The sequence below is a fragment of the Equus asinus genome, chromosome 3 (assembly GCF_041296235.1).
Source record: "Equus asinus isolate D_3611 breed Donkey chromosome 3, EquAss-T2T_v2, whole genome shotgun sequence".
NCBI classification, from domain to species: domain Eukaryota; kingdom Metazoa; phylum Chordata; class Mammalia; order Perissodactyla; family Equidae; genus Equus; species Equus asinus.
The window spans coordinates 161,375,378-161,445,191 of record NC_091792.1 but is presented as its reverse complement, the minus strand read 5'-3'; the positions used below and the strand labels follow the sequence as shown (position 1 = coordinate 161,445,191).

Below are 69,814 nucleotides of genomic sequence, written 5' to 3'. Positions count from 1 at the left end.
AAATACGACATCAAAATGAAAAAGTTTTGTGCTTCAAAGGACACTATCAAGAAGGAGAAAAGACACCCACGATATTGGTGAAAATATCTGAAAATTCTATATCTGATAGTTTCCAGAATATATAAAGAACTCTTACAACTCTGTAATAAAAAGACAACTCAGTTAAAAGTGGCCAAAGGATCTGAATACACATTTCTTCAAAGAAGATGTACAAATGGCCAACGAACACACAAAAAGACGCTTAGGGAAATGCAAGTCAAAAGCACAATGAGATACCAGCTCAGTAGGATAGATATATCAAAAAGCCAGATAGTAACAAGTGTTGGCGACGATGTGGAGACACTGGAGAACCGTCAGGTTTTGCCACTGGGAATGTAAAATGGTGTACTGCTTTGGAAAACAATTTGGCATTTCCTCAAAATGTTGAACACAAAGTTACCCTATGGCACAGCAATTTCATCCCAGGTATCTGTCCGACACCCCCAGGAGTTCACAGTCCAGTGAGGAGGCAGGTCAGACAACCCCAAAGCCAGGAGAGGCAAGGTTGTCCCACCCCCAAAGGAACCCCAGCTCCAATGCCACAGATCTGTGACTCCACACAAAGGAGAGGCGAAAGTGGGCTCTGGAAGTGGATGTGGGGCTTCTCCCCCAACCCTGGGTTTTGCCCTGTGTTTGGCTCATGGCTGGCACTTACCAATCTTCTGTTGAGCAAAGGGTTTGCTCCCATGGCCAGAGTTCACACGCTACTCAAGAAATGAAAACATATGCCCACAGAAAGACTCATATGTGAGTATTCATGGCAGCACTGTTCACAATTACTAAAAAATGCAAACAGCTCAACTGCCCATCAACAGATGAACAGATAAATTGTGGTTCATCCACACAATGGAATATTATTTAGCCATAAAAATGAATGAAATACTGATATATGTTGCAACATGGATGGACTTTGAAAACGTGCTAAGTGAAAGAAGCCAGACACAAAAGGCTACCTATTGTATGATTCCACTTCTGTGACATGTCCAGAATAAGGAAATCTACAGACAGAAAATGGATTAGTGGTTGCCAGGGTCTGGGAGAGGGGCATGAGGAGTGACTGCTAACGGGGACAGGGTTTCCCTTTGTCTGTCTGCCCCAGGACATGGCACGTTGCCGGACGAAAAGAAAGATGGTTCCGGCAGGCAGAGCTGGGCGTGTCCTCAGAAGGGGTCACTCTCATTGCCCCAAGCCCGAAGCGAGGACCTCATTGCTGACGCCAAAAAGCCCCAGCACCCACCTCACAGACCAGGGAGGGACAGCGCAGGCGTATTTGTTTTGACTAGGTTTCAAAAACGTTTTCATTGACGTAAAACATACTTACAAAAAAGTGCACATATAAATTGCAGCTCAGTGAATTTGAACAAACTGGATGCTCTCACAGTAGCAGCACCTGGGTGATGAAACGGATGGTCACTGGTCCCTCAGAAGACCTGACAGGCACCTACCCCAGCAGGTGACCACCATCCTGATTGGCTGGTTTCCCTGTGAGGACCCCAGAGCCATCTCCCTTCTCCCATCACCCCTTGGTGAGCCTCATCGGTGTGTCCAGTGTGTCTGGAGACCACTCTCTCCCCTGTCGAGTGTCCACGGGGAGTGGACACACATAGCTGGCATTCCGGGAGAGTCCAGTCTGGGGCCCTTGTGCATGATGTTGTTGGGAACATTTCATACGACTTCTGGGACCACAGGTACTGAAAGCGCTGAGTCCCAGGGGGGCTTCTCTCCAGCTTCAACGCTAACGTGGCTGTATGGCACGCCATTCCCACCCTTGGAGTAAGCAAAGTGCTGGCCCGCCACGTTCTCTCCAACGACTGGCACTGCTGGACTGCCGTGTTACACATTCTGGTGGGTGCGTCGTGATAGGGTGTTGTGCTCGGAATTTGCGTTTCCCTCGTGACTCATGAGGTTGAGCATCTTTTCATAATTTTATTGGCCTTTTGGAAGGCCTCTGTTGTGTTCTTGTCCATGCAGCCCACGGTCCAAGGGGAGGGGACCTCTTATAGGGAGGGTCACAGTTCTTGAAGACGTGGGTCTGGAGACTTGTGAACATTTCAGGAGCATACGAGCTGCCCTTGAGTCTTTGCAGCAGCTCACGTGGCGGGTGCGGCTCACACCTGGGGCTGCGGGAACCACCCTGGTGCCCCACAGAAGCCTCTGCGTCCCTACAGGGACATGCCAGTGACAGGGGTCACCACACCCAGGGGTGGCGTCCCTTTCAAGTGCCTGTGGCTTCTGTGCAGTCCCCAGTCCCAAAGCAATCCACCCATCGGGGTGGTTCCAAAAGCTACATGGCCTTGTAACTAGCTCACAGGTTGCCATGTTCACCTGCTTCCAGGGAAACAGCTGCAGGTTTGCCAAAGGGGAAGTGCTCAGGGGCAGGTGCTCAGGGGCAGGTGCTCAGGGGGCAGGTGTTCAGAGGGCAGGTGCTCAGGGGGCAGGTGCTCAGAGGCGGGGTACTCAGGGGGCAGGTACTCAAGGGGCAGATAAGAGGTGTGTTAGGAAGTTTGCCTGAAGGGCTGGGCCTGAGATACACACTGGGGACTGGGGCTCCACCCACGCCCCCTCCATGCCCGACCCTACCCATGCCACGGGTGCCAGTGTGGTGTCCCTCTGGATGTGAGCTGTCCTCAGCTCCATTCTCAGCACAACCAGCAGGACGTGGGTTGGGCTAAGGTCGCACTTTCCGGCCTCTTCTGGGTCTCAGCCGCGAGTGTAGACAGATAGTGCTGAGGGGTAGGCTTCATGGGAAGGACCCAGTGGCAGGGGCAGGAGGGTCTCACCTGACACCTGGCCTAGAGCACCTCTTCCCAGGGTGCGCACATCACCTCCTCCCCACCCTGTCTGGGACCCTGTCCGAAGGAGCTTGGCTTTAGAACGGCTCTGAAATCCACAGGGAAAGTGGGGAGCAGCGGAGAGCTCCCCCGCCAGGGCCTTGCAGTGCGGGACAGTGCAGGCTGTGTGGCCCTGCCTGGAGCAGACGCCGGAACTCATGCGCAGGCATCCCCAGCGCACGTTCCCGATGGGGGTTTGGATCAGGGTGGACGGAGGCTGCAGGGGCTCCCGGGACAGCCGGCCCCTCCCTCTGGGCCTGTGTACCTGGCACCAGGGCTGGTGGCCCCACACCACATGGGTCCCATTTCCGGGGCTTCCTGGGCTCCAATAGGGTAGCAGATGCTCAGCCTGGTGGCCCCCTCGCCTCCTCCTTCTTAGCGAGGCTGGGCTGAGGAAGCCCCAAGCCAGAGTCCAGGATGGGGGATCTAGACCGGGCCTTCCATGCCCCTCCGTGTCCTGACCCTGCCCCGGCCGTGCCCCCTCGAGCCTGTTTCTCCCTCTGCAGAGTGTGGGGTGGGACAGGCTCTCCGCATATGCTCTAGCATGGAGGTACCCCATTCCTCACGACCCCGCAGGCCAGCCAAGTGGCTTTGCTGCAAACGGAACTCTGTCCAGGCTCTGAGCCCACCTACCCCACCCCCTACCTTGGCAGGTCTCGCTGGCCGGCCAGGCTTGCTGTGGATCCCTGGAAGGGGTTCCAAATTTGGGGATTTATGCTTTAATTTTCACTTTTTCTTCTTCCCAACACATTTTCTTTCTCTGGTTTTCTGTGATGCTGGGGGTCATTTGCTGTATCTGGGTTGGGTCCAGAACCTGGATGCAGGGTTCTGACAGGTGTTAGGGCAAGGAGCTGAGTTTCCACAGGAAATGGCATCTTTAAAGGACAGAATGGTGGTTAGAAGGGTTGGTTAGGAGAGCCAGAAGAGGGGACCCACAGCAAAGGGGGTCTCAGCAGAGGGGCACTCAGCAGAGAGGGGGGCTCAGCAGAGAGGGGCCCTCAGCAGAGGGGTTTCAGGCACAGCAGGAGGCCCCACCAGATGCCTGTGAGCCCCGAGTAGAGAGAACGATCTCAGCCGGGCGTCTCTCCTCGTTTCTGCCTCGTCTCTGTCTGCTCACACAGACCTGCAGACTGGGTCACAAGCCTGCAGGCACAGACTGTCCCTGCTAAAAGCTGGATGTTTCCTTGCCGTCCACATGCCCCGGCCCTAGGGCACCTTTGCCTCACTGTGCCGTGTGCCCCATGTCTGGCTGGTCCAGCAGGGGCCCAGGGGCCCACCACACCCTGATTCTATCAACAAGGAGACTGAACCACGGGGAGATGGCTTGCCAAGGCCACAGCCCAGGGTGACAACTGGGACTGAACCCTAAGCCTGGGCTCTTCCAGGGAGGGACCTTGTCAGGGAGGCAGTGCTGGCCCAGCACCCAGGTGCTGGGCCAAGGTGGTCCTGGTGAGGAATATGCAGATGGTCAGACCTCAGTGTTCCGCCAGTACAGAGACTGCTGGGGTCTCTTCTCTGCTCCCGCCGCACCCTTGCACAGGGTGGCACCTTGCACACAAGTGTTTATATACCCCCACACATGCACACATAGCATGTGTGTGTATGCTACCTGACATGCCATCCACATGTCCACACAACCACACGTGTGCACATACTCCCTGCACAGGCCACTCAGCCTGAGTCTCCGGCTGACCCTGCAGCTATTCCTGAGGATGCACCTGCTAGGGAGGCCCCACACCCTCATCCCTCATCACTCAGGGTCCCCCTGCTGGGGTAGCTGTCCGGAGATGTGACTGTCCATCTGTCCAGGGAGAAGGGGCCACCCAGCAGGACAAGGGCCTGGCCCTTCTCCCCAGAGCCCCCTGCAGTCCCAGAGAGCCTCCTTCTTGGCGGGGTGAGCAAGCCTGTGATGCCCCTGGTGGCCCGGCCATTATTCCACGTCCTCACTCACCATGGCCTGAGCACCGCAGGGTGGGTCTACCAGAGCCCCCCAGGGTCCTGGGGGTGGAACCACTGGGCTCTGCGGTGGGGAGACCCGCCACCTGGCTTTGAGCTAAGGGACGGGGCCTGTGGGAAGACAGACCTTCCTCAAGTCCTGCCCTGGGCCTCCAACCGCGCGCTCCCCCAGGACGATGAATGGCTCCTGGGGGCTGTGATGTGGCGTAGTGTCCAGGCCTGTCCTGTCCTGTCAGAGAGGCGGCCCGGCTTTCCCCCTATCAGTCAGGGTGGCAGGCTCAGCCGAAGGGACCCCAGTGAAGGGGCCGCTATGGAAGAGTGGGCAGCGTCAAAGGAGCCCACCCCAGGATGGGAGATCTTGGACCAACCTCAGCGGGGAGGGGCCATGTCACCCAGCATGGGGAGAGCAGGGAGAGGCCCCGTGGCTCTGTACCCATCCCTGTCCCATCCCCCTGCCCATGCTACCCCACCCCACTTGCCCCAAGCCGCAGAGGCACAGGCTGCAGTTCAGGCTCCTGGACAGAGCCAGAGTGAACCAGAACCTCCAGCTTCCTCCTGGCAGGGCCCTGCCTGCCCCCTAGCCACATGAGGCCAGTACCGCGCCCCCCCCCCCACCCCGTCCACCCACCCAGGGCCAGGGGAAGGCCTTCTTCCCGCTTTAGGACCCACTTCCCAGCTTGGAAAGTCTGAGCAGGCGCTGGCCAGCCCCACAGCCTTGTGGCTGGACGCCCTGGCTCCAGGCTCGTCGGTGGCCTACTTTCCTACTTTCCGTGGGTCAGCATCTGCTCACTTGGCCTGGGGCCAGCTCCAAGGAAGAAGAATGTGGAGCCCGGGGCTGCCTGGTGAGGGCCCTCACCCCCTGTCAGCCAGCCCCACCCCAGGCTACCCCGACCCGGTCACCACCGCTGTGCTGCTCAGCAGGCAGGGAGGAGCTTAGACGCAGGGCTGGCCCTCAAGCTCCCTGAGGTGGCCCAAGGTCCGTCCACCAGTCCCTCCTGTGCATTTCCTCCTCTGTTGCCATCCCATGAATGAGGCACCAGGTCGGGCTGGCACTGCCCTCTCCTCGGAGGCACCTATATCATGCCTGCCCGCCCTAGTGGGCGTCCCCTGGGCAGCACGTGGCCAGCACCTAGTGCCAGCACCGTTGCCCTCCAGCACCCGAGCTGCTGTGGGCGCCCCAATCCTCCACACAGTTCTAGGAGCTCTGCTGGTGGACCCCAAATTCGGGAGGGTGCGCCTAGAGTTGTGCCTACTGCAGCCCCTCCTTCAGGACCCTGCTGTCAGACCATGGAAGGCAGAGCCTGGAGAGGGGCTCGGAGCAGCCCCGAGGGGACCGGTGCAGCACAGAGCCCAGACCCCCGCAGCAGCTGGGTGCTGCCACGTGGCCGCACTCCGAAATGTCACTTCCCTTCCTTCTGGGACTTCCCAAAGGGTATCTTGAAAGTGTAGAAAGTAAGTCTCATTCTGAGCGATCTAAAGAAACGATCAGCCTCCCCTCCCCCACCCACCTGACGGGGAGAGATGGGGGGGATGGGAGGCAACGGGGGAGGGGCAGGGGAGCCCCAGCGCAGGACGGGGCGGGGGGCGGGGGCTGGGGTGTCCACCCTCTGGGAAGCTGAGTGGAGTTTGAGTGTCCTCCGGGCAGAACCAGGCACAAAGGAGGCTCCGGCTGGCCCGGCGGGGACGGGGGCCAGGCCTCCTCCAGGAGGGTGGCAGAGCACTGGCCCTGCCAACTCTACCGCCGAGGTACTCGTGTAAGAAACTGTGTTTCTGAAATAGCGTTAGACTTTGGAGAGAGCTGCAGAGTTGCGTTCCTCCGACCCTCCACTCAGCTTCCTCTGACATTAACGCTTTGATAGCCCCAACGCCTGTCAGAACCAGGATGCCGGTGCTGGCGCCTGTTGTTCTCTGAGCTGCAGACCTCGTCCAGACCTCAGCAGCCTTCCCACTAGTGCCCCTCCGTGGCAGGACCCCCGGCAGGACCCCGCGCTGTGTTGCAGCCGCATCTCCTTAGTCCCATGCAGTCCTGGGTGGTTTGAAGGGCTCTGGTCATGCCCTGCATTGGGCTGTCTGCTGATCCTCATGCCTGGACTGAGGCAGGTATGGGCAGGAATCCTGCGGGAGGGGTCAGAACAGGGCTATGCCCATGGCCAGTGGTGCCAATGTGTTGATTGCTGCGTTAAGGCCTGGCGGTGAGTCCTGGGGTCGGCCACTGGGACCAGAGCTGGCTGGGGTGAAGCTCCCAGCCAACGTGGGTCCTGTGGATGCAAGTCGGATCTGCAGGTGGATGATCACCCTGGCCACCGTGTGAAGTGAGCAAGGCCGAGCTTCCCCGGGTCCTCCACAGAGGGAGGCCCAGTCCCGTCTCCCTTCTCCTGGTTCCAGCCGTCTCCTGCACGGGGAGGGCTCGGCAATCAGAGCACCTGATGCCCAGGACGTCCCTGGCCACAGCCATCGGCCAGGCCCCATGGGTCTGGGGGCTGGCAAGCAGTGAGGATTCTGGCTCAGCCCTGTCATCAGCTGTCCGAGGGTGCAGCCCGCCCTGGGGGAGGCAGGGCTGGGATGGGGACACACACCTGGGTCCAGCAAGGCCTGGCTCAGGGGCTGCCCTCCACTCCTGTCTTTGAAGCAGCAAATTTCGCCTTTGCTGTGGTCATCAGAACTGGGGTCCCGTGACATGCAAGAAGAGACAAATCTGGGGGAGCTCCTGGTGCCCTCGCCCCTCAGGAGGCTGCTCTCCCTCCAGCTAACCCCCCACCTCTGCACTGACACACCCTCCGCCCTCTCTTCTCTGTGGACCATGAAGCTGCACCTAGAAGGGAGCCTGGCACCCGGCGAGGGCTCAGTTGGGGCTGCCCAGAGGAGCAGAGCCTCCTCTGCTTTGATTACTGGGCACACACCCGGAGGAGGCCGCGTGTTCCAGGTTGGAGAGGCCAGGGAGACGCCAGCTCCTTCACCCACCGGCTGTGCGACCTCAGGGAGGTGGCTCTGCCTCTCTGGTCTCAGCATCTGATGGCACAGGGCCTGAAGTCTCTAAAGGGCCACATGGGATCTGCCTTGACCTCTTGCCTCTGCCACTGTCCTGTGAACGGGCCGTAGGCAGACGTGCAGGGATGGACGTGGCCGTGTTCCAGCAAAATGCTGCTGACCAAGACCTCGTGAGCCCTGGAGCACATGCTGGGGTTGGGGAGGCAACCCGTGAGTGCTGGCAGAGGGCTCACAGTGCGGCTATGCGAGCACAGCTGTTGCCTACTCGCTCCACCTGGGCCTCTGCCTGTCTCCTCCCCTCACCCGTGAAGCCCTCGTGGTAGACGGTCCTCCAGGGCAGGGAGAAGTCACGTGCTGGCTGACAGAGAGAATGCGTCACCTCAGGAGAGAAAACACTGACGAGGCCTGGCGTTCTCATCTGCAGCAGTGGATGCAGAGGACAGTGAAATGTCATCCAGGGGTCACGGAGGGAGAAGGACCCCGCCCAGGCATCCCACAACAGCCCAGAAACAGTCACGTGTGAGCACGAAAGAATTAGAGCGTGTGTCATCCACAAACCCCTCCAAGGAGGACGTGAGAGAAAGACCAGCAGACTGACCACAAATCAGAACGGAGGACACGAGACTGATGTTGAGACGAGGTTGAGAGGACAGGCAGCGGGATAGTGAGGCGCCTGTGCATGAACCCCGGGACGCGCTAACACACGCAGTAAATAGGCGAACAGATGGTCGGGAATGACCGAGATGTAAGTCACCAACCCTATGTGCCAAACAACACGAAAGCCAAACGCAGAAAGCCAAACTGAAAGCTGAAACAAGGGCTGATGAACGCAGACACGGGAGCTCTCCATGGATCGCTTCCTGAGCAGGTCTGGGGGCAACGAAAACACAAACAGACGTGGATGGAGATATTGATCTTCACCTTCCTCAGAGAGAAAACACACTGTTTTCTAGAAGACCGTGATGTGACGTACTTGCCACAAAGGAAACCTCAATGAAAAAAAGTAGAGTAATGAAATGATCCTATTATAACCCAACAAGGTTTAAAACAAATAGCAAAAAGTGTCACACACGTACCGCCCATCTTGACCACTCAGAAACTGAGAGCACATTCCTACATGACGCTTAGATAAAACAGGAAATCGAATCTGGACGCGCGAGCTCCCTGGAAACCACGGAAACATACACATGTCCCAGCAGAGCCGGGGGCTCTCGGAGGCTCAGAGGAAAGAACTGAGCAAGTGTTTCTGCCCTTCCTAGGAAATTAGCATGAGAGCAGTAAAATACATTTTCAAACATAGACAGAGGGAGTTATGTAGATAAAACCAGAAATCAGTTAAATAAAAACCAAATAAGTACAAAAGAGAAATATCAAGTGTCTTTTCTATAAGCAGATAAAATAGAGCCTCTTAGCCTTGCCCAAAAGCCTAGTTAAGGGACGTCGGTCTAGATTTAGAATTCACGCATATTGACGTTTAGAAACCCACATATAATTCAGAATGAGAAAGGAGGCTCCGGATGGAAAGACTGAGGGAATGACGCCATCCACAGCTCAAATCTGGGGCGGCTGATCGGAAACCTGGAGCAAACAGGTAATTTTCTACTGAATACAAATTACCGAAATAACTTTGAATAGGGGAAAACATGAACAGACAAATACAAGACACTGGAAAAGTGATTAAAAATGGACCAGCAAAGGAAAGGAGCAGGAACAGATGTTCACAGTGAGAATGATGTAACCGCGGTCACCCCAGCGTCCTGTTAACTTTTCCAAGACATGAAAAGATGGAAAACTCTACAATTCATGAAGCCAGTATAATTTAATACAGAAACCTGATGTCATACAAAAAAAGAAAACCATGGACAAATATCACTTATAAATGAAGATGAGAAAAAAATCTAACTGAGGGACTAGGAGTAAAAGATCTGCAGAATATATGTGATGACTTCGCGGGTCCAGCCAGGCTTCTGCAGTGTCTCAATGATTGACAAATAGTTTCATTGACAAGTTAGCACAGAAAATCCATAGAACCAAATCAACAAATTCTGAAAAGGAATGTGACAAAATCCATTAATTGTTATTAATAATACCAATAAAATAGAAAAAGAAATGAAAAACTTTGCACACAACAGTGCCAAGATCACTCTACATGGAAACACAAAATTGTTTCAAAAAATGCAGGAAGGGAAAGTGACACCTGCCATAGCCATTGTTCTTGGAGTTTCTAGCAAAAGCAATAAGATAAGAAAATCAAATAAATGGCACAAGCATTAGAAAACAACAGATAAAATATTTGTGTTGATGATGTGATTATAAACCTGGAGACCCCCCCATACCCTATTTTAAAAAATTAAAAATTGATTCAATTCCTGTTTTATCGAAGGATTACCTAGAGTGTGATACCAGATAAACACACAGAAACTGGCAACTTCTTGCTCCTCCAGCTACAAGCACTGGAGTGAGGCAGGACAGACGTTCTGCTTGCGGCAGTAAGCGCCATGCAGGCGAAGCTGCTCTGACGAGCAGCCCAGCAACGATTCGGCTGAAGGCCAGAGGCACTCGTGGCTCTCACACCCCGTGGCCTTCTCGAAGGCTGCGTCCTGGGAGCGCCCCAGGCTGCCCATCTGCATCCTCGTCCTTGGGGTCACGGCGTGGTCAGGGCCTGGCCTGGCTGCAGGGGGCGGACGCAGTCTTGCCGCGGGCACGGAGGGGCCCAGCATGGTGAGCAGCAGCCTTCCCACAACAACAAAAACTGTGAAATATTTTGACAAGAATGACAAGGAATCGACGTGAGCGGAACCTCATGCTGAACGCAGAGCGAATGAGAGGAGCTGGACAGACAGACAAACAGGAGACTCGCTCTCGATGCTGACAGCCCGGGGCCAGCGCGCACCCACCTGCAGCCGGAATCCCAGCTTCTCAGGCAGGGGAGGCGGCCTAACCGCTGAGGAAGAGCACACATGCCCAGAGAACGCAAGAAGGCCGAGGGGCAGCGGGGCCCTGCTTCCAGCCCCGGCTCTGCCAGTTGCCAGCTGTGCGCCCGTGGGGGGTGACTTAGCCTCCCTGTGCCTCAGTTTCCACACTCGTCAAATGTGAGGGCAGGTTAGCCCGTGAGAAGCACCTGCAACAGCATTGGCGCCCGGCACGCTCTGACTCACGGTCGGTCACATCCAGTGTTGTGCGCGGGTATCAGGACTTGCCCAGAAATCACGAAACCCAGGCCGTGTGCTGCTGACACAGAGGAAAGGGTCCGGTGCCCGGATCAGAGTCCAGAATTGGATTCTGGATTGTGTGAGAAGCTCCTGCAGGACAAAGCTGGGGTTTAGAGTCAGTGGGGAAAACGGTGGTTTGATTAAATGACATCTTAGCGTGATGGGGGAGGAGCTATCCTTCAGGAAACGGGATGGGGCTTGGGCTGGGGGCCAGGGGCAGAGGCGGGGGTGCTGGGAGGGCCCCGTGGGACCTGGGGGCCTGGCCCAGGATGCGGCCGGCCAGAGAGGAGGAGCCCGGCCTCAAGAGAAGCGGCCCTGGGAAGGCAGTGCAGAGGCCGGGCCCCCAGGCCGCGGAGGAGGTTCAGGCGGGACCGGGACCCGCCTAGCTCCCTGTGACACGTTATCAGTCGGCGAGAATGTGACCCATGAGCTCAGGGCCTGGGGAATGTATTTCCGCTGCTGCCCCCGCAGCAGACAGCTGTTCCCCATCAGGGCGGGGCGCCCGCCTGGCTCTGGCTGCCCCTCGTTTCCTAGCAGGAAGCCCGAGGCCACACAACTGCAGGCCAGGTGTGGCTGCTTCTCCCATCCCCACCCCTGATCGAGACCAGCTCCAGGGCAGACCCACAGGGAGGACAGAGGGGGTCCAGGCAGGAGCAGGCGAAGGCTGGATGTGCAGGCCCTTATCTAAGTGGATGTCCTGGGCTCCAGATGAGAATGGGGAGGAGGAGGAGTGTGGGGAGTCTGTTGGGGGAGCAGACAGGAGGGGAGCAGAGAGGGGAGGAGGGTGGGGGAGGAAAGGGAGGAGGGGTGGAGGGAGCAGGGAGGAGGGGTCAGTAGAACTGGGAGGAGTGGATGGTGAAGAGCCTGGAGGAGGGTGGGAGGTGCCGGGAGGAGGGTGGGGGGGGAGGGGAGAAGGCGCTCACTGTCCCTTTCTGGTCTCTGCCGTGGTGGTAACTGTATTGGGGTCCCTGAGCCCCCTAAGGCAGGATGCAGCCTGAGCCCTTGCTGAGTGGCCTTAGCACCCACACCTGGGCGGATGGACCCCCAAGACCGCTGACTGCAGCCTCCACGTGGTGCTTCTTTCCCAGCTCCTGGTAGGTCCACCAGTCAGGATCTACAGGCCACAACGTTCTGGACGGTTCAGCCCCTCCTGCGCAGCCTGGCCGCCGCACAGGGAATTTCCTGTCTGCTCAGGGCCTGATCCTGCGCCCTGGGCTTTGGTTTCCCCCAGCACAAGCCCACTCTCCGCCTCTGTGCTGGAGTCCTGCACCCCTGTCCCTCCCACCTGTGAGGGCCCTGGGCTTTGGTTTCCCCCAGCACAAGCCCACTCTCCGCCTCTGTGCTGGAGTCCTGCACCCCTGTCCCTCCCACCTGTGAGGGCCGCCGGGCTGTGTGAGCACCCCTGCACTCCCGCGGCCGCTGGGACCCGTCTGCAGGGGATTCCTCTGCTGCCCCAGCCCCATCCAACTTGGGATGTGGCCTGTGGACCAACGGGGGAGCTCCTGCCAGGCAAGGGGCAGCGCCAACTCAAGGCAGGATGAGCGGGGGATCCCTGGCTGGAACCAGGGTGGGCTGGGAGCCCTCTGTGGGATGGGGGCTTGCTCTCTGCCCCTCTGGCCTCTCCTCCCGCCTGCAGTGTCGGGCTGGCCCTTTCCTGCCCAGAGCGCCCCCTCTACGGTCCTGCCCGGCCCCCAGGGCTCACCCCCTGCACGGCAGCGTGGAGGCTGCCCATGGGCCAGGCCTGTGGCCAGCAGTCCAGGCGGCATGCATGGCCAGAACATTTTCAGGGACAGCCCTGCAAAATCACAAGAGAGGACGCAGCCCCTAAAAGAGGAGGTGCCCGTACAGAACGGAGGGCAGAGGGATTCACAGCTCCAGGGGAGGCCAGCCCGCGCCACGGTCCCGCCAAGGGAGGCTCTGCCACACCTGGGACCCGGTGTGGCTGCGAGTCTCTGGAGCTGCCCTCTTGCTGTGGCCCTGTCTCACACCAAGAACAGATGGGAGAACACGTTGACTTTTCTAAAGAAAACAGCTTTGTTGAGATATAATTCACATGACATAAAATTCACCCTTTTAAAGTGTACAATTCAGTGGTCTTTAGTTCATTCACAAGGTTGTGCGACCACCACCTCTGTCTAATTCCGGAACATTCCTTCACTCCCCAAGGAAACCTTCTACCCATTTCCCTCAGCTGTCCCCCATCCCACCCCCCGGCCACTGCTAACCCACTTTCTGTCCCTGTGGATCTGCCTGCGCTGGACGTTTCCTGTAGACGTCCTCTACAGGACGGAGGGCCTCCTGTGTCTGGCTTCTTTCTTGGCATCACGTCTTCCAGGGTCATCCACATTCATGCCTGTGTTGGTGCTTCCTCCCTTTCTGTGGCTGAATATACTCCACTGTACGCAGAGACCACACGTGGTTCATCCGCTGACGTCTGGCTGTTCCACCTTTGGCTGCTGTGGCTGGTGCTGCCGTGAACATTGTGTGCCAGTTTCTGTGGGGATGGAGGTTTCGATTCTCTTGGGTCATGGCTTGGAGAGGAATTGCTGGGCCAAATGGCAGCTGTGTTTAACATTCTGAGGAGCCTAGTGTCCACCGCAGCTGCACTGTGTACAGGCCCAGCCGCTGCGTGCAAGGGTTCGATGGCTCCACACCCTCCCCAGCACCAGCTGTTCTCCGGCCTTTTGACTCCAGCCCTCCAGCTGAGGGTGCAGTGCTCTCTCATTTGATTTGCGTTTCCCTGACGACTCATGATGCTGGGCGTCCTTTCATGTGCTTGTCGGCCATTTATATAAATTATTTGGAAAAACATTTATTCAAGTCCTCTGACCATTCTTTAGTTCAGCTGTTTATCTTTTTATTGTTGAGTCGTAAGAGTTCTTTAGTGTTTGGTTTTTAGCTGCCGAGCATCACTTCTGCTCCATCGTTGGCCAGAAATGGTCACGTGACCTCAGTCCAGCTTGCCGAGCATGTGGCGTGTTTGGGAGGCATAGGCGGTCTCTGCCACACGCCTGCAGGGTTAGGACTGGGGAGTGGGTGGCTGGCGCTCCTTGCCCACCTGTCGCCACTGACTGGAGGTGCCACCTGTACCCACACTTAACTCCTTGTGTGTTTGTGTGTCCTTCTCCATCTGGAGATGGTGACGGGTCCACACAGTAGTCACTGGCCGTGGCCTGAAAATGTGTGCCGACACCCGGTACTGGTGGCTCCCTCATGGCTCTTTACTCCGGAACGTTCTTAGCTATTCACAGTTGCTTGCTTTTCAATGTTAACCTTCTAATCAGCTCACCTAGTCACAGGCGCGTGGTCCGGTGCCTTCCATTGGTGGCATCACACGAAGGTTAGCTCAGGAGGAACTGATGTCCCTGTGACCCCGGGACCCCATCTCAGACAGAACGCGACTTCTGTCAGTGGGAAGTCCTTCAGGACGGTCTCAGGATCTTTCCTGGGGAGGTCGGTGTGTGAAGTTTGCGATTTTTATTGCTGTTCTGAGTGGCGCCTTCTCTTTATCATCTTGTCCAGTTGGAAGCTGCCTGGTTGAAAGACATTGGTTTTGAGCCTGTGCGGACGCCCCCTGGGGCAGACGCCTGCCTGTTCCTGCCCCTCTTCTCCGTGCCTCAGAGAGCTGCGGCATGAGCCCATGGAGCTATGGGCTCTGATGAGAGGGCGCAGTGCCTGGCGCTCAGGGGCACTCAATGGGCGTTAGGATTTAGGGTCACCAACGGGAGCCCAAGTCTCTCTTGAGAGGCCAGCCCATGGCCCAGCACCACCGGCCCCAAGGGCCCAGTCAGGCGCCAGCAGGTTCGCTCCTTCCGGCCAAGCGGCCAAATGTCCTGACGTGTTTATCAGTGGCGCGTGTGGGTTGGTGGCCTCAGAGAAGGTAGGGTGGCCGCACAGGGGTCGGACGTCAAGAGTCATCTGGTGTCAATCAGGTGAGATGCAGCAGGCCCTCGTGGCAGCCCGTCCTCGCTCACCCAGACGCCCACCCCAAAATGCCCCGGCCCCCACCACCTCAGCCTCCACGCGGCGCCCCGACCAGTAGGCCCTGCCAGGAGCTCTCACCCCTGAAACCGGGTGGTGTGCTCGGATGGGGGGCTCTGGGCTGAGCGGCCAGCAGGGATTGGGGTCCCTGAGGCCCCAGGCCCTAGGGAGGAGGGCAGCAGGAAGTGACCTGTCCCTGACTGACCCCCGCCCCGAGCTCTCCTAGAGACACCAGGTGGATGTGGAGACCCAAAAGGCCTCTGTCTCCCTCTAAATCTCCCACCCCCAGCCAGGGAGGGGCTGCCAGGCTGGCATGTGGTTCTCATTTCTGATGTGCTGGCTCCTCCCGCTGAATTCTTCCTCCCGGCTGTCCCCTGGGTGACCCTGCCCTGCCCAGGGCCAGCACAAGGCCCTGAGCAGGAGGACGCTCCCTTCCCAGGGCACCACGTCCCGCCATGCAAGCCAGCGGGCAGGGGCCACCCTCGGCCTCCTCTCAGAGTGCCCCAGGCTGAGGCCTGGTCCAGTCTGGCCTGTGGAACTAAGAGGCCCCAGCACAGGGGGTTGGCACTGCTCACCTCGCACCCCTGCAGTGCTCCAGCCTCACACAGCTGCCCCAGCATGTCCACCACACCCAGGCCCCTGGCTCCCCTGGGCTGACCACTGGGCCTGCATGGAGCTGCCATGCTTCTACCAGAGCAGGGGAAGCCAGTGGCCAAGGTCACCTGGCGGGTGTGTGACCCCAGCCAGTGGATCATGCAGTCACTCCTACCCAGGTCTGCCCAGCACAGGGCAGGGGGCTCAGCTGGGATGTATGGACCCATGGCACAGAGACAGCAAACCCAAAGCCAACCCTGGGTGTGTGGGGATGAGAGCAAGAGGCTGCAGCCACTGGAGGAGAGCAAGGGGTGGGCAGGTGAGGAGGCAGGTGGGAGGACAGGTGAGGAGGGGGCAGGTGCGGGGGCAGGTGCAGGGGCAGGTGGTGGGGCAGGTGGGAGGACAGGTGAGGGGGCAGGTGAGGGAGCAGGTGAAGAGGGGCAGCTGAGGGCGGCAGGGGAGCAGGGGCCGTGCTGGCAAGGGTGAAGGCAGAGGTGCGTTGGGGGAGGGGCGCAGAGACCACTCTGGCTGGAGTCATCGTCTGAAGCGTTTGAACTGGCTCCACGGTACTGGCTGCGGGGTGGGGTGGCCCCCAAGCTGTGAGCAGAGCTGGGGAGCGGAACAGACCTCGTTATCAGGTCCCACTGACGAGGCCCTGGGGCAGTGAGGGGAGGGGCTCCCGCCGCCTAGGGAGCAGCCGCAGGCCACCCCGTGTCCAGCTCAGGCCCAGCAACTCCACTCTAAGCAAACCCAGTGTCCACAGCGCGGCCCCAGCCGGGGGCCTGGCCCCCTGTCTCCGCCAAGGCCGTGTGAGGCCCACCCCGCTGTCCACCTGCACCGCTCCTCTCCTGTGAGTCCAGGGAGCCGAGGGCCGCTGCCCGCACCCCCCGGGTCTTCCTGGCTGAGCATGGCTGGGCCCAAGAACTGTTTTTTCGCCCAGTAATTTCCAGGATCTTCCATTTGCTAAAACAATCACCACTTTTATTGGAAATCTGGCCCCTGGTCCCAAGCGTGGGCTGCCACCCACGGGCCTGTCCCACCAGGTCACTAGGCCCCCAGGGCAGCCACAGGGGACAGTGCAGTGGGTAGAGAGCAACTGCTCAGGGCAGCAGTGACCACCTACTGCTCAGATGGGGACACTGAGGCTGGGAGCCAGAGCCGGGGATGGGTGTGGGCGGGTCTAGCTCCTAGAAACCTGCGTGTCCCACCAACAGGATGGAGGTGTCTCTCTCTCCCCAGCCTCCCCTGGGCCAGCCCATCATGGGGACTCCTCTGCCCACCCCCTGCCTGCCCGCCCAGTCCATGCCCCACCCCCCCCCACAGCCTCCTCCCTGAGCCTGGGTGAGATGGCAGGACCAGCTCCGGGTATGGCCCCCACCAAGCTGAGGCATCCAGGGGACAAAGTCCCAGCTCATACCAGATGCACCGAGTTCAGCCCTGGGCTGGAGCGGGGCGGGGAGGAGGAGGAGGAGCTAGAAAGGGCCACTTCCTGGAGCAGAGGCATGGGGGACACAGCCAGGGAGGGGGGACCGTCCCCTTCCACACGGGGTGGGGGGAGGGGCAGGGCTGCTCAGGAGCAGTGGGGGCTCATGTATGTGGGGGCTATGTGGGCTGCGTGTGTATGTGAGTTTTGAGGGGATGCCCTGGCACAGCCAGGAAGTACAGAAGAGGTACGGGGGCCTGGCCAGAGCCCAGAGTTGGCCTGGCTGCTGTGGGGGAACCGCTGGTGCCCCGGGAGGTATGAAATTAGCTGAGAACAATGCATTTGACCCTCAAGGTCCGACCCGAGCCCAGCCCGCTGCATCCACCTCCAGGCAGGGACGGGCCCTGGGCTCCAGGAACTGCAGAGGCATGAGCACCACACGCCAGGCCTCAGGCAGCCTCTGGCCCTGTTGTTGAGTTGGGATTTTCCTCCTTGGGGAATCTCAGCTTCTGGACCTAATTAGGACCATCAGACATTAGCTGCCTTGGACTCAAGCCCCTGGTCCTTATCTGAGTGAGGAGGGAGCTTGCCCTCCCACCTCAGGGGCCTCTTGGGGGAAGCTCTTCCCTATTGACCCCCCGAGGGGTGCCCCAGCCTCTCCATTGGGGCCTTGCCCTGGCCTCCACTCCCAGCAGACTCCAGGGCACTCAGGGGCACTGGTGAGGCAGGGTCTCATTTCAGCCGGGGTCTCAGCTCTGGGTGGGGCAGCCTCCAGGAGGCAGTGTGCATGGGGGACAAGGAGCCCGGGGTCGGCTCCTGGTGACAGGGACGTTGTGCTTGGGCAGTCAGAGACTCCTTGCCCTCCTAAGGCTGGCCATCTCATGGCAGAGAAAGATGATAAATGTGTATGTAAACAAATAAACAACAAGTGAAGAAACTGTATTTACAACTCACAGATAAAAGTGTAATTTCCTTATTATGTAGAGAGCTCTTACAAATCAATAAGAAAGAGACCAGCCATTATTTCCCAAATAGAAAATAAACAGAGTTTGAACAGATAATTCATAGGACGTGGAGACATGGGCAGGGTGCAATTTTACTGGTACTGGAAGGAAAGCTGATAAAATGGCATGAAGGTGCTGACAGTCACCTGCTGCACTGACGTGAATCGTGAAGTTGGATAATTCACTGTGTCCGGTGCCTGTGGGGAAATACGAGCCCTTCCATGTTGTTGGGAGTGTAAACTGGTCTGTGCCCACAGTGTGCAATTTGGGATTATCTCCCCAGATTACACCTGGACATTTCTTGGACTAGCAATTCCACCCCTGGGAATTCACCCTACAAATCTGCTCCCCCGTGACACTGACCCAAGGACAAGCCACAGGCTGAACCGCTGTCTGTAAGATGGGAACGAGCGGGCATGGGGCAGAGGAAGCAGGATTCATCTCTGCAGTGGATCCCAGACCCGAGGGTCCACGTCGCCGAGACCATTCAGTAGTTAAAATAGAACAGAGTCCGCTGCCCTTGTGGGAGAGAGAGAAGCGGGGGCTCCTGGGCTCCGTGTTTATACACACGTGGGAAGGGGACTCAGGCCGTGCTGGCCGCCTCGGGGTGCGGCTGCCTCGGGCAGGGCGTGCGACCCCCCGTCTTTCTGTGCCTCTTGAACGTGGACCGAACCACCACGCGATGCCTGTGGGAGACATCTCTCAATCCTGCCAGTGAAGGGCCCCTGCTGTGGGAGGGTGGATGGCAGGGGCTCAGGCCAGAGCAGCGGCCGAGAGGCAGGGGGCAGAGGGGAAGTCCTGTGTGGCCTCGGTACTCCAGGTCTGGGGCTGGACGGTTGGACACTGATTCGGGGCCGGCGCGCTAGCCAGGCCTCTGGGTCAGGCAGCCAGGGCTCCACGCCCGTGACCTGGGCTGGCCTGAACGCCGTGTGCCAGGGAGAGCAGTGGTGGTCACGGGGCCCCGGGTCCTCCTCCGGGCGCCGGCCCAGCGGCCCAGATGGTTTTCTTCACGCAGGAGCGCCGGCCGCCAGGGCAGAAAGCCCGGAAGAGCCTTGCAGCTGGCCCTCATCTCAGCACCTCTGCCCGGGGTTGTTTTTTGCTGGAAAATCAATTCTGCGAGTCCAGCTGGGCCCTGGCCAGAGTGGCCGGGCGGCCGGCCCGGCTCCAGGGGATACGACCTGTTGCCTCTGTCCCGCCTCCTGTGGGCAGTGGGTGCTGTCTGGGCGGGGGCCGACGTCACAGGGAGAGAGCCTGCCTCCCTGCCCTGTCCCCTGCTCAGGCCACCCCAGGACAACTGCCCCGCCACTTCCTGGCCATGGTCCCGTGCTGAATGCCCACTCATTGTCCCCACAGCCCTGAGCCCCTAGAGCCACACCCAGACGGAGGGCAGAGGGCGGAGGGCAAAGGGCAGCCGCCGCTGGGTTGGCCAAAGGACCAAAGGGGGGCAGCCATGATGGCAGTAGGGTGGCTGGCGCCCCTCCCTGTCGGTACCACTGCTGAGAGCTCCCACCCCAGTGCCCGCCTCACTCTGCCCCAGCCCAGGGAGCCGCTCGGCACCCCTGCCCAGGGCTCACGTGTTCTTGCAGGTGGCAAGACCGCCAGTGGGGTGTCCCTCGGTCATTGTGGCCCCACCGCCCAGAGGAGCTGCCTTTCGGCCCATAAGCACCACGGCTTCTTCCACTACGCCCGTCCCTCTCCACCGGTTTGTGCCCCAGATCATGTCTCAGTTTACACGCACACACATACACACGCACACGCAAGCACATAAACACACACGCGCCAGACCCGCTCTCCCTCCATCCCTGTGGTGACTCTGCTGCCCCGTCCGCTTGTTCACTTGCCCACGGTCTCAGCACCTCCAGTTCACAGACACCTGTTATTCCGTACAGATTTGGGATAAGACTGTTGAAGTTGCTGAAAACAAACAGCCAGCCTTCTGGCAGATCGCAGCGCCCTCACGTCAACGTGGAGAGCAGGCGGGCGGGTCGACTATGGTGGCTCAGATGCGTCAGCATTCGCGGGAGGCCGGCGCCCTTTGATCATTCCTCAGCTGCCTGTCAAGCGTGCTGCCAGGCAGGCCGGCCGGTTTTCTCACCGGGAACCAGGCGATGGGTCGTGCGAGGGGCAGCCTCCCGGACCGGTGCTCCGCCTGTGCTCGGTCGGCAGCTGGTGGAAGCGCTGGCAAGCGGCCGGCAGAGCGGTCCCTGTGGAGCAGCCGCCGTCCGGATCGGCTCTAGCGCTCTGCTGATTTGTAGGGTTTTCTGTTCCCATGACTGTGGCGGCACCGGTGCGTTTCCCTCCTCCTTGCAATGTCCTGCCTTGTGCTTGTGTCCCTGTCTCCTGGCTGTGGCCGTGGCCTCCGGCACAATGTTAGACTCTGGGAGATGAGCTGGGGTCCCCAAGACTGGGAGGGGAGGGCCTCGCCCGGGGTCACAGGGCCCAAGGACTCCTCGTGTCCCCACGGCCCTCCTCTACAGCCCCACCTGCTTCTGGGCTGAGCCAGGGACACTCCAAGTCACCCCTCCAGCCTCCTCTCACACCCACACCCACGTCAGCGAAACCAATGCATCCAGAATCAGCCCCTTCCTGCTGGGGTCCAGGCCACCCTCGTGCTCACCAAGTCCCCAGCAGTGTGGGGGGCCGGGCAGGCCGGGGCAGAGGTGCCTCCGGCTGCCGGGGGGTGGGGGCCTGAGCAGGTGCTGGTGATGCCGGGAGGGGACCCACAGGACCTGGTGGGGGCTTGCGGGACATGCAGTCAAGGGACCCTCGGGCTCCTGACAGCCCCGGAGCCAGGAGGGGCTGCTCCACGAGGCGGTGATGTGTTGCAGGTCCTGGAGCCTCCCAAAGGGCCCACAGGACTGGCCCTCGGGACAGAGATGGGCTGGGCAGCATCCAATAGGGAAGCAGAACCCACCTGCCTAGCAGGGCCAAGCACCGAGGCCTCGGGCACAGTGAGGCAGGGGCCGCTGGTGGGGTTGGCCTTGAGTCCACAGGCCCCTGGTCACACCTTCCAGTGAGCCCCGCAGGAGCTGGGGGGCAGTAGTCAGGGGGCCTCAGGGCTGGGAGTGGCACCCCCCACAACCAGGCGCCACGGCACCAGGTCAGGAGGCAGGGCTGGCAAGGATGGGGTGGGGTTTGACTGTAAAGCCTGGTGGGAGATCTGAGACCCTGAGTGAGCACCAGGGAGGGGCCACCAGACTCAGAGCCAGCCACTGGACTGAACGGTCACAGACTGGGGGCGTCCCCACAGCAGGCTCTGAACTCCCAGGGCAATGCCATCCTGTCCATCACTTTCACAAGATGGTCTGCAGTGGGCACCACCGGCCCAGGCTTCCTCACTGGGTTGGGCTGGGGTCCATCCAGAGAGCTGCCCTCGGGCCCCTCTGGGGACAGAGAGCCTCAAGGAAAAGCAGGCCCAGCAGCAGCCCCACCCGGTGGGAGGGGAGCCTGAGGAGGGGGTCCCAGAGCCATCAATCTGGGCAGGCGAGAGGACATTTCAGACACGTGAGGTTTCACAAAATCACCTCCCTTGAGCCCATTCTCAGGAAGCTACTGCAGGATGCACTTCAGCAAAATGAGGGTGTAAACCCAAGAAGAGGGTGATGGGCCAGGAGATCAGGCAGCATGCGAGGTCCATTCATTCATCCACTCGCTCACTCAGCAAACGCCAGCCACACACCGAGCACGCAGCAGAGGACATTCGGAGTCTCTCCTGACACGTTTCTGCGAAGGGAGTCAGAGCAAAACAGGTTTTCAAACTAAAATAGAAAGTATGGTTTCAGTTCAGACATGTAAAGAGCTTAGAAGTTGTCACTTCTGTCCTTGCAACAAAAATAGTTGAAAAACTGAAAAATCAACTTTTCTTGGACCCGTCACAGAACCGAGGTCACAGGGCAAACCACCACCCTGAGATCTGGAGGGACGGTGACGAGGTCACTCGCCTGCAGCAGAAGCCACTGGAGCCACGATGGGCTGGTGTGCCCAGGGGTGAGCGGTGATTTGCTGGAGCTGAGTGGACTCGAGTGAGAGAGAAGCTCCAGGAAAGAGAAGAGCAGCCCCAGCCCTGCCCCTCGCCCGACGCAGCGCCATGGGGCAGTCTCCCTCTGCGTGGGCCCACGTGAAGGAGCCTGCGGCCGTGCTCCAGGGTCTGGTCCTTCCTCTGACGTGTGAGGCCCACACGCACTGTCTGTGAACGTCACTTGTCTTCACTGCTGTGGAAACCACTACTGGCCATGCATCCCACCACTGATGGACGGGGTGTTTCAGGTTCTGCCCTTTATGGTGAGAGCTGTTCTGGATGCCCCTGACCCGGCAGTCAGTCACTGCGTGTCCGTGTATCAGAGCCCCCGGGAGTGGAAATGCCGGTCAAGGGGTCTCAGCGGGGCTCCGGGGAAGCGGCCCTGGGATGGGTTCCACACACAGCTGGTGTGGCAGGAGCCCTCTCGGCGACACCCTGCAGGGCCCAGCGAGAGCACTGGGGCAGAGGGGCATGGGGGTCGGCGGGGGTCCCCTTGGAGCGGGCGGGTGTCCACAGCCATCCTCAGCTGAGACAAAGGGGCTGGAGGTTTGCACTCCGAAGCCAGGGACTAAGTGAGCAGAAGGGACGACCCCCCAGCAGGCTGCAGGATGCTGGACCCACAGCACCAACTACGGCCGGGGTGGGCTTCGGGGCGGGGGGCAGCTCTCATGGCTGAGGACACCTTGCAGAGGGCTGAGCCGTGCGCCCTCAGGAACTAGGGCGCCAGGGCTGGGGAACGAATGCCCTGGTCCTGAGCGGACGCCCGGTGCATGCACCACCACCCCCGCTGTGGGGAAGGTCACCGTGTCTGGACGCTCCTGTGGGGGTTCCCGACGGTCTTTTTTTCTCTTTCAACTTTGGAATCAGAGTTAATGCAACCTCATGACACAAGTTGGGAGGTGCACCCACTCCCTGTGAGTGGAAGTTTGTGTGAAACTAGTTATTTCTTCTCTAAATATTTAAGACTCACCACGAAGTCATCCAGATTTGTAATTTTTTTTTGAGGAAATCTTTTTTAAATTTGAATTCTTTAAAGTTATAGAGCTGTTCAGGTCTTTATGTTTGTGTCAGTGTTCGCAAGTGTTGTTTTTTTTCATTTCTTCTAAATTTTCAGCATAGTCGTTCATCAGATCCTCTGTCATTCTACTGACCTTGGGATCTGTAACGACACCTTTTCACGGCTGGTGGCAGTTGTACTTATTTTCTTAATTCATCTGACAGAGTTTACTAATTTTTCAAAGAACCACCTGTTGGATTGGTGGATCTTCTCTGCTATGTGTTTGTTTTCTGTTTGGTTAATTCTGAGCTTATATTATTTTGGTCCATCTATGACTTTAAATTTTGTCATTCTTTTTCTAGTTGCTTAAGATACATATAAATTTATCTTAATTACGGTTTCTGTTCTCTTCTAATACTTTACGTTAATTACTTCAGCTATTCCCCAGTTTTTATATGTTGTGTTTTCAGTGTTACTCACGATTCCTGAAGGAAAAACCGGTGATAAAGGGGGAAACAAGTGAAGACAGGATGGCTGAGAATTTTCCAGAATTAACTAAGTAAAGACACGAATCTGCCAATTCACAACGTGTAATGAGTTCTGGGAAGGAGAAACAAGAACAGAGCCACTCGTGGACACGAGCTGCAGTGAGAAGGCAGAATGCTGGGCAAAGAGGGGACTGTGAAGGCAGCTGCAGAGAAAAGCGGGACCCCCAAGGGACGGCGACCAGGATGACCCCTGGCTCCCGAGGAGAGAGGCTGGACGATGAGGAGGCGTGGAGTGGGGAGAAAACAGCTCCGGCCCTGGAATCCTGCGCCAGCCCAACCTCAGCAAGGGTGTGGGCAAAACTAAAGTTTTCTCCAGAAGTCTCCCACAAATAGGCCTTTGTGGATGGCTTCCCTGGCAGAACAGCGCTGGAAAGACCACTGAAGGACGCGCTCCAGGACGCACAGAGCTAAAGGGGAGCAGAGTCGGAGAAGCCGGGACGTGAGCCCCAGGCACCACAGCGGAGGCTTGGGGCCGAGAGGGAAATGCCAGGCTCGGGCAAAGAGCAGGCCTCTGTGGCGGGCCCGGCCCTGCCCTCAGGAACCCCATCTAGCGCAGACTGAGGAGCGAGTGCAGCTGCGAGTCGAGGTCATTCACGCAGGTGCATAGGAGGGCCAAGGTCAGGAACCACGTGGTGCCAGACCAGTGGGCCCGAGGCAGGCCGGGGCGCCAGCTCGGCAGCACCCTGAAGGCCGTGCGATGCCAGGGAGGGACAGGGAGCAGGCAGCCTGTGCACACGGCTCTGCTGGCGGGCGCTGATGGGGCTTCCCAGGGAGCCGTGAGAAGGGGACAAAGGGTTTACCCTTGAGCTGCATGAGGAGTGACTGCTGTTTCTTGCGTCCCTGCAGTGTCCTCCTGGCTTTCCTCTGCAGAGGCCGCGGCATCCGTTCTTGCCCGGGCCTCAGGCCCCTGTGAGAGGAGCACCAGGCGGAGGCGGGTGGGCCCTGTCCTGGCAGTGGCTGTGCCAGGACCTGCATGCCCCTGGCACTGCCGGCACCAGCACTTGAGGCACACAGCTTCCGGGCCAGGACCTGCGGCTCCCTCGGACATGGCTCCCGGGGCTGTAACTGGCCCCAAGGCCACTGGAACCTGCACCTAGAGCCCCCAGCGTCCCCGCGAGACCAAGCTGCTGAAGCAGACGCTGGGCACGCCGCTCTTTCTGGGGCTTTTATTTCTTTAAAATAATTCATACAAATGGTGACAGTCACAAACATGATTTTAACCAAGATACTGCGAGCTACCACATCAGCAGGACGGACGGCACCGGCACAGGCCGGGACACGGCGCGCTTGCAGCCCAGACAGATGCCGCGGGCCCACGCTCTCTTCGTCTCGAGCCGTGTCGCGGTGCCGTCTTCATTTGGAACAAGGGGGTTCATGCCAAAATTAGGAAAACAGCCTTTGTTTTGTTTTCTAAGTTATTCTAAAAATAAGACAAGCAGGTAGAAAAAACAATGCACTGTGTGGCGTAGAAAGAAAAACGGGAAGGATTCATTGTCCTGAGAAGTTTGCCAACTGCCTCATTCCGGGCCGTTCAACGCACGGAAGAAAACCGTGTGAAATCGACCTGCTGAGCCCCCTGGTTCCTGGCTGACGGCCTGGCAAACAGACCCTTTGTCACGCTCTAAGACTGGACACGGACAGGACACTCATGAGATTAACTACTAACTTCTCTTGCTTAACGAGGACGCAAAGGACACAGGGCAGCGGCCGGCCTTCGGGACGGGACAACTACAGTCGACGCCGGGAGGCTTGGCGCCTCCTCCCGGCCACCTGGAGCCGGGACAGTCTCTGGATCGCTGTGGCGCCTGCAAGCCACTCCGCGTGCCTGTCCAACGGCGGCCCCGCCGACCGAGGCTGCAGAGCTCCGCCCGGGCTACAACTGGTCACTCGGGTGGTCTCTATCCGCCTCGGGCTTCACGGTTTGGCCGGGAGAAGGGGCGTGGGGCGGGTGGGACACGGGGGGCAGGCCGTGGGACAGGGACATGGCGCTGGGGACAATGCCTTCGACAGCTGCTGGGATGCCACTGGGGGCCACACCCACCACGCCCGGGGGGTACCTGCTGGGAGAGGAGAGACAGCAGGTGAGGCCCCGCGGCCAGGCCCCTTCTGTGGCTGCAGCACTGACAGCACAGGGCCAGGAAGGCAGGGGGCTGCTCCCGAGGCCACCTGCTGGGGCGGGCCCACTGCCCTCCCACACACCCTGCCCCCCTGTGCCCAGTACGGCCTCTACCCAGATGGTCTTGTATCCACCAGGCCCTGAAGGGCACCCGACCTTCTGTGTCCACTGGGGCCCAGGTGAGCACGCACGTCCAGGCCTGAGAGCCCCCTCACCGGCCTGCTCACCTGTAGGCGGCCCCGTTGAGCTCAGGGTGCACGACGGCTGGGTCCATGCTGGCCCAGTGGGTGGCAGCTGTCAGGTGGTCCTTGTTGACGCAGTTCTTCAGGCTGTCGGGGATCCGGCCTGGGAGATGGAACAGAGAGTAAGGATGGGGCCCGCATTCAGCAGCTGCCACCAAGGGGACCCCAGCAGCTTGTAGGTCAAAGACCTGGGTCACCCCCCATGGAGCTAATGCTACAGAGGCCCCGTGGCTATGCGCCCCCTCCTCCTGGCTCACTCCTGTTAGGCACAGGAGGCCGCTTGTCTGGCACGGTCACCTTCGCAGCTCGGGAACCCCCAACCCCAAGCAGGCGCCCTCAGCTCAAAGGAGCTCCCCTACCCTGTCTGCTCCACCTGGGGGTGTCAGAGAGCAGCCAGCAGGGCCCACCAAGGACAGCCTGACCTTTTTAAAGGGTGGTAAGAAATGACACATATGCTGAAACCTCAGTGACAATGAGCAAGGGTCACAAAGGTGACACATGCCTGACTGAGGACCAGCACGCTGTGGCCACAGGAGAGACCTGGGGGCTGACTTCCTCTGCATTTGGGGGTCTGCTGCGGCTGTGCCACCCACAGCAGGGTGGGTCAGTATCAGCTCCGTGCACGTCCAGCATAAGATAGACATGGCTAAATGATGGGGAAGGTGGAGAAAGGCCACCCAATGGGCACTGCTCTCCGAAAGAGCCTGAGGACCCTGCCATCGGCACGTCCCACCCACCCTGCCAGCCCACCTGTGATGGCTCTCCGGATCTCCCGGGCTGCCTCCTCGCGCATCTCGATGGACGCCTGCTCGCTGTACCAGGCTGCGTGGGGGGTGCAGATCAGGTTGGGTGCGTCCTTCAGAGGACCCTGGCTGAAGCTACGGACAACGCACGGCAGGTTAGAGCGCCGTGGCCTGGGGTGGGGCGCAGGGTGCCTGGCCCTGTCTGGAACCACGCCCCCACCCCTCCATCAGATCCGTCCACCCCCAGGATGGTGAAACTTGCCACGGGCTCCTGACAGCCACAGGGAGGGGCCTGCACTGGGGGGACGCTGCCCTGGCCCCTCCCTCAAGGGGGCCTGGCTCCAGAAGCTACAGGCTGTGACCCCAGGCCCTCCCGCACTGCTGTCCCCCAGGGCTGGAGACCCGGGCTGGCCTGCTGCCCAGACGGGCTTCCTGGCTGTGAGGCCTCTGAATGAGCCTGCAGGTGCCGACCACCTGCCCCCCGACACCTGGCTGGGTACTGGCCGGACCGGGATCATGGGCTGGACACGAAGTCAGGCCCATCTGTTCCTTTGGACCCTCAGCTGCCCAAGGCAGGGACCCGGGCTCAGAGACCATAGATGGGCATTTGGGCCTCAGTCCCTCGGTGCTGCAGCCATTAGGGCCGGCCCCTGACTCCTGCCAGCTGTGGGGGGGCGTGAGCACCCGCCCAGGAGAGGTGCCATCTCGGGGACCGCCCACGGCACCACTGGGGGGCACCTGAAGGGCTCCGACTCGTGCACATCCAGGGCCGCGCCACGTATCCGCCCCTCCTTCAGGGCCTGGGCCAAGGCCTTCTCGTCCACCAGGCCGCCCCGGGCCGTGTTCACCAGGAAGGCCCCTTGTCTCATCTGGGAAGACACAACAACAGCACAAAGAGTCAATCGACGGGACTCCTCACCTGCCCGCCCACGAGGGTGGAGTCAGGCAGGGGCACCGAGCAGAGGGACCAACTACAGGACGTGGTAGCAGGTCCCTTTCCCTATGAGCCCACCCCAGCTCTCGGGCCCTGTGCCTGGAGGGCCGGGCAGCTGTGCTGAGGCCACAGGGCTCTCCTGGGTTGGCCAAGGGCTCAGGACGCATGGGGCCTCTGCCCCACTGAGATGGCTGGCTGGAGGGGACGGACCAATGCCTGGCCCAGCCTCCTTCCAACCTAGGCACTGGGGTGTGGGCCAGGCTGAGGGAGCTCTGAGCCCAGCCCCCACTTTGCACATGGTGCCTGGAAAGGGTCTGGGGTGTCTTGGGCACCGTGTGGCCCTGGTGGCCCGGCCCCTGACCCCACACTCGCCAGGTAGGTGGGGGCCCAACCTTCCCCCAGCAGGGCCTCACCCCAGGAGGTGGGGGTTCAGGGCCTCAGAACACACCCCAAACGCCCTGGGGTAATGGCTGGAAGCCCCCAGGGCGCCTCCTGAGGGGCTGTGCTGACAGTGCCTTATTCCAGCCCAGCTGCCTTTGCCCACCTTTGCCGTGAGCCCTCTGGGTCGGCCTGGAGATGCCCACCCTCTCTGAGGTGAGGCTTCTTGTGACCCCGACCTCACCCCCACCAAGCCTGCCCTGCCGGTGTTGCAGGCGGCCGTCACTAAGTCACACCCAGTTCTCAAGAACACTAGGCTCTGACTGGTACCCCCAGCCTGTGCCTGCCCCCCAGAAACCCAAACCCCGGCGGGAACAAAGGGAGGAGCTGCATGGATGCCAGCCTCATCCTCCACGGGACAGCAGGGCCCGCGTCCGTGCATGCACACACATGCACACACACGTACCCACACAAATGTAAGCACTTGTACGTATATGTATGCACGTACACACAGGAAGCTGTGCCCACACAGGTACACAAACTTGCCCACACCGACGCACATGCCCCTGTGCACGCATATAAACACGCACAGGTTCGGCACACACACAGCCCTGTGCGAGGCCTGGAGTTGGCGGGAAGGTCCTGCTGGACCCGGGGCAGCTCGGGACACACGGCCTGAGCTCGTGCCGTGCCGGTCGCAGGCTGACACCACAGCACAAACTCCTCCAGCTGCGGATTTAAACCTCAGCTGATGGCCCAGCGCTGAAGTGGGAGCGCAGGTGGCCACATCAGCCAGACCCGAGACCCCCACGCTGCTGGGTCCGCCCCATCTGTGGGGACGACAGGACCTGATGAGAAACTGGCACTGGAAGGTCAGTGGTTTGCCTTCACCGTGGGCCCTCAGCCAAAGGAGCCTCGTAGAACCCAGGGAACAATTGACAGCTGTGCGTGTGCACGGGTCCCAAGTCGCACTGGTCGCTCAGCCCGCAGGGGTGGGAGAGGGAAATTGCCCCAGGCAACTCGGTACCTTGGCGAGCTGCACGGGGGTGCTGGCACGAGCAGCTGGAGAGGTCCACCTACCACCCACCCGTGCACACCCTGCGCGGCCAGAGCAGGACAGACCCTGCTGGCCTAGCCATGACCTTCGCCCTCGCTCGAGACCCTGTGCCGACTCTGGCCTTGGAGGGGGGCAGCCCACCTGCTTGACGGTGAAGTCGTTGATGAGGTGGTGGTTGTGCTCATTGAGGCCGCAGTGCAGGGTCACGCAGTCACTGTGGAAGAGCAGGTCCTGCAGGGTGCTGACCCGCTGCAGCCCCAGAGCCCGCTCCGTGCCGTCCGACAGGTAGGGGTCGTAGAAGAGCACGTTGAAGCCGAATGCCTTGGCCCGCAGGGCCACCGCCTGCCCCACGCGACCTGGTGGGCGGGACGGAGACAGTGTCACCACGGCCAGGGGCCTGGTGGCGACACCATGGGACACACACCCCTCAGTGGGGGAGCGGGGCCCTCTCTGGCCCCAAGGCTTCCGCTCCCAGATGCACAAGGCACAGGCTTCAGAGAGCAGGGGCAGGACGGGAGGGAGCCGGGTAGCAGACAGTAGCTCTGGACACGGGGTGGGGTACAGTGTAGTGTGGTGGGGGCTGCGGTGTCAGAGGAGCCCTGTGCCCTGGAGAATGGAACCCACTCTCCTCTGCTCCCAAAGAAGGCCAGAGGGGCTCAGAGGCCTCACTCCGGGACCCCAGGAGGGAGCTCTGACCTGGCCACAGTGGGGCCGCAGGGTGGTGGAGACAGAAGAGAGAGAACTACGGCGGGCCAGGACCTGGGGACGCAGTTGACCCTCGGACTCATGTGAGGCAGCCAGACGTGGCCTCAGCCCCAAGGTCTAAGGGGTGTGTGCTGCGGCTGGCCACCCTGCAGACCACCAACACATCAGGGTGCCCCCGCTCCCAGAGCCCCCTGGGCTTGCTCTGGGTGGTGGGACGTTAACAATGAAAGCAGAGGCTGGGAATGCCTTGGGCGCCCGAGACCCCACGTGGGGAAGCCTGAGCTGGCCATCTGGGAGACAAATGTCGAGGAGCAGGGCCGCGAGGCCCCAGGCACCCACTGTGGCTACGAGGAACCCCAGGTGAGGCCAAAGCAGAACGGTCCCGCCAACCCACCTAAAATGCTGGCCCACAGCATCATGAGCAAGTCAGTGACGGCCGCCTCATGCTGCTCAGCCTTGGAGCTCTCAAATGGCAGTGACCACAGCCACATCCCCAGATGCAGGGAGCACCCACTTAAAGAGGCCCGAAAAGGCAGGGGGCTTGGGCCAGGGCAGACCAGGAGCAGCAGTCCCCAGAGCTGTTGCCTGGCGCTGGTCAGGAGGCAGGCTCCAGGGCCACCCAGGCTTCCTGGTCAGAAGCACATTTAAACCACCCCACTGAACCTCCTGACCCACGTAGCGTGAAGAGGATTATGTGGCCCCAAAACCCACGTGGCCAAACCTGGCTCCCAGCTGCCTCCCCATCCTTCAACAAACTGTGTGGGCCAGGCCCTGAGGCAAAAGGTGCTGTCTCTGCCCTCAGACCGGCAAGAAGAGGGAGGCAGGCCGGACCGGGTGCTGGGCGGGGGTGGGGAGACGCTCACAGGGCTGCGGGGCTCCGAGCAGCCCTGGTGTGTGTGCACGTCCAGCGGGACAGTGAGTTACGTCAGATGAGAGACAACCCTGTGTCCTGTGGGTGTCCACGAGCCTGACCTCTCACACCAATGCAGCAACTTCCGTCACGGAGATGACCCCAAACATCCCTCCAATTTCCCCAACGCCACACAGGTGGAGCCTTTGCTGTAGAGCCAGCGGGGCAAGGGTGGGGAGATCAGCGGGGGATCAGGCTGCCTGGAGAAAGTAAAGTCCAGGAAGCAGCATGCCAAGGGCCCCAGCAAGAAGCTGTGACCATGCTGGGGCGTGCTTGGGGACGGGGCAGGCCGTTCTTGGGGAGCCTGTGTTCTGACATGGAGACGGCCGCCAAGAGAGAAAAGGCTGGAAAGTAGAATGGCCCTAAGAGAAGGAGCCCGGCCCCCCCGCAGGCCCCTCCCTCCACACTCAGCCCCTTGCCCCACTTCCTGAAACTTCCAAGCTCCCTCCTACCCCACCCCCACCTGCTGCCCCACCCATGCCACCCCACCCTCACCGTCTCTCTCAACACATCTCGACTCCCGGGATCACACACACACAGTTCTGCTGTGAGCCCAGCGTGGGCCTGGGGCCGTCTCAGGCCTGCTCCCTGCTGCGTGTGGGACCCAGGATGCCTGGCCCAGGACAGCCACCTGCAGTCAGCAAGTGAATGAATGAATAATGAACGCACAGCAGAGGGAGTGAACGACCTCGCTCCACTCGGCAGGGCTCGGGGCCAGCAGGCGGCTGCTGGTCTGAAGGCCACGTCCACTCTGCCGTCACCAGGGGGAAGAAGTCAGGCTGAGCGTGCACAGCTGTGTGAGTGTGTGCGTGACCCTGTGGACACCCGTTTAACATCTGCATGTGTGTGGCCCACACCTGGTGTTCCTGGGGCAGAGCCCCCTCCACCCAGGCTGTCCCCGTGTTGGGGCACCACCTGGCAGCACAGCCAAGCCCTGGCTTCATCGTGTGCCAAGCCCGCAAGAGGGCGAGGGCAGCAGCTAACACACCTAGCCCAATGATGCCCAAGGTCTCCCCACGGATCCTCGCGGCTCCGGAAGCCACTTCGCGGATCTGCTCGACGCTCTGCACTCGGGTGCCCTCTCGCAGTGCCTGGTGCAGCCAGGTGGTTCTTCGGTAGAGGTTGAGGATGTGGCACATGGTGGAGTCTGCAGTCTCCTCCACGGACGCCGCCGGCACGTTGCAGACAGCGATGCCTGGGGACACAAGACACGTGTGACGGTCACCAGAGCCCATCCTGACACTTCACCTGTGAAAGGCCCAAGGACACGTCCCTGAGCCACCAGAGGCTATGAGACAAAGGCACGTTACATGCTCCGTGCCCTGTGGAAAAGCCACCTGTGGGTCCAGCAGGTGGATGGGGTGGGGGACAGGAGAGGCTGCCCGGGCAGAGGCCAACACCAGTTCTGCCCCGCATGGACCACCTGCCACACGACCTTCTGGGAAGGGGTCACAGCCAGGCTGGAACTCGGAGCCAGCCCCACAGCCACTGACACCTACACAGGTACAGCCCCTCCTGCCTTCCACAGCTCCCCAGGCCAATTGGGGCCTGGCTTTGGGGTGGCCTCCGTCCTCCCAGCCCGCACAGCCCCTAGGAACAGCGACAGTGGGGTGGCGGTGGGCACGCAAGGCTTGCACATCAGAGTGGACCCCAGGATGTGTGATGTCCAACAGCAGCTCCCATGAGTCTGTGGTTCCTGAAGCTTCGTCCTAGAAGAGAAGGGCCCTGCTGGGCCTGAGCACCCCGCCCAGCCGAGGCAAGAAAGGGAGAGGAGAGAGCAGAACGCAGGAGGCTGTAGCCAACGGGGTGCGGGCCAGTGCTCCTTGTTAGGTCTCAGTAGGGGTGTGAATCACAGTTGCGTGTGTCCTAAGTCAGTATAAACTGCCTTTCCCACTGTGTCTTGGGGCTGGGACACGTGAAACCCTACAGGGATGTGCGGGCTGCCTGCCCAGCTGCAGAAGCCGCAGGACAGAGGGGACAGCCCAGCAAGGCTTTCTCAGGAAGGCCACCTGGACCTGCTCCTGCCCTGATGGGGCGCCGGGCCCACCAGCGCCCGGCACAAGTCACCTTCCACCAAACCAGACGCCCGGCAGGATGGCCCAGGTGTGAGGCTGAACGGGCAGACACGGCAAAGCTGATGAGCTCACGCCGGAAGGGCGGCCGGGACCGCACAGGGGAGCATTGGGGCGCCCTACCTAAGTCCCCCGCCGACTTGATGTCGATGTTGTCAAAGCCGCTGCCGATCCGCACGATTATTCGGAGGGCTTTGAACTTCTCCAGGTCCTCCCTCGTCAGCGTGATGGTGTGGTACATGAGCGCGCCCACGGCCTCGTTCAGCACCTGGGGGAAGGCGGCGCACAGCATGAGCGCTCGGCCTGCAGCTCCTGGACGCCAGCGGCCCAAGAACCAGCCCGCAGCCCGGAGCGGCCCCGCAGACGCTTCCCCCAAGTCCGCGCCCGCCCAGGTTCCCGCAGCTTCCCAACCAGCCTCCTCCCGGTGCTGCGCCGCAGGCCTTCTCCGGGCGGAAGCCGCCCAACGCCCGCTCGTGACTCTCAGGTGACCGGAGGCGACCCTGCTCACTCTCCGCTCAGACTTGTCCAGGAAGCCAAGAGTCCCTCCCTCGCGTCACGGCGCCCACGCAGGAGGCAGCGCACAGTCAGCCCGCGGGAGCGACGCGGAGAACACGCGGGGTGTGGCGGGCTTACCTCCCCGGCAGGCATCAGACGCAGACGCGGCGCGTCCAAAACCCCAGACCCTGCCAGCGGGGTGACAAACTGCTGCCAGGACAGGAGCAGCGCCACGCGGTGCCGCGAATAAACGCCCTGCAGAGACGCAGGCTGAGTCCACGACAACGAGGAAAACCCGGGAAGAGGCGGCCGCCCTCGGTCTCACACGCAGAGGCCGGGTGGATACGCCGACGCCCCCGGCCGCGGGGCCGGGCTGGCGGGTTGGTGCACGCGCCCCACGCGCGCTCGGGCGGCCTCGCCACCCGCGGCCCCCGGGGCGTCAGGAGGCGTCTCTGCGCCTCTCGGAAGCGTGGCCGTGGGCCGGTCCCCAACACGCTCGGGGGGGCTCCGGGCACGCGGGGCAGCTGCGGCCGGCACAGCCCTGCACGTCGGCGGGCCTGTGCGGCGGCTCCACGCGGACCCCACGCGGGCACCGGGGGCCGCGTCTCCTGAGTTTGGGTGACACGGACGCCAGCGCCGCTACCACCACCCGCGGGGCTCCGCGAGAACTCCGCGCAGGTGGAGGCGGGCGGGGCCTGCTTCGGCCGTGAGCGCCCCGCCCCCGCCAGGCTATGGGAGTCGCGAGGGACACTGGCAACGGCCAGACGCGGGGCCGAGGACCCACAGCGTCCAGTTTCTGGGCCCAAGAGCAGGGGGCCGCGGGGCTCCAGACGCACGTGTGATCCACGACGTGTCGTGGTCGGGGGACACAGCAGTGGGCCCCTCAAATTCAGGGGCACGCAGCGGCTGCTGTGTCCTTCACCCTCTCCTGCAGTCGGCTCCTCCTGTACTGGCCCCGGGTCCCCGGGAGGCGCGCCGCGAGGACGGGCCGTGCACAGGCTGCCAGAGGGAGAAGCCTGCGCCTCGGGAGCCCAGACTCCGACCCTGCGGGGAGCGGAGGAGAGCGAGCGTCCGGGTGTGGACAGAGAGCTGCCCCGGACACGGACACTTCCCTCCGAGGACGGCAGGGCAGCCCCGAGGGACCACACAGGTGGGGCCAGGCCGGGGTGGCCTGGACTCTTCCAAGGGGAAGGGAAGGTCGGGTGCTGCCCGGGCCCGTGCCCGGAAGAGCCCAGGAATCTGCGCTCCTGGAGGCAGAGAGCTGCTGAGGAGCCTGGGTGAGGCACGGGCACTGCTGTGAAAAGAGCAAAAACCCCGACCGGAATGGACGTGGAAGGCCTGCGGGGGGCCCGCCCATCCCACTGGTCAGTTACGCCAAACCGGAAGCGAGGCCCCTTCACTGCGGGAGGAAGACTTCTCTTCCTGCCAGGCAACAGCGCAGCCAACGGGAAACGCCGCAGCTCAGCCAATGAGAAGCCATGGCCGCCCTGAACGGTTCCTCTCCCCCAGCGGACCTTCCTTTAGAAGAGCCCCCCGCCCCCCCCCCCCCGCCCCGTTTCTCTATAAAAGCAGCTCCCTCCTTTGTTCCTTGGATTTGCCTGTGGTTCACCAGAGCACGCACGTCCTGAACTGCAATTCTTTTTGCTATTCCCGAATAAACTCATTCTGCGGATAAAATAACCGGGGAATTTGCGTTTTAAGTTGACACTGCCCACGTCCTGATGGCTGTCCCTGGCCTCCTGGAAAGATGTCAAAGCCACATGTGGACACAGACCTCTGGTGCCCTGACTGGACCTGGTGTGGACGGGCAAGGAGCCATGTGATGGCAGAGTAGCAGCCAGAACCCATGGGAAGGAGGGGGTTAACCAGGAGCATGTGGGGACGGTGGACAGGAAGTGGAGACCCCCCAGCAGTGGAGGTGGCAAGGACCATGGGGCAGAGGGGAGGGACAGGGCTCGGCGGTGGGACCCCTGGAAGACCCCTCTGGCTGCCCTGTGCTGCATGGACTGGAGACAGGATGGCCACAAGAGCTGGTGAGTGGGACCCCCGTGGCAGGTGAGGCAGGGGGCCACAGGGCAAGGTGCATGTAGACATTTGTCAGTGCTCACTGTGGGCAGGCACAGCCATGCACCAGAAATGGAGAGATGGATGCACCTGAGCAAGTGTCAAGATGAGTAGCCCTGGACTTGGGGACAGATAAACTGTGGAGGGGGAAGCTCCGGAGGAGAGCCTGAGTCCCCGGACAGACAGACCCTCGCAGCACGGGCAGGTGTGTCACATGGCAGCTTGCATTCTATCCTGAGCATTTAACAAGGGCAGGTCACACTCTTCAGTCTTGATTTGCAGGTGTCCCATGTGGAGTACCAACATGGAGGGTCCATAATTTGTCTGAACTTGCCTACTGCTGGGACGTTCGGGTTGCTGCCAATACTGGCTGTACTGCAATAACAATCTGTGTATTTGTCTTACTTCCTTGAGACAAGTTGTTAGAAACAGGGAACCCACTTTAAGGCTCTGGGTGCTGCTGCCTGCTGTGCCCGGAGGATGACTCACCGGCCATCACCGGGCACTCCAGAGTTTAAAATGCTCCATGTAATGGATGCAAACTGGAATCCATTATTTTAGCTTTAATTTGCATTTCTCAGTGTGACTTGCCCACATATGTCTCTTGGTAAACTATTTTTTTCATGTCCTAGTTCTTTTTCTACTGAGCATATTTTTAATCACACAGTACTAGGTGCAGTGTTCTCAGAACAGGATGAGCATTACCCCCCACCCCACACCAGGGAGGCCTGTGCTCAGCTGCAGGATGAAAGCCCACCGCAGCAGGGGCTCTGTCCAAAGTCCACAGGCCAAGGCCACTGCAGCTGCTGCATCCACTCCCCTGGCAGGTTCTTCATATTCCCTTTCATGGTGACCAAGTGGCTGCGACACTGGGGCCATCACAGCAACCTCCCAGGGAGGAAGCCCCAGGCCAAGTCTGTGCCCTCAGATTGGGAACCAGCAGCCTCCCAAAAGCCATCCTAGCAGACGTCCACTCACGTCACGTCACCCTCCACTAGCTATGTGGTCAGGCTAGTGACTTAACTCAGACTCCTCAACTCCAGCATGGGGTTCGCATGAGTCCCTTCTTGACTCAGAAGGCTGAGCACAGGCCCCTGGGTGCTCCTGGTGGCAGCAGGGCCTGAGGGGTACTCGCCAGGCACCACCCCAAAGAAAAGCCAGGGTTTGGCTGGTCAGGAATATGCACACTGGTGGGTACTGGCCCTGGCCTCGAACACCCTCCATCCTGGGGCGGGGGTGGGCCTGCCACGCTCCCTTCACACAGTCACACACACGCTGTGCGGGCTCACGAGCCCTCAGTCTTCTTCACACCGTACTCATCTTTCCAGGTCCACACGCACAGGCATGGCCTACTCTATGGAACTGCTGCTCAGAGAGGCACAGCGGTGACACACCATGCACCAACACACGTGTAGATCGTTCTGGATGTTTCTCTACAACAAACAGGCGCATGCAGGCCAGAGTGCGATGCTGGGCTGAAGACTGCAGCTGCAGGTTTCCGCAGAAGTGCCAAAGCGCCATCGAGACCGGCAGTGGCAATGTGGACCCCGCGAGCACGCAGGAGCACCAGCCAAGCCCTGGCTGTACCTGGTGCCGTGGGCATGAGGGGGCCGGCGCCTGCCTCCTCGGTTTTCACCCAAACACCCGCCTCGCCGGCGTCCTGCTGGCATCTGTCTTCTTCCAGGGGGGCTGTGACGCCGCAGACCCCCCCACAGGTCTTCACACTTGCCGCTTTTTCGATTGTTTCTGGCGGCCTTTGCCCAACGACTTCCTCCCGAGCCCTGTCTTCTGCAGAACTGACCCTTTGTTCCGCTCCATCCAGGGCAGCAGACGCATCCCCTCCACATGTGCTGCCAACACTTTGACGACCACGTGTGCAGGAGCCAGGGCCATCCTGTGTCCCCAAGGCGCACAGACTGAGAGCCACTTGCCGTCCTCAGGCCTGGGGCAGGGCTGTTTTGGGGTCCCTCCTGCCCTCTGCTGCCCCCCACTTACTGCAAAACCCATTTCTGTGTTTTTCCGAGATTTCTATTTCATTTCTTACTCTGCCCCAGCACCTACCTCCTGGGACAGGGCGCTCCACTCCCGCCAGGTCCCCCACGAGGGCCTCAAGGTGCTTTCTGTGTACACTTGCAACCCTTCCTTAAGCACATCCCCAAGTTACTCCCTCATCCTTGCACCTCGATGGGATCCCGCTTTCCCAGAAAGGCCCCTTGGGGACTCCCGGCACCTGCTCCAGGCTGGCTGGCTTCCCATGGGGAGGACAGCACCACCCGACGCCACCCCGGCCCCCTCGACGGAAGCGCCATTTCGTGGTTCCTGGGTCTTCCTTCCCACAGCTGCCCATCACATGTGCCCGTCCTTAGTGGGATCACCATGATGTGGCTGAGAAACAGGCCTCCCTGACACTCGACCAGCAGTTTGCTCTGAGGCACAGGCCTGGATGAAACGCATTCTCCGCAGATGCTTTAATTTGCCCAGTGTAGGGCTGGGCAGATTCCTATCTCTGCAGGTAAGACCTCACCCCCGGGCTTGGTGAAGTCCAAACTTGAATGGCGCCCCACTGACACTCGTCCTGTGTTGGTGGCAGGAGAGCTGGAGTCTCCACGTGGCTCTGGAAGTTTCCTTCATCATGTTGTGGTGATGACATCACAATCTCTCCTGCTACAACACTCAGATAATGTTCAACTGGCTATGAGGAGGCAGAAAGCCTGATCAACAGTGACCCATGAGCCAGGCTGTTATTTCCCTCCCACACTGCCTGCAGACGGGGGTCCAGGGGTCCTGTGTCAGCTCCACAGCCACCAGAGGCCTGGGCTCCTGTCTTCTTGCTCCACCCTTCCCAGCACATGGCTTCTCCTCACGGTCCAGGTGGCGCCCAGGCTGCAGCCATCACATCTGGTTTCCAGCCAGGAGAAAGAGGGAAGGCACCATGCACACAAGCCCGCTTACCTTTCCCTGGCTGGACTTAGTCACTTGGCCACACCTGGCAGCAAAGCTTGGGAAAGGAAGTGCTTATTCAGGACTCGAGTCCACTGGGAAACAGGACCCCAGAGGGCTACGTCTGCACAGGCATGCTGGATGCAGAGCTCCTGGGGGTCTGTGCGCCTCTCCTTTTTCCTTATCACTTCCATCTTTCTTCTGGGCTTCCCCTACCCATATTTTCCAAGCGTCCTATTAAAATGTCGGTTTTCCACTCACGTGTTTAATTTCCAAGGCCTAGTTCTCTGACGATCCCCTTCTCGCTGCTGCTGCTCATTGCACAACCAGAGGTGAGTTCCGACCTCTGAGGACACTGTGACACAGGTCCTAGCACGCTCTTCCAGCCAAAACACAAGTCCGTCCCTGGAACAGCTTCTCTGTGCACTTATCTGTTCTCTAGCAGACATAACCCCATACCAGGCCTTGACTGTGGAGGGCGGAATCCGTCTGTCTGTCTGTCTGTGGTGGGGACAGAGTCTGCCATCACGTGAGGGCCCTACCCCTGCGCCTGCCCCCATTGTCTGTTAACTTGCTAATTTGGGTTTTATATTAACTTCTTGAGGTAAATTACAATTTTAGAAAAAAACATGTTTTGTCTTGGCTTTCAAATTTATTGACAAAACTTGTTTTAATATTAGTTATAACTTTTAAAAATTTCTATCCGTATGTCTCTTTTCCATTCCATATATGTTTTCTTTAAAAATATCTTTTTTAGTTTGAAATAGGTTAAGATTCACAACAAGCTGCCAGAATGGTACCGAGGCATCGCGCGCAGAGCACCCCGCATGTGACAGGTCGTTTGTGCCCCTTCGTCAGTTCTGCCGTCTCTCCCTGCACGTGGGCAGGTGTGCAGGTCTATGTAATCTCATCACGCCGACTCGAGCAGCGGCCACCACAGCAGGACGCAGGACAGACTGCCCTCAGCGTAAAGAAGCACCCTTGTGTTGGCTCTACAGTCACGCGCTTCCCCCACCAGGACGCTGGACCCGTCCGTCCTCACCACCACTGTCCCGTCATGGGAGAAGGGACAGAACCACACAGCGTGGACCCTGAGAACCTGCTTTTCTCGCCCCAGAGCCCCATCCGGTGTGTCGCTGCCTCCATGGCTCCTGTGCTGTCACTGCTGACAGCCCCCTGGCAGACGCAGGCTGGCGCAAGGCCACCTAAGCTTTCTGGTTCCAGCTGTCGGGAACACAGCTGCCGGGCACATCCATGCAGGTTTTTGTACAGACGTGTGCTTCGTTTCTCTGGAACAAGCACCAGAAGCATGACCGTGAGGGCACGTCACCAGCGTGTGCTCAGCTTTATGAGAAGCCCCTGGCGTCTTCCGAAGGGGCTGTCCCGCTGTGCGTTCCGCGACTTGCCTGGCCTTCCCACCATCGACTGCTGTCTCCTGTCGGCTCTGGAGAACCGTCAGCCGTGGCCTCCTTGCACTGTGCCTCTGGCCCATCACCCTCATCCACGCTGCGGCGAGAAGCTGCGAATGTGCCCCCGGTGCCCTCTCCTGTCTCCTGGCGCCCAGCCCCTTCCCGCCTGCTGACCCTGACCTGCTGCGGGCCCTGCAGGCGAGGCCTCATCCCAGCTTGGCTATTTCCCAGCTCTGGATCTTCTAGACTCTTCCCCCACATCTGCCGCCTCGCTTTCCACAGCGATCAGCTCCTCGCCCGAGGCGCAAGCTCCGTTCTTCGCTCTGGCCATGCCGTCCACCTGGCTCCGGGTCAGCCCTGTGGTCGGTTTCTGCTGGTTTTGCTCACGGCTCTCGTGTCCTCTACTGCCCAGTGGTCTGTGACCGTGTGATGGATGCTGTACTAGAAATGATTTGGAGAAATGACTGGAGCCCTAGGCTGGTGGTGCCTTCCTCCCAGGACTGTCCGCCGTTTCCGTGAGGCGCCGGGCATGCGGTGCGGGTCGCCTGGGATCCAAGTTCAAGCCTTGATGCAGATGTTATGGGGCTGGATGGCAGCTTATGTGAGGGTGCGTTTGGTTCCAGTTCATCCTTTCTCCAGGGTCTCAACCCAGAGCAGGGTCGTCCCACAGGGTCCCATCCTTGGCAGGCCCACGAGGCTGCCAAAGCCGCCTCAACCTCTCAGCCCAGGTCCAAAACGGCAGGGCCTGCCCATCCCCGCCAATCCGGGCCTCTCCTGATCATCTTAGTTCTTGGCTGCTTTTAAGTTTTTTAAACCTCCGTCCAGCTTCTTCTGCTGTCTCAGTGGAAGTGCTTAGTTGGCAGTGACTACAAACAGAAACAGATTGCATTTCACATCACGGGGATCCAGGGAGCTGAGGACGCAAATCATGGAAGTTGCCCCAAAGCTGCAAATCACTGGAATGGCAGCCCCGGGGGCATCCTGGATGCATGCTGAGGCTCTCCGTGCTGACCGGGGCCCAGGAGGATCTCCATGCCCTCAGGACTCACTTCCTGGGAAAAAACTGGCTATAGTGGAGATGACTCAAGAGAAAATCCTGTCTCCACCATCTGACAGGGCCGGGTGACGATGACAGAAGCGCTCTTGTCTTGGGGGAGTGGGAGCCACTGAGGAGGGTGCCTTGGGGTCATCACCCGCTCAGGCACGGCCTGAGGGACCTGCTTGCCTGTGCCCCCGGCCCACCTGCCCTCCCACTGCCTGGCACCTCTGCCCGGTGTTACCTTCTCGTGGATCTCCTGTGTGGACTGCGCATCACAGAAGGCCACCGTGGCCACGTCCTTCAGGATGGGCATCTCGACCGTACAGTCCCGGCCATCGAGCAGCGCCACCAGGGGCCGGGGGTGCATGGGCCCATTCATGATCGGAGGTCGGACGCCTGCAACGACAGGGCAGATGCTCAGCATCCCGCAGCAGCTCGGCCCCGGCTAAGACCTCGCTCCAGCTGCCGCCTGCCGTCTGGGGCCAACACAGCCACCCCCGCGACTCTCTATACTGCGTGTCCAGTCACCTGGATCTTTGTTAAAAGTATGTTAAACATCAGCGGGAAAAACAAACTGGTGCTCACTAAGCTCACTGGCGCTGCATAGACGCAGACTGGCGGTGGCCATCACCACCCCCACAGGGTGCAGGCCACAAAGCCGCGTGAAGACACGGGCAGTCCTGCAAAGCAGGGAGGGCAGGGGTCCCTGTGCCCCACCCCAGCAGCAGGGTCTTCCCCACGTGACACTGGACATGCAGACCCTAACATAACGGGCTTTGGGAACACGCCCTGGGGTGTCACTTCTGTCCCAGGCTGCAGGGTGGCTGCCCAGAAACCCCGACTGCAACACGACGTGCCTGGCGCCATTCCTGTTTGCAGACTGAAAGGGTGAGAAGCTGTGTGGAGGCGGAGGAGTTCTAGCACTGGACACAGCCAGGCCAGACCCCACCCCCCTTCCCCAAACACGACGACGCAAACCACCAAAGCAGACTCGTTCCACGAGCGGGGCAGCCACTCCTCCTCCTGGGCCGAGGAGGAGATGAGGGCTAAAGGGTGACACTCAAGACAGGCACTGCCGCTGCCTCCCTGGCCACGCAAGACCTGCCAGGCAGCCGACCACACAGCGCTGTGAATGCCCAGCCAGCACAGGGCAACATACGGGGCACGGGACAAGGACCTGGAAGGTGCCCATCAGCAGCCGCTGCTCCTGCAGGTGTGCCACTCAGCCTCGCCCATGTGGACGGCGAAGACCTGCCCCAGGCCAGCGGTTCTCAGCGTGGGCCTTGCAAGGCCAGGGCCACTTCCTGGTTTGCCTCCCCTGGCTCTCAGGCAAGCGCGTGAGCAGGCGGCATGGTTCCAGGCCGACCCCCCTGACCATGGTGCGGCACACGGGCACCGTGCGCTGTCACACCAGTCAGCAGACGGCCGCACAGACAGTGCCCTCACCTCTCCAGCTGTGCTTGGAGAGCAGGAACTTCTACTTTGAGAAGATCGCTGACTCCAGCAGGTGAGAGGCTATTGTCGCTATTTTTTTAAGTGAACTGATAAATGCCTACTTTCAGCATTCCTCAGCTTTGATGTCTAACGAACATCAAGCCTGACGACCCACGTGGGCCAAGCTCTCGCAGTCCTCGTGTACTTGGGCCGTACGGCAGGCTGCAGGGCACAGGCTGCATCTGCCACCAAGGCTGGACCTGACGCCACTGCCCGCCTCGGGGAAGACAGCTGGGCGCTGGGAAGGCCTGGCTGCACCCCGGCTGGGACCTCCCGAGGGAGAGCACACTGTGACTGGGTGAGGAGCAGAGAAAACAGCATCCGCAGGGCTGCCCCAAGGCAGTGCCACGGCCCTACCGACCGACCGACGACCCCCGTCGCCCAGGGAGGCGCCGGGCCTCCCACCATGCAGCCAGGGCCCAATCAGGCCTCGATCTCAGCAGCAAGGTCCTAACCCAGCACTGCGTTCGCTGGCAGAGCGATCAAAGCAAACCCAACACCTGGCTGCTCCCCAGCTGGGTGGCGGCTGGGACTTCAGGCCTCCATCCAGGCCCAGGACCTGCCCTCGCTCTGCCGCACGTGGGCCTGGCTGACACCCACCTCCTTTGGGACACTTCTCGACAGAAACCAGCCACAGCAGCAAGTGCCACGTGAGGCCCGACGGAGGCCTGCACCCGACTCTGCCACTGGCCACGGGCCCAGGCTGCTTCCCCAGAAAGCAGAGAAAGGCTCCTGCGGGGCACGTGGGTGTCTTAGCCCCACACGCTCCCCTTTCTAAGGCACGGGCCACCCTGGATGGAACAGCCAGCATGACCGCCACCGTCAGCTGCAGCCTCCTCTGCCGTGCTGGGGGCCGGCTTTGGCGACCTCACGCTCCAGGAGCCCCAACCAACCTGACATTTCTTAATATGGGCTCGGCTTCCAGGACCATGAATTCGACTTTTCAAAGCGTTTTATCTTCAGAATCCCCAGGCAGAACCGCGTCCTGTCACTGGATCCTCATCCCACGTCTTTAATTGTCTCGAACCAAAGCTTTTATGCTCCTGATCCACGGCGACCACTGAAGCCTGCGCCGGGGTCAAAGTCTGACTAAAAATTAAACACAAGAGACACGTTAAAACACCACTGAGGGTCGACTGGAACTCAAATTCCAGAAGCTCCAGGAGGGCAAAACTTCTCACTGCCTCCTCGACCCGAGTCCGTGGCTGCCAGTGGGGACCTACCTGGGCCAGGGCCCTGCCACGGCATGGGGGCGCACGAGGGGACGCAGCCAGGATGCAGACACAGAGAGGCTTACCCTCAAGGTCCAGCCCCACAGTCACCTCCACACACTCAGGAGCCCCCGCAGAGCACTGGCCCCACCCAGATGCCATGGGTGCCTACAAATCAGGAGGCTGGGGGCACCGGGCGTGGGAAGAGGGGGGCACTGGGAGTGGGTCTGCGACCAGTTCTGGAAGCTTCTATCTCATGTTGCCAATAGCTTCCTGGGCCTCTGTGACTGGGCAGGGAGAGTGGACTTCCAACAAGGCCGCCAGGGGAAGGGGCCGTGGGATGCAGGCCCTGACACAGCCACTTTCCTGCATGCCACCCGGGGCCCCAGGGCTGGGGCTGTCCCCAGGCTGGTGCATACAGTCATCCTCCACACCGGTCCCTGCCCACCCCACAGGCAGCCTCCCAGGGAGGCACTCAATCCAGGCGTGGGTCTCCCAAAAATGCTGCGCAGCTCTTCCTGAGGTCAGGATAACCGGGGACAGTGGCCAGTGCCTGATGGGGCGCTGAGGGAATACACAGGTCAGGCACCGGTCACAGACTCGGGACGAGGAGGTTTTGGAGGCTGGGAGTGAGCACGAACCGCCCAGCCCTCAGGGAGCGTGTCCTGACCCCCCAAGAACCTGGGCCCCGCTCTCGGTGCGAGGACACAGCACAGGGGCTGACCCAACGTGCAGCTGGACATCCTGCTGACCAGGCCCAGGCATGCCACAGACGCGCGCAGTGAGTGCAGGAGCGCTGCGGGCTGGAGCAGGGGTTCCACGGGGAAGGGAAGGTCTGTGGAGTGGAGGTCAGAGGCTGCCACCCCCTACCCACTGCCAGCCACAGGGTACCAGGCAGCCTGACCCCCATAACCAGGGACAGGCTGCAGCCTACAGAACGTGCACAGCACTCACCCTCGCCTGACCCCCGGCCACAAGAACCAGGTCTGGAGCCAAGCGAGGCCTGGCCCCACGGCCTTCCCAGGACCCCATGGACGGGGCCGACGTTCACAGAACCGGCCACTTTACACACCGCGGGTGGACCAGCGGGAGCCCTGCTGTCCTGAGCTGCATGCCTGGGCTGAGGTCGGATGGCCCTGCTGACTCGAAGCCCCCCAAACACGCTGACCAGTGGCCCCTCGGGAGCCCGCTCACCCTCAGTGTTCTGGGGTCTGCCTGATCTCTGCTCCTGCCCCAACAGCAGACCTGCTTTCTACCCAGACCGCACGCAGGCCCGAGTCCTCTGCTGATTCGGCTCAAGTACACAGAGCCAGCCCCTCTGGAGAAGCCACAGCCGGGCCAGCCAAGTGCAGCCCAAGGCAACTCGGGGACGGGTGGTGGCAGGGGAGCAGGAAGGCAGCCAGCATGGCCACGAGTCTCTAAGAGGAGGATTTGAAAAGGAAGCTTCGCTTTGCCAGTGCCAAACCCAGGAGGGGCCTGAAAGGAACGGGAGTGTGTTCCCTACTGTGGGCTAGGTGCCCGCCAGGGTAGCGGCCAGCGGACGCAGGGCTCGAAGGCCAGCCTGCATCTGCTGCGGCCCGGGGCCAGGGCAGGTCCCAGGCCTGATGGGCTGAGAGACCCCTGGGCCCAGTGTGAAGACCAGAGGCGCCTCCAGCCTGTTGTGTCTGGGTCTCACCCTCCCCGGTCAGCACCCCACAGGCCTCGGTGCCATGTGGACAGGATGACGACGTCTGCGTGGCCAGGGGAGGTGGGCCAAGCCCAGCAGCGGCTGTGACGTGGGAATTCGACCATCCCTAGTGCTAGGGGGCGCTCAAGGGGTGGAAACACCAACCTCCACCCTGTTTCTCGAAATAAACCCAACCGAAGCCCCTACAAGAGACTTCATTGCTCAAACAACAACACAAGAGCCACCTAGACACAGGAGGTGGCAGAGAAAACGAGGTAAAAGACTGGACAAGACCACACCAGCCGAGGAGGCCCGGCCACAGACAGGCGGCTCCTGAGTGACGGGCGAGCCGCGAGAGCAAAGCCAGCGATCTGCCCCAGGGACCACACGGCCACCAGGCCCACCGGTACCTGTGGTGCCTCCTATGGCCACCCCTGCCCCAGACACCCCTGCACAGCTCCTACAAGATGTGGCCCCAGGCCAGGGCCTCTGGGGCTTCTGCCCTACAGGGCACAGCCGCACATTCAACAAGGGGATGAAGGGATGGCCGAAGGAGCAAGGCCTGTGGCCAGCGGGCATGGACCCCGGGTGGGTCATCTCCTACCCATTCACCATGGGTGCACTGCTGCCCGTGAGCACTGAGGCTCGTGCCCCCCCCTCCACCTCCACCCTGTTCCCCCTGCCCTGCCGGGGTCCATCCACGGCTACCCCGCCATGTGCTCCCGGCGCCTACACTGCCTGGCACCCTCTCCCTCGCAGTGACCAACAGAAGTCTCCCGAGAGCCACTGGCCCATGAATGGCAGGAGCCAGCAGGGTCTGCGCCCACCTGGAGCCTCAGCAACGCCCAGCCCCGACTGCCCTGCGGCCCAGCTGAGCCACGGTGGGCCTGCGGCTGGGTCATGGCTAGGATGGGGTCTTGGCCAGAAGCCCCCCAGACTCCAGATATGCCCACCCTGCCCCCTTCCCAGAAAGTGGCCCAGGTCTGGGAGGGTGGGCAGGTTGGACATAGGGCCAGTGCCTTGCAAACAAATTCTAGGGACAAGACATTATAGGGACGGCCCCAGCCCCCTCAGTGACCCTGGTGAGGGGTCCATCCTGGCGAGTGGGCAGCTGGTGCCCAGAAACACCTGCCAGGGCAATGACTTCATCCCCTAGGCAGCAGGGGCCGGCCAGGGAGCTCAGACAGGTCTCATATTCACATTGGGCTGGCCCCAGGCTCTCAGGTACCTCAAGGCCCTCCCCTGGTCAGCCCCAGACCCAGTGCTCTGAGCATGCAGGACAGGCCCGTGCAGCCAGGACGTGGCCCTGCCCTGCAGCCCTCCCTCCAGTTCACAAACCCGAACTCCTGCCCTCACCCATCGCACTCTCCCCACAGCTGGTCCCCCACGGGCAGGGCTGCCAGGGCTGCCCGTGCCCCAGCACCTCCCCATACTCGACACTCCCAGGCTCCCTTCTCTTCCTCTGGCCTCTGCAGGCCTCGCCCCCACCCAGCCTTGCCCTTTGCCCCCGCTCCCCGCCCCCTGGGCCTCCTTGGCCACCTGCCCTACTCCGGTGTTCCACCTGGGGACGGACGCGTGTGCGCTTTAGTTGGAGAGCCCTGGTTACAATCCAGCTCTGCCAGGACGGGGGCTTCCGAGGGCGCCCTGCCAGCATGTGGGGAGCGAGTGAACTCTGACACGCACGCCTGCTTTACGCCCCGACTCACATATGACGAGATGCTGTGGGAGGTGGTGGCTGTGGGGGCTGGCTGCCCACTGTGGGGGATGCAAGGCGCCCGCACCATGCCTTATGACCACGTGCACATACCATGTCCCAGCAACACGGCAAGGCGGTGGAAAACGCAGTGACCAGCATGGCAGGTGAGGGGAAGTCTGTGCCAAGAGCCAGCGGGGTGGGGGCCCTGGACACCCCGCGCTGCTGGGCAGATGCTGGGAGCAGGGTGGCGGCAGGGCCCACTCACCCAGAGCAGATGCCCCTGCCAGCCGCTGCCCCAGCTCGGGCCCAGCAGAAAGGCATGCGATGAACATCACGCAGGCAGCCCCCGACCGTCCGCAGCACTCCTGCAGGGAGAGATGGTACGTGCTTGCTGCGCGCTCACGATGCAGCACCAAGCGGCAATGGGGCAGCGAGTGATGGTTGGGATTCAGCCGCGACACATGGACACACCAACAAAGGACGCCAACAACGGGGGCTGCGTGCAGGGCACTGGACACTCTCTGTACCATCTCTCTAATCTTCCTGTGAGTCTAAAACTACTCTACCGCTGGACGACCGGGGAGTGGCCTCACTCTGGTGTCTAGAGCGCACTCATTTTGGCCACCTCCAACGCAGCTGACTCCTCAGTCGTCCCGCCTGGCAGCCACTCCTGCCCTGCCCGGTCCTTGCCACGGCTCCCCACTGTGACTCTCAGGAGGGACCAGGGTTTACAGCTGGCACATTCTGGGGTCACCCGAGGTGCCGAGCCCCCAGACCAATCACACCAGTGCCCCGGCACCAGTGTCTGCAGGAAGTGCCAGGGGTCCTGAGAGCCCTGCTCAGGCGACACTGTGCCCTGGACACAGGATCAGCGTCCCCGGCCGGCCCATGCCTCCCCTTGCAGCTCTGATGAGTATCTAAACTCAACGCACCCAGAACTCGCCCCCCGGAATGGGCCCTGCTTCCTCTCCAGCCTCAGTGACGGGCCTATGCTCCACCTGCTCAGGTCCCAAACTCAGACACAGACACACAGGCTCTCTCACCCCACGCCCAGCCCACCAGCCAGTCTCCCTGATCCTAGGTGCTCCCCTCACTCCTCCATGGCCTCCGGCCGGGACACCACAGCCACTTCATCCCCAGGCTCCTCCCCACTGCAGCCAGAGGCTTTAGAAACAAAAACCAGAGCCTGTTACTCCACTAAGACCCTCTGCGCATGCCTTCCTCAGTAGGAAACGCAAGCTCCTTAGCACAGCTGGAGGCCCCGGCCCTGCCCACCTGTCCGTCTTCCTCCGTGAAGCTGGACGCTCAGCCAGAACAGGTGCACGTGGCCGGCTTCTTCTCGCTCTTCAGCTTAGCGCCATGGGTCACACCCTCCTGAAAGCCACCTCCCGCCGCGTCACTGGCTGACCCTCACGCCGGCTGACCCTCACCCCAGTTCCCTCCAGCCGCGTCGCTGGCTGACCCTCACCCAGGCTGACCCTCACCCCGGCTCCCTCCGGCCATGTCGCTGGCTGACCCTCACCCAGGCTGACCCTCACCCCGGCTCCCTCCGGCTGTGTCACTGGCTGACCCTCACCCCGGCTCCCTCCCGCCACGTCGCTGGCTGACCCTCACCCCGGCTGACCCTCACCTGGCTCCCTCCCGGTGTGCTGCTCTGTCAGTAACCCAGCAGCCTTCTCTGGGGGGCAGTGAGGCATCACTCTGGCTGTCCCACCTGGAGGCCCTGAGGACCGGGCCGGGCCACGCTGCCTAGGGCATGGTCTGGCTGGGAAAAGTGCCCAACACACCCTGAGAGCAGAGCCACATACTGTCTGGCAGGAACTGTGTGTGCAAAGGCGCCCAGGGTGCGCCCTCGGGCAATGTGGGGCAGGGGACACGGGCCATATAAAACCTCCAGCAGGACTGACCAGCCAGGGCCAGCCTCGCACGTGCTGCGCTGTCCTCAATTCTCTGCAATGCAGGAAGGCCCCCCCACGGCAGATGCTGAGTAGAGACTGCCACAAAAGACACGGACTTGTCACCAAGACGTTTCCCCATGCGTGTTCACCTAGACCACGTGTTGTCACCTATGTACACGTGTGGTACATGTATCCTGCTAGCTTTACACTTTGGAACCCTAGAAATGAGAACTTCATCCTCATCGAGAAAACGCTGGTTCATGCTCAGCAACTGGTGATTCAGGGAGCGTCACCTCCCTGTCCTTCGACCTGAGACGTTTTACAGCTGCTGCCAGGAGACCCCATGTGGGGACTCCATCTCCAAGGCCTGGCCTCGCTGCAGGACACAGAAGTCTCAGACTCACAAGACCTCAGAGTTCACGGCCAGCCCACTGGGGACGCAGCCACTGCTACGGAAGGCCGGACGGGGGAGCCACAGGCAGCAAGCCCACCTCCGGATAGGCCTCGGCCACAGCTGGGGAGGGTCCAGAAAGGGCCCCCTTTGGGCTGTGGCCCAATCCCTGACCCATCCCACCAGCTGCACCCACAGGAATTTCTTTGGAGCCATCCTAGCTTCTAGTCCCACCAGGTTGGCACTCTCCTCCAAGGCCGAGCAGAGCTCCCGCCCTGGCACCATGCAGCCACCACGGCCCCGGGCTGCAGCCAGGCTCCAGCGCTGACGGGGACATGAGGGACCACCTCCCTGAGGGTGACACTCATGTTAACGACCCAACTGCACTAAAAGCCTGCATCTGGCATCCGGTGTGACAACAACCCATGAGATCTCTGGCTCCGTAGGAACACATGCATTTCCTCAGGAGACCCCTGGACAGACATGCGAGGGCCCCACACCAGTACGCAGCCCGTGGGCTGGTCTGCAGCCGAGCTTCGGGAGGAGATGTCCGTGACGCAGGGTGTGAAGTCTTGTCTGGAGTGGGGGGACGTGTGGCGTGCATCGCACCCAACCTATGCAAACAGCAGGGCTGGGCCAGACACAGCCACCCTGGGCTATGAGCCAGGTCTCCCTACAGAGTGAGGACCAGGACATGGCCTGGATTGGGTCCTCTTTCGTGCCACCAGCAAAGTGAAACTGTGAGCCTTCTAGAAGGAGAGTAGGCACAGGATGAAAAGCGTCACAAAGCGAACACCTTTGGCCAGGCCCTCCACGCCCAGAAGCCATGGGCAGGCAGGGGATCTGCCAGGAGAAGTTCCTGGCAACAAACGTGCTGCCAGCCGCAGGCTCTGCGGCACGGACAAGCCTGCTCCCAGCTGCTCAGACTGGGCAACGCCCTGAGGGCACTGATACAGGAGGCTCCAAGGGCAGAGAAAAGCCCCATCACGGCCCAGCGCTCTGTGGCCCAAAGGAATCCCTCGCCAAGCGCTGGCTGCCACCAGGCTGGGGGGAGCCAAGGCCAGACACCCTCTGGAGACTGAGGGCCCTTCTACTGCAGAGAGGTTCTCATCTCAGCCCAGGTCCCTCTGGCAAACATTTATGAACCTCCTACTATGTGACAACTCACCAGATAGTGAAACCTCACGTACAAATGCACACAGGGGTGCTCCCCCTCCCAGAACTGGCCCTGCCATGGGACCCTCACCAGGACCTCAGTGGGGCAGGCGGGACCAGCCCCTGCCTCCCCGTGTGTCCTCAGGCTGAACAGAAGAGGCCGGAAAGAATAGCTCAAAGCAGCCAGGAGCGAGGCAGGTTGAGCGGCCCGCATCCAGCATCCCAGCCCCAAGCCTGTTTCTTGGAATTGGAGAGAAGAGGAGAGCCACCCTTTAGGGCTGAGCAGGCCGAAACAGCACAAACCCCAGCGGAAGGGCTGGGAGAGCAGGTGGGCAGAACAGGGCCACACCTGCACACGGTGGGGACCGACACAGCCCCAGGTGCATGTCCATCACAAGACCTCACAGAAATGCCCCAACCAAAGCACACAAAGACGGCGATGAAATCTGATGGAGAAGGAGCCGGGAGAGCTGAGGGCACAGAATGCATCGTCCCTGCAGGAAGTGCAGCCCCAGGGCAGGCGCCCCGAGCTAGGGGAAGGCGCAGGCACCACAGGAGCTGGAAGGAGGGACAACAGGCCAAAGCCGGGGACAGGGAGACTCCCCCATGACAAAGTCCAGCAGGACCCATGTGGCCCAGGTCAACAAAGCCCACATTCTAGGGCAGACGGAAGGCAAGCCCCAGACCGCACGCACTGCCAGGCCGACATCCAGGGACAGCGAGGACGACGGTGAGCACACACAGCAGCTCCGAGTGGAGGCACTGCCCCTACCCCTAGCCCTGGTCCCTCCCTGCCCCTGCTCTGTTCTTGTCCCCAGCTCTGTCCCCCGACCTTGTCCCTGTCCCTGGTTCTCTCCCTGCCTGCTCCTGTCCCCAGCCGTAGCTATGCCCCTGGCCCTGTCCCCTGCCCTATGTCTCCGACCGTGCCCTCAACACTTGGCAAATGCTCACTCCTGTGATCCCACATCGCTTCACGCTGCCATCCTCACTTCACAGACACACACAGAGAGGTCACACGAAGAGCCCGAGACCACGCATGGATAAGGGCTGGGCTGGGATTCCCCGGGAGACAGGCGCAAGTCTGTGCTCTGGCCGGCTGTGGTCCCTCCTCCAAGGAGCCCGGGGGTGCTGACCCACACGAGTGGAGGGGCTGCACTGACCCCCTTGGCGGGTCTGCACCTGCTGCAGGCGCCCTAAATGCCTCCACTGCTGGGCCCAGCTTTCTGCTGAGGGCTCCTCTGTACGTTCTACACAAATGAATCTGCTACTCTTGAAGAGAACGGAGGTCCTGAGGACGGGAGGAAGGGTTCCGCACGCCAATGGCCACTGCCCCTGCTCTGGGCCCCCAACTACAACCTGACTTTCCAGCTGCCCTGGAAAGCAGGAGCGGGGTGAGCGGTCCACCTCTGTGACTCCTTGGTTGAGGATATACGGAAGATAACCCATCCCGCTCCACTTCTCCACGCCCTAACCAATCAGGGAGGAGATGATCACTAGGCGGTCTGGCCTTAGCCAGGTTCCGGCTTCTCCAACGCGCCACCAGTGAAAGGCTCTCCTCCTGGGCATGCCGGAGGCGGTGCCCTCGTTTCTCAGCAGGCGGGCAGAGGGCCGGGCTGGGAACCCAGCCAGAGAAAGCTCTAGCCGCCAACCCACTGGCTCAGGTGCGGCTGCAGCTCCTCCCGCCGAGGCGACTCTGCAGGCTCCAGGGCACCGCGCAGAGGGAGAAGCGGGAAGAGGAAGCTGAGGGCCCTCACCCACCCAGGCCGCGGAGGACAGACAGACCACACGGCCCCTCCCCAGCCGCACCCCGGAACAGCCCCTCCCAGAAGGAGGCCCACGCGCTGGAAGTTGACAGGGAAGTGCAAAATGAGCAAGATGGCCACCGACAGCTGGGCAGAGCTTGAAGTGCACTGCCAAGGGGCACACACCGCGGCGGGGTCGAGCTGGGAGCAAAGCAACATCCACTCAGGGTGTCCCCAACCCGGCCTGCCCCCCCACAGCCCGGGCTCAGGGCCCCACCGGTGGTATGGGCCAGTCCCCAGTGCTGCCCAGAGCACCCATGCAGGTCCTCATTCTTTCAAAACACAACAGGGACAAACAGGTGCCTTGAAACAAACAGACCTGGGTCCAAACCTCTGGATTATTAAGGTGGAAGCAGCCTGGCTCAGAGAAGGAGCGGAGCACAGGGTTTGCTGAGTTCAACCATGTGGGTGGCTGTCCCAGGCCCAGCTGCCGCCCACCTCCCCCTCCTGGTCGGGGCAGGCCCCCCACCCACGTCTACCTGCCTGGACAGGCAGGCCCCTAGCTGCACAGTCGGGCCTGTCCAGCCACCCATGGAAACGCAGGCGCCTCCCCCCTCCTCCCGCCCCCGCCACGAGCCAAACGTTATAATTTTATACGTTTTTAAAGACTGGGTGATAAACTCAAATACCAGCACAAAGCCTGTGATAAAACTAAGCGCCAATAAGACGGCCTGAATAAAGCCCAGCGGTGGAGGAGCGCTCGCCCTGCCTGCTCCTCCAGCAGAACCTCGGGCCAGGCCCACCTCTGCCCCCTCCCCTCCCCGCCCAAGCGGCCCAGCATCACCCCGCGCTGGGAGGCAGGGGACCCGGAACGCAGGGGACCCCGGAGGGAGGGGACCCGGGAGCGAAGGGCCCGCCGCCTCGCGGGGCGCGGGGAGATAGCGCGAGGTGACAGGCCCTGCAGTCCTCCGGCCGGCAGGGCAGGACGTTACCGTGCCCAGGAGACAGGCATCCTGTCCCTTGTCTCCGAGCCAGCTGTCGGCAGTTTCTCCCGTGTGTCCCGAAGTGTGTAACGGGGACACGAGGAACAGGGAGGTGACCTAGCGCGCGGCCGAGACCCGCGGGTCCGGAGTCCTGGAGGAGTGGGATGCCGAGGGTCCGAGGGTCAAGGGCTGGAGGCTGTAGGAGCTGTGGGTCCGAGGGGCTGGGGTCCGAGGGTCCCGGGATCAGGGGCCGGGGGTCCGAGAGGCCGGGGTCCGGGAGGGGCTGCGGGTCCGAGGGGTCGGAGTCCCAGCGGGGCGAGCACTGGGGATCGGCGGGGCGCGACCCCGGGGCCCCGCTTCTGCAGGGTGGGACGGCCGGCGCCCCTTTGTGTCACCTGCGCGGGCGGCGGCGGGGGCGGGGCGGGCGTGACGGTGACGGCGACGGCGGCGCAGGCGCACGCGCACTCGCACTCGCACGCAGCAGCTCGCGCACGCGCGCGGCGCCCCGCCCCCGGCCCCGCCCCGAGCCGGCGGCGCGCGGAGGCCGGCGCGCACGCGCACTCGACACAAAGCCGGCGGCCCGCGCGCCCGCCCCGCCCCGCCCCGGCCCCGCCCCGCCCCGCCCGCGGCCGGAAGTGCGCGCGCGCGGCCTTACCGAGCGGCAGGCCCTTGTTGAGCAAGTGCGAGCTGCCCATTGAAAGGCGCGGGCGGCCGCGGGCCCCGACCAGTCCGGCGCGCTCCGCCGCGAGCCCGGCGCGTTGGGCGGCCTGGGCGCCGTCCGCTGCTCCGCCCGCTCGCCTGCGCCCGGGCGCCGCCGTGCCGAGCCGCGCCGCGCCGCGCCAGCAGCCGCTCCACCGGCGGGCGGGGACAGGGGCGCGCGCGCGGGCGGGGCTTCCGGCCCAGCAGCCTGCTGGTTCCCGGCGCGGCCGCCGCGCTGCACCACGCGGGCGGGCGGCTGCAGGCCGGGCCCGCCCGCTCCGCCGACGCCGACGCCGCGGGGCTCCCTGCTGCCCCGCGCCCGCCCAGCGCACGTGCAGGCACCTGCCCCCCCGACACGCGCGCAAAAAAGCAGCGCACCTACCTGCCCGGTACACACACACACGCACGTGCACCTGCCCTGCACACGTACAGGCACCTGCCCCGCGCACGCGCACAGAAAAGCAGCACACGTACCTGTCTGGTACACACACGTGCACCCGCACACGCACGTGTATTTAGGCATGTACCTGCTCCGCACATGCACACGCTGGGCCCATCCTGCCCCGCACCTACCTGGCTCCGCTGGCGGCTCAAGGCCTGGCTAGAGAGCTCATGAGCAAGCTCATGGGTGCCTCATGGGTGCGAGTGGTTTAAATGTCCATGGGCCGAGGCGAGGAGGCGCTGCAGGTGCTCAGCGCGTGCGGCCTTCGGGCTCCTGGCAGCTACAGGACAGCCGGAAGCTACCTGCGGACCTCGGACCTTGGAGGGTTTCTCTGGGAAAGCTTGGCCTTACACCTGGGCTCCTGGGATGAAGGAGGGGGCGCGTCCCAACAAGGCGGCCTGGACAGGAGTCCCCGGAGCCAGCTTCCCCACCCAACGGTGAGCACAGTGCCAGGAGCTAACAGCAAGTAGCCAGAGCAGGGACTTCCCTCAACCCAGGTGGGGTCCCTGGAGGTGGCAGGTGTGGGTCCATGCCTGGGTCCTCTGGCCACGGCCTTCAGCACCGGAGAGAGTGGCCTGTGCTTAGTTCCAGAAGTCCAGAGGGGACCCAGCCCTGAGGGTCATGGGGGGCTCCCCTAGGGTGGGAGCTAGCCAGACCCCAAGGGGAGGTGATGGGGAAAGGCTAGAGGCCACCCCTGGGAGACCCTGATTCCCTAGAGATGGAATGCTGTTTGGGCAGTGAAGACAGGCACCATAGCTGTCCTCTTAGGTAGAAGCACATTGTTAGAACAGAACAGCACTAAACTCTGGGTACAGCTCAGTGGAACACAGTGGATGATCCCGGAATCAACCCCGTTATCTATATGTTTTTAAAATTCATAAACCCATGAGAAAGTGTGGGTGAATTCAATAAAGGATGATAGGGGACTGGGTACCTATGTGCAAAACCAATGCTTTTAAACCCTCGCTTGGTGCTCACCTATGAAAATACCTCCCAAATCGAATTAATTAGAATGTGTAGGGAAAAAGAGAAAACAGGATATAAATGAGCAGTTAGCACACCTCTCAGAGAAGTTTCCTAAACGCAGATGCAGAGGAAGTCTCAAAGGAAAGATCAAAACTCCAGACCTGGGTGTGTGTCTCCCTCTCGTTCTCCCAGGCGGAGGTTTACTCATCTCACATGTTAACATCGTGTGGGACCAGACCCACTGATGTGGCCTGGGCCAGCTCCTCCAGCTCCTCCTGGCCTTCACGGTACCTCCAGCACTGAGACCCAGGGTGCCCCTTGATACCTGCCCCCTCCACCTCACAGCCCTCAGACAAGGGTCACCCCGCATCACTTTGTCCCTGAGAGTGGCCCCAGGATGTAAATCAGATTCCATCGTCCCCTGCTCAAAACCCTTTAAGGTTTCTCCTTGCACTACAGAGGAAATCCAAGCTTCTTATCACAGAAAGCCCTGGGCCCAGGCCACCGGTATCTGCCACTAATGTCCCTTTGGTTCTCCAGTCAGGCACCACCCCGCCCCTCCGCCCCCGCCCAGCTTGCCATGCTGCAGCCACGTGGCTCTTCTTCCCACCAGCCACAGGGCCTTTGCACATGCAATTTCTGCTGCCTTCCTCTGCTTTTCCCATGGCCACCCTTATGCCTGGTAGAGCAGTTACTTTTCTGTCTGGGCTTTCTTCCTGCTATACTGTCAGCTCCTTGATGTCAGGGGCTGCTGCTCCCCCACTCCCATGTATTTGAGGTGGGAACTTGCTCAGTGGAGATGTGGGAAGGGTTGATGTACCCTTCTGAATGTGCCTGTCCCATGCATGCCTCCTCAATCCTCAGGACTGGCCAGAGGCACCAAGGCCACAGGCTCCCGCCTCCAAGAAGGGACCTGGGGATCAGTTGGGCCACCATGATGCCCTCCAGTCTCTCTCGCCCCCTATACCTTTGTGCATGGCCCTGAAGATCCTGAATTACCTTCAGAGAGCTGGCAGACCAGGAGGCCCAGGGGAAGCGCATCCCTGCCCCAGTTGTCTCCACCACGGCCCCCAGGGTGGACCCTGACACCCAAGACAGTGCCACCCACCCAGCCTGGCCCGTCTCAGCTGTCACCACCCTGCGAAGCTGTCCCCTCCCAGGAAAACTCCCCCTCCCCCCGGAGGACAGGACTGGAGGATCCCCACCCCTTCGTTCTTCAGCTAGACCCGGGTCCGCAGTGCATCCTGGTAACTCAGCTCTCTCCGCTGAAGCAAACCCAAACCCCGCCGGCGGTGGGAGAGGGCCCTGAGCCCAGAAAGAGCAGAATAAGGTGCTCCTTGGGGAAGAGACCAGGCCTCCCCACCAGGTCGCCGGAGGTGTTGCCCCTGCAGCCCCAGCTTCTTTCCAAGGAATGTGAGAACTTTTCTAAGCCAGAAGTTAATATTTTACTTTTCTCTCTGTGGACAATAAAAGATCCTTTGTCTTTTAGTTATTCCGAGTACTCTGAAACATTGTTCAGATACCTGCGTAGTTTATGGAACGGTGGTCAGTGTGGACCTAAGTGGTGCTTCTGACTCCCACCAGTTGCTGTGGGACACGCTCTCGGCTGGCTCGGTGCTTTTTGAGGGGGCGTCATGGGCTCTGAGAGCTCGTCTCTCCCGTGGGCGTTGAGAGGTGGCCTCAGCATCCGGCTTCCAGTTGAACAAAAGTGGTGCTGACGGTTCTCCAGATATAACGGCATGCTTGCTGGCTTCCCGCTTCTGCCACCACCGAGGCGGGGGTGCGCCTGAGGGTCTGCTGGCCGCTCCGTCCACGGTGGGGCTGCACAGAGAGGAGCCCCCAGAGGTGTCACACAAGCACTGGGGCTGACGGCCGACTGTGGGGTGCAGTGGGGTTGTGGAGGAGAGGGCAGGAGTGGAACCCTGATGGGGGAAGGGGCAGCCTGCAGAGATCTGGGAAAAGAACATTCCAGAAAAGGGAGCAGCAAGCTGAGAGGCCTGATGTGGGTGCAGGGGACACGGCAGTGGCCGGAGGGCCCGAGGGACAGCAGGCTCGATTCCCTGCAGCCAGAGCAGCAGTGTGGGTTGGGGGTGTGCAGGACAGGGACCCCACTTGGCGATCCGAGAGAGGCCAGCAGTGGTGGGAGAGGCTGGCCACAGCTGCGGGGGCCTGGAGGAATTGCCGCTGGGCTGAAGGCCGACTGGGAAGTAGGGGTCCTGGCCACTCCGTCCTCCGCAGCTGGAGTCGGGCTGTGATCCACCTCAGTGGGGAGGCCCCAGGGGGTGGGCGGGCTACCCGGGGGGAACCCACAGCTCTGGCTTGGCTATGCTGAGCGGGAGAGAGCCGTCAGGCCGCCCAGTGTCCCAGAGACTCTGAGTCAGACTCTGGACTCCAGCAGGCAGGGCTACCGAGAAGCAGGCCGTCTCAGGCCAGAACCAAAGCTTCTCTCTAGGACACATTTCACCTGCAATTTCATTTTGCAACTGGAGTGGAGCGCCAGGGAGTTTCACAGGTGCAACTAAGAACGAGAGAATGATGAAGGTGGGCAAGGGATCCAGTATCTCCCTCAGCCCCACTCTCGGCAGCCTCCCTGCGCAGCCCTTGTCATGGCTCCTATCTGGTCCCTACCCCCATCCCGCCATCCCCAAGCGCTGCCTTCCCACACTGGGGTTATGACCACAGACTACATGCTCCCTGCACACATGACAAAAGCTGCATTCCAGGACCCACAGGTGCCCACATTGCCCACAAAGGCACCCAGCTTTCTGCAGACGCAGCCCTGCACCAGGTTCCCTGACCCGCCCACCCACCTCTCTTTTCCCCCCATCCCTTCCGCCTTCAGGCCTGGGATGAGCCAATGCCGCCAGCTGTGTGTTTGCACCGGCTGCCTTTGCCAGCTTGCCCTTCTGCTGCACCTGGGTCTGCTGTGTGCACGTGGGAGGCGCTCAATGCCGGTTTGCCTGCAAAGGACAGGCCCATCCCGGGAGCTGCTGGTCACCCGGGAAAGGAAACCAGGCCCTGGCACTGGGTCAAGCGGTGCCAGCCTCAGCCCTGTGTGCGATGCTCGAGTATTGGGGAAAACCACATCCACAAAGAATCACTGACGTCTTGGGGGAACAAATACTTCTTCGTGGGCTCCACATCTGTGGCCTTGAATTCAACTTAAATGTCTGTGACAGTCTCCCATGCTGGCCACGTGTAGAAGCAAGACTCCACTCCCAGTCACTTCACTCCCGTGCCAACCAAGAAGCACACTGTGTGTGCTGCCCTCCCCGGCCCAAGGGCAGTTCTGACCCTGACGGGGACCGCGAAGCAACCGCAGCATCACCCAGTGCCCGATATCCAACCCAAGGCTTTACGCGCATTGGTAGATAAATTCAGTGTTTGTGCCTGAGATAAAGCCACAGCATTACATCACGGTCTCCAGATATATGGCAAAAATGTCTGGAAATTCTGATGATGTCCTAGGAGAAACCATTGGGCTGTCGACCAGTCTGCACAGTGAGAAACGGCAGAATAGCAGTGAATAGCAGTGATCATCTGCACTTGGAACCAAAATGGGCAAATATCTACAGAATTGTCACCCAAAGACTGAAGGCTGCCACACAGCTTCGCAGCTTCTGTGAGCCTTGGGTCCTCGGCCAGGAGATGGGAGAACAGCATCTGCCTGCAGGGGAAGTGCAACCGCGAAGCGCACAAAGCCCAGGGGGACGAGGAGGACACAGACAGACCTGCCTTGTCACTTCACCCCTGCAGATCCTCGATCGTAAGTTGGGGCTGAAAGGTCACCTGTCTGGCAGGCTTGCTAGGACTCAGTGAAACAAGGCGTGTTGCCTGAAGGCTGCATCTCATTCCTTGGCATGTGGATCCCCTGCGCCCAGCTCCGTTACCTGATAAGTTTCCCTGGTTAGCACAGGGAAGTGACCCTGGATGTTCAGGAGAAAAGATGTCCCCCACCAGTCCAGAGTTCCTCCTGAGACAGGTCACATTTGGTGAGTTGAGCAAAGACATGCGAAGTAGGAGTCATTCATGGAGTTTTGGGTAATAGATGGCGTTACGGGTTGTGTCCCCCCCCCCCAAATTCATATGGTGGAATCCTGACCCTCAGTACCTCAGAATATGACCTTATTTGGAGAGAGGGTCTTTGCAGATGATCAAGTTAAGATGAGGTCATTGGTGGGCCCTAATTCAATATAGCTGGTGTTCCTCTGAGAAGAGGAAGAGAGAGATCAAGATGCACACAGGGAGGGCGCCATGCGAAGATGGAGGCAGAGATGGGGAGATGCGCCTACAAAATAAGGAACATCAAAGATGCCAGCAAGCCCTGGCAGCCAGGGAGACGCCTGGAGCAGATTCTCCTCAGCGCCCCAGAGGAACAAGACGCCCCCCGCCCCCGCCCCAGCCCTTGGACTTCTGGCCTCCAGGACAAAGAGACAACACAACACTGTTGGTTAAGCCCCCGTGTGTGGTGCTTTGTTACAGCAGCCCTAGCAAACCAATGCAAATAGTCTGAAAACAAGGCCAGAAAACAGTCTTGGAAACGAAGCAGAAGTGGACTCCCACCCTGGCGTTGCCTGTGATGGCACAGCCCTCGGCTCCCACTGCAGGACCTGCAAACACAAGACGAGGGAGAAACCTAAGAGCTTATCGACAGCGGGCCTTGTCGAAAGCAGTGCTGGAGGGACCTAGGAGGAAGGGGTGCGAGGCGAGAAGCAACCGTGAGCATTACTTGCATAAAAGGACAGCGACGATTTGGGGTCCAGAGACAAAGTGGAGCTGAGACACCAGAAGACAATATCTTAAGATAAGCTGTTGAGGAGTGAGGATAAGAGAAGGCAATCAGAATTAAAGCAATTTTAGACCCTGTGTAATTCAGGGGGAGGACGGAGGCCTGGATTAATTTTATACTCAAGTCACGCGCGTGTGTTTAAAGGTTAAGGGTAACCACTAAAATAGTACAGATAGCTTCCAGATCCGTGGAGGGGGGACAAGGAAAATTATGGTCAATGTAGTCACACTCAGGAAAAGAGACAAAGATGCAGAGATAAAGTATGGCGAAAAGAAAAAATAAAAAGGGGAAAACTCAAACATTACCATAATCACAATAAAGTTAAATGGATTAAAGCAGCCAGTTTGTTTAAAAAAAAAAATCACTTATCCAATTGGATGAAGAAAACAAAATCCAGCTGTGCCCTAATTTTAAGGACACAGAGTGGTAAGGAAAGAGATGTATCAGGTGTGACAAGAAAACTGTTACAACTTCATTAAAGCCAATGGAACAAACTTTAAGACAAGTGGCATGTCAGGAGTAGTGGGACCAGCACATAATGATGAAACATTTTGCCAAGAAGATTTTGTAACTCTGAACTTGAATGTACTAAAAACACAGCTTGAAAATATTTAAAGCAAAAATTGACAGAACTACGAGAACAAATGATCGAATCTACAATCACAGAAGGAAATGGTAATGCACATCTTTCATAACTGATAGATAAGACAGGCTTAAAATTAATAAGCTTACAAAAACTTGAACACGATGAACAGGCATGATTCAGTAGACGTGTGAAAACCCTGCACCCCCAAATGAACTCCAAGCATGCATGGAATGTTTACTAGCAAGGGACACATGGCAAGGCCACGAAACCAAATCCCAACAAAATACCAGAGAACCTCTGTGATATTGATCAAGTTCTCTGACCAAATGCAGTAACAAGAGAACTAAAAAACAATCACCAAACATTTGGAAACCTTAAACCCTATTTGGCTAATGGCTCAAAGAATGAGTCAGAATGAGAGCTTAAAACATTTAGAAGGCGGGCATGAAGAAACACCATACCAAAGTGTCTTTAGGATGCAGCTAAACAAGTGCTTGGAAGGGAGTTCCTGTCCTGAAAACGCATACCTAAGAAAAGTGGAAAGGAAGAAAGTGGGAGAGCAGTTATCCTGGGGTCCACCTGAGGAAGTTAGAAGGGAATGGCAGAGTCAACCCAAAGAAAGAGGAAGGAATAAAACAATGACGATTAAAGAAGTGATTCGTGAGATTAAAAATTAGAAAGAAAAGCCAACACCAGACAGGATTAACAAAACCAAGAAGTGGCCCCTTGAAAAGACTGGGAGGTAGGAAGCCCCTAAGACACCTCCAGTAGTCCCCCCTCTGGCGTCACGCCCCATGCGATCCTGAGTCTGAGCTGCGCTCACTGACTGCGCACTCTAGTGAACGGGGTACAGGGGACGTGAGGGGACGTCACCTCCAAGATCAGCCGGCAGAGAGATTGTGGCCTCTCTCTCCCTCTCTGGCTTCCTCTGGGGAAAGCAGCACCACGTTGGAAGGCACCCTATGGAGAGCCCCAGGTGGGAAGAAACTGGTGTCTCCAGTCAACAGCCCCGTGAGGGAGCCTGGAAGAGGGTCCCCCGGTCGAGCCTGCGGCCCCAGCTGACACTGACTGCAGCCTGTGAGACGCTGAGAGAGAAGCTCGAGGCAGAGACACGCTGGGATCCTAACACAGAAACTGTGAGGCAATGCACGTGTGCTGTTTTAGGCCACTAAGTTTTGGGTTATTGTGTTATGCAGCCACAGAAAATATAAACTGCAAAAGTCATCATGTGGCAAGGTTGAAGAAAAAAGAAGAAAAGAAGGCATTATTCAACAATATTAGGAATGAACGAGGAGACATAACCACAGATAGAACAGAGATTTTAAAATCAAGAGAAAATATTATAATCAATTTTTGCCGAAAGAGTCAAAGCTTAAATAAAATAAACGGTATTCTATTTTAAAAAGTTAAGCTTAACAAAACTCACTCAATAAAAAAATGGAATACCCAAATAGCCAAATAACCACACACAAAAAATGAATCAGTAGTTTAAAGATCTAACCCCACCCACAACACCAGATGCAGGCGGTTTAAAGAAAAGTTCTATCAAATATTTAAAGAGCAGGTAATCCAACTCTTATAAAAAGTGTTTCAGATAATTAAAAAGTAGGAAAGCTACCCAAATAATCTTCAGAGATCAAACCTAGATAAAGTTAAAATGAAATTTTTACAAATATAGACTAATCGCATTTAGAAACAGAAATATAAAACTACCAGATAAAATATGAGCAAATCGAATCCATCATTGTGTAGAAAATTAATAATTATGCCAAATTAGGTTTATTCCAGGAGTGTAAGGATGACTTATCATTGGGAAATATATTAATCTTTAACATGTTAACAAATCAATGAAACTTTTCCATTGAATCATCACAATATGTATAAGAAAAAATATTTGGAAAAAAACCGAGCACATGTTATTTTACGTTATTTTTTTGTTGAGGTAAAGTTGACATAACATAGAAGTCACCGTTTCAACTGTTTTAAAGTGTACAGCTTGGCTTCCACTATGTTCACAGTGTGGTGCAGCCGTCGCCACTATCTGATTCTAGACCGTTTCCATTGCCCCAAAACGAAACCCCTCGGCCACTTAGCAGTCACTCTGCACGTCCCCTCGCTCAGACGCTCACAACCGTGAATCTGCCTTCCGTCTCCGTGGATTTGCCTGTCCTGAACATTTCACGTAAACGGAACCCTACAACGTCAGCTCTTGGTGTCTGATTTCTTTCACCCAGCAGAGTGTTTTCGAGGTTCGTCCATGTTGCGGTGTGTGTCAGGTCATCATTCCTTTCTATGGTGAAGGAAATTCTGTTGTGTGGACATACAATCTGTTAGTCCCTTTATCAGTTGATGGCATTTGGGTTGTTTCCACTTTTTTGGCTGCTTTTTTATTGGCGAGTTCAACCCACTTATGGTCAGAGTAATTAGGATGAGGAAGGATGCTGCCATTCCCCTGTCTGTTTCCTTCATGTCTTACGTCCCTCTTGTTCCCTGACTCCTCCCATGCTGCTTCTTTTGCTCAGGTGGATATTTTCTAGTATAACATTTTGATTCCCTTCTCATTTCTTTAACTATATATATTTTTATTTTTTTCTTCAGTAGTTGCCCTGGATGTTACAAGTAACATCTTAATTTATAGTAATCTATTCTGAATTAACACAAATCTAGTTTCAATAATTTACGAAACTTTGCTCCTGTATAGCTCCATTCCCCATATGTTGCTAGTATCACAAATCACATTTTTAGATGTTGCATGCCCATCGGCGTGGTTTATAATTAGTGTTTTATGGAAATGTCTTTTAAATCAACAGGAAGTAAGAGAAGACTTGGAAACCTCAAGCACAACAACACTGCTTTCACATTTGCATTCACCAGTGGTCTTGATTTCTTCATGTGGCTTTGAGTTACTCTCTGGTGTGCTTTCATTTCAGCCTGAAGGAGTCTCTTCTGCATTCCTTGCATGGCAGGTCCACTAGTGGTCAATGCTGGCAGTGTTTGTTTATCTGGAAACATCTTAGTTGTTTTGCCAGACGTTGAATCCTTGGCTGACGGGTTTTTGTCCCGGCACTTTGAATGTGTCATCCCACTGCCTTCTGGCCCTGGTGTCTCTGACGGAAAGTCAGCTGTCACCACCTTAGAGGACCCCTTACGTGATCGGGATTCTCACTGGAGTTGGTTTCAGTACTTTGACTATTGTGTGTCTGGTGTGGACCTCTTTGAGTTTATCCTACTTAGACTTTGTTAGGCTTCTCGGATGGGCACGTTCATGATTTTCATCAAATACTGTTAGGCAGCCAAACTAACTAATACACATACAGTCATGTATGGGCTGTGGCCCAGAGGTGGAGGTGGGCATCCCTGGGCAGTGATGTGGGCCTGCAGGAGCATAAGCAAGAAATAAATCCTCTTTGTTTTAAGCCATTGCTATTTGGGGCTGTGGGTTACCACAATATAACCTGGCCTAATTATTATCATTTATCATTGGAAAATGATAAATGACATTCAAAACATGAACAAAATATGGGGCCAGTGATGGGAGAATAGAGAGTTGAGTGGGGATCAGTTCCTGTGACTGGAATGACTTGCCTTACAGGTCCCTCTTGACAGAGGCTCTGGCCCTTGTTTGAGGACGTGCCCCCAGGTGACCCCACAGGACCCAGCAGGGAGGGTTAGGGTGACGATGGAGGCAGAGATGGGAGCAATGTGGCCACAAGTCCAGGAAGGCCAAGCACTGCCAGCCACCACCAGAGGCTGGAAGAGGCAGGAAAGACCTTCCTCTGGAGCCTGCAGAGGGGCTGGCCCTGCCCACACCTTGATCTCTGACTTTAGGCCCCCAGACTGTGAGAGAATAAACTTCTGCTTCCTCAGCTCACCCGCCTTCCGCCGGCTGGTGGTGATAACCACAGGCCCGCTCCTGAGGGATCGTTCATCTAGGGGTGGAATCCAGCCGCATGTTCCTTTCCCTCGGCCCTTGGAGACATTGCTCCCCTGCCATGTTCAGGGTCCCTGAGCAGAAATCTGCCGTCAGTGGGATCACTTTGTTTGTGGGCAATGTAACTCATCTCTAGTGGCTTTTTAGATTGACTGTGTAGTCTCAATTCATTCATTAATAAAACAATAATTGGGGGCCGGCCCCATGGGAGAGTGGTTAGAGTTCTGCGTGCTCTGCTTCAGCAGCCTGGGTTCACTGGTTCAGATCCTGGGCACGGACATACTCCACTCATCAGCCATGCTGTGGCAGCAACCCACATACAAAGTAGAGGACCGGCACAGATGTTAGTAGCTCAGGGTGCATCTTCCTCACCAAACAAACAAATAAACACTAATTGAGCATCTATCGTGTGCTGGGCCTGCTCCAGGGGCTGGGTATGTGGCCTTGAACAAGGAAGATGAGCCTGCACGTGGAGCTGACAAGCCACAGGGCACAAACAGGTGAGCCAAACCAGCAAACCATGTCATGCCAGGCAGAGACGACAGCCATAAAGAAAAGATAGTCGGGAAGGTGCCAGAAAGGACCAGGTGGGGCAGGAAGGTCCCTGCGACGAGAGCCCTGTGTGGAGTGAGTGGTGGAGCCTGCGAGAGCCCACAAAGCTCCCTGAGGGAGGGCTCAGGCACCACGTTGGGGGCAGGTTGTCCTTGTGCCCTTTGCTCGATTCCGACTTGTCTGCACAGTCAGTGGGTCTGTCAACCTGCCGACGGGGCTCGGTTGTCTCGGAGGCTCTGACGCCTTCAGGTCCTGCTCCTCGTGCAGCCCAGTCCCCTGCAGCACGCCTGGTGTGTGGATGCTGGAGCCGCTCTGTCTGTCTTACTTTCCACCTCTTTATCTCCATGTATTGGGTTCTAGAGACTTTTCTCAGGGTGATTGTCCAGCTCACTGCTCTGCTCTCAGCTATGTTCTCCAGTCAGCCCAGCTCTTTTAAAACAGTAATTTCCACAGACACAGGATTCTCTTCTTCATCTTGCAGACATAACTCCTCCTGTTGCAGCGTTCGGGGTGGGGCTGGGGGTACAGTAGCACCCAGAACACTGGCCCCTACGACATGGCTGCTTCCAGCACCCTGAGGGTTCCAGCTGCTACATTCGGACTGTCTCTCCAGCCTCAGCTCTCCCTGGTCCACTTGAAGGAAGACCCCTCATCGCTAGTCTTGGCTGGTGGAGGGAGCACAGAGATCAGCTGGCCTGGCTCTCGGTCGATGGCCCTGCCATTCCTCAGGCCCTTCCTAATCTGGGCTCCACCTCCACCTGCTCCTGGCAGGGACCCCCTCTGAGTTGCCCCACTTCTTGGCCAGCTCCCTCACACCCGTCCTGGCCTTCGCCTTCCTGCAGCTATCTCCCTCTGCAGCTTCCAGTGGCTTCCTGGGTCTCCTTGGGGTCGGTGCTTCCCACAAAATGGTCCACCCTGTTTTCTGCCGCAGTCCATTCAGAGGGGCCCAGACAGGCTGAAGAGCATGGGGTTGAGGACAAGTGGCACTGACCAGTGTAGGGCCAACCTACGGAGCTTGGCAGGTGGCAGGTCAGGCCTTGGCCAAAACGGAAGAGGGTGGAGGGGCTCCAGAGCCTCTGGGGGCCGTTGAGGTTGGTCTGGTAGGAGGGCAATGGGTGGTGGAAGCCTTTTCTCACTGAGCAAAATTGGCCTCTCATCTTCAAAGAAGAACAATGGGGAAGCAATGCATGCAAATGGCCTGTGAGAGTGATGTCAGGTCTGAACAGGAGCGGAGAGCCACTGGGCCCCTGATGTTAGGAAAGAAGTGAATCTACGGGCTCAGGGGAGACGATGACTCCAGCCCATGAACACTTGCTAGGAGTGTCAGAGAGGCTTCCACAGGTCCCTTAAATTCTCACTTCCCCATTTCAAGCTTAGACTCTTACTTGAGATAATGTCTGAGCCTTCTGTGCAGCAGTGAGGACCAATTTGACCAAAAAGGATGCTTACAACAAAGGGAGCACTGACAATGCCGAAGTCTCTGAAGAAAGGCCCTGGGGGCCATGGCCTCCAGTGAGCAGGGTGGCTCCTGGGAAGGTGTCTTCCTTGGGTGGACTTCAGGATCTGGGGTGGATGGGAATGTAGCCAACTCAAGTGACCATTTCAGCAGATGAGCAGGTCCAAGCACGAGCCTCTCCCACCAGAGCCTGCGTTCGAATGAAATCCTTGGAAAGCTCTCCCCTCCACACACCCCCACTTCGCCAGAGTCTTTAAAATGGTTATTTCCCATCTCTGCTCCCATTCCCAACTCCAAGATTTTGCTCAGATTATTTTCCACTTTCCTTTCCATTATTAGGCATTTTTGGCAGCACATCTATGTCCATTTTCTTAAGAGTCCTACGGAGCACTCCTATCACCAGGAGGCTGTGGAACATGGACTCTGGAGCCTCCACTTGCCAGCTGGTGCCCGTGGCAAGGAGCTCATCCCTGCACCTGCTTCTCCTCACCTGGGAAACGGAGCCTCTGATGGCACCTTCCTCAAGGGCAGTTGGAAATTAAGAGAATTGATGTAAAATGGAGATCATGCTTTGCCTCTCCCCTGGGTTTTGAGAGGAGGAGTGGTACTGATTTAAATGGAGACTATGCTCTGCCTTCCTCATGGGTGATTGGGAGGGTGAGACCAGTTGATGGAAATGGAGATTATCACAATCCCTTCCCCATGGATTATTGGGAGAGTGAAGCTGATTGATGGAAAATGGGAAGATTAAAATGGCTCCCCATGGGGAAAGGGATGGTGAAGTGGGTTGATGGAACACTGAGATTAGGATATGCCTTCTTTGTGAGGGCTTGGGTGGAAGAAGTAGGTTGATGTGTAATTGGGATTATGGTAACCTCCCCTGTGTGTGGTTGGTAGGTTGAATGAGATTGATGGGATAAAGAGATTATGACTTGCTGTCCCCTTGGAAGGTTGGGAAGATGAAGTATACCATGGAGAGTGGAGATTATGACAAACTTCTCTGAGGGCATGGGGAGGCTGAAGAGGGTTAAGAGAATATGGGTATTTGACGGACGCCTCCTTCGTGGTTGGTGGAAGGAAAAGTGGGTTGATGGAAAATGGAGGCACTGACAAACTCTTCCCCATGGGGATTGGGAGGGTGAAATGGTTGATGGAAAATGTAGGTTATGACAATGACACCACATGGAGGTTTGGTGGACGATGGAGCTTATGATGCTTTCCTCTGGGCGGGGGGGGAGTGGCGTTGAAGGAAAATGGAGAACATTACCACGCTTCTCCCCACATAGCCATGGAGTGGCAGTAGTGGAGAGAATGTGGTGACTTGACCCCACAGGACCCTGCGTGGGGTCTACACAGGACTGTATTGACCTGCTTGGAATGTGCAGGATTGGGAGAGCAGCGGGGAGGGCTGTCTGAACAGAGGCTTGAAAGATCAGCAGAAGTCTTTACCGGGCCAGACCCAGAAAGGCCTGTAGGGTGTATGGACAGCCCCGCCTACACCCTGGCACGACTGGCCCTTGAGGCAGTCTCTCTTCTGCCTTTTGGCCTGTCCCAGCTGAGCCCCAGGGCCCTCGCCTCAGCCCCTCCAGAGCTGCCTAGTGACCCCCAGCCCCTTTCCTAGGGTCCACCCACACCAGCAGCATCTAGAGACCACCTACCAAGCCCTGATATCTCCCCTACCCCCGGCCTAACTGTAGTTGAGTCAACTGGGGCTCCTCATGGTGCCCCTGGGTCTGCGTCTGCTCAGACTCCGCCCACAGTCTGTCCGTCTCGGGAGCTTCTCCCTTGCTTTCCCATTCCTCCCCTCCTCAGTCATCTCTGCCCACCTCAAGCTCTCAGCACCTACCCTAATTGCCCCATATGCAGCCTCCCCTAATAACCTCACCCATCCAGGGTCTGATCCCACAGGATCTGCAGACTGTGTCTTCTAGAGAAGGACATGGCCATCTCCAGCCAGCAGACAGGAAGGTGGGGTGCAGTCACTGTGCATCTCCTGAGCCCCTGCTGGACACTGGCCAGGCTGGTGGACTGCCCCGTGGCCTCTTCCATCAGCCAACTCCAAGAACGGAAAGTGGAAGAATGTCCTCAGCTAGCGAGGACCTAGTGAAAGGAATCCAGAGTTACTTGTGCATCCACCTTGGGGCTGAGGTGGGCAGGAGGTGGCCCCTGGAGGGCAGGAAGCCAAGTATTTTCACGTGCACTTCATGGGGTTCTCTCCACAGCCCCAGAAGCTGGGCCTCTCAGTATGCCCACTTTCAGAGTTGTAGTGGTCACCTGCCTGAAACCGTACAGCTGAGCAGGAAATCCACACCAGGGCCTCTGGCTGAAGCCAACACCCTTGCTCGGCACCACCTGTGCTGACCTCACAGAAGCAGAAACATCAAAGCTCATGAGGCCACCACTCGGCATGTGAGAGCACCTTCCGTGGGAGAGGTCTGTGCTCAGGACTGGGCATACAGAGGGGAACACAGATGGGACCACCTGCTTTCAGGTTGCTCAGTGTCATGTAGGAAGGGAGACATTAATCAGACAGACCCACAAACACATATGTGATGATAATTGTGATAGGACAGTGAAGAAGTTAGGGGGTCTGAGCCAGTGGGGGGCCAGGACGGCACCCTGGAGGAAATGCCCGAGTGGATGAGGGACAGGACTAGCCAGGTGGCCGACACTCCAGGGCGAAGGAGGAGCGCATGCAGAGGCCCAGGGGTGCAAAGGGGATAGGCCAGTTCTGGGAACTGGAGAAAAGTCACTGCAGCTGAAGAGGAGGGGGCTCCAGAAGTTGTGAGCAGGCGAGGAGCCCGTTCTTGGGACGGCAGCAGCTGATCGGGAGATGCAGGCCTGGCAGACCCCTCCCCTGAGAGCTGTGGAGCGGGAAAGGAGCCCTGGATAGTCAGGGATCAGTGCATCTGCATATAACAAAATCCCTCAGAACAATGACTGGGGAAAAACAACCTGCAGTTCTGTCTTGTATAACGAAGTTTGGATTCTGTGCACCCAGATTAGGCCCAGTCTCCATCTTTCTGCTCCATCACCCTCCCAGGCTTCCATCCTTGAGGCGCGACCTGAGGGGGTCTGGCCATCACATGCGCTCTCCACGTCTGCAGAAGGAAGGAGAGATGGCAGCGAAGGGGCTGCTGCCTCACTTCCAGATCCTCCTCAGAAATCCCACACAGTCCTCTACTCAAAACTTAGTCCCATGGCCACACCAGGGCTCAGGGGAGCCAGGAAACTGGTCTTCGTAGGATGGGTGCCTGGCTCTGTAGGGAAGAGGAACGAGGGGTTGTGTGCATTGAGATGACAGAGCTGCCTGAACAACTGCCGACAGCTTCCTGGCTTATCCCACGACGAGCTCATCTGACGGTTTGTAGATGAATTCCTGATCTGTAGGCAGGTTCCCTCCCCACAGGGATTGAGGGGAACACGGGCCCTTCACCCTCAGGATCCATGCTCCTCTGGGCC

At 59.3% G+C, this 69,814-nt stretch overlaps 1 protein-coding gene across 15 annotated transcripts; it reads right to left on the bottom strand.

Annotated features, from left to right (window-relative positions):
* Positions 1-24,743: 24,743 nt before the first annotated feature.
* On the bottom strand, positions 24,744-53,767 carry CTBP1 (C-terminal binding protein 1). 15 transcript variants are annotated; one of them, XM_070506401.1, is made up of 11 exons: positions 52,941-53,353; positions 47,028-47,127; positions 43,083-43,278; positions 40,937-41,091; positions 32,872-33,016; positions 31,665-31,871; positions 29,203-29,417; positions 27,431-27,561; positions 26,700-26,827; positions 25,935-26,052; positions 24,744-25,651 (listed from the first exon to the last, which is right to left on the bottom strand). In XM_070506401.1, the coding sequence occupies exons 3-11, from the start codon at positions 43,087-43,089 to the stop codon at positions 25,465-25,467; spliced, it is 1,293 nt and encodes a 430-aa protein (XP_070362502.1). In that variant the 5' UTR covers positions 43,090-43,278; positions 47,028-47,127; positions 52,941-53,353; the 3' UTR covers positions 24,744-25,464. The 15 variants fall into 15 exon arrangements, with proteins under 15 accessions (XP_070362502.1, XP_070362508.1, XP_070362503.1 ...); XM_070506407.1 differs by having other exon boundaries at positions 24,744-25,648; XM_070506402.1 differs by lacking the exon at positions 52,941-53,353 and adding an exon at positions 48,038-48,131.
* Between the last annotated feature and the right edge of the window lie 16,047 nt (positions 53,768-69,814).

Excerpts from the sequence above, each read along its gene's own strand:
- CTBP1 (XM_044768010.2), bottom strand. The coding sequence starts at position 53,626 with ATGGGCAGCTCGCACTTGCTCAACAAGGGCCTGCCGCTCG. Across the intron at positions 33,017-40,936 it reads CACAGGAGATCCACGAGAAG|GTGCTGAACGAGGCCGTGGG; the intron begins GTAACACCGGGC and ends GCCTTCCCCCAG. Across the intron at positions 31,872-32,871 it reads CAAGTCGGCGGGGGACTTAG|GCATCGCTGTCTGCAACGTG; the intron begins GTAGGGCGCCCC and ends TTGTGTCCCCAG.